We start from the raw sequence: 69,398 nt of genomic DNA, 5'->3' as shown, positions 1-69,398 counted from the left end.
GTTAGTGGACACGGGGAGCCACAGCTGAAGGGAAGATGAGAAGAACAGTGTGAGTGTCCAGAGGCAGGTGAGAAGCCCTTCTGCAGGGCACAGGTGTGTATCTCATTCTCATGAGCATCACTGGCTGTGCCCTTTACTATTGAGGATGCCATTGGATTAAGCTTTCCGGGTGAACTATAGGCCTAAAACATAGCTGGCTTCATGCTGAGGTATGCCAGGGACAGAAGGGTAACTTAAGATATAGTGCTACAGGGCCCAAGTCATACCTTTTAGAATTTAGTCTGGCAAAAGCAAATAATTACAAGCCTAAATTTTGCTTTTGCCAAACGTGTTAAATGTCAACAGTTTGGGTGAGATTTTATTTTTTCTTACTGAAATTGTTATACACTGAAATGCATCCAACAATTTGAACATTTGATAATCATCTATCTTAAGTTGACATCAGTAATCATCAGCCATCTGTCATCAGTGTAACTGATTTCTGAACAATTTATACATTCTCAGAAACACCATATAGGTAATAAAGTGCAATTTAAATGTCACTTCTTTAATACCATCTGCCAAATGGTATGTTCTACACCTAAACGAATTAAAAAATACAGAAAGCAATACATTTGTAGACACCATGGAGCATATGTAAAATGACTATGAAATGGCCATTAAAGTAAGCCTGGGTTATGAATCTCAGAGCCTAAATGAGTAATGACATTCTCTTCAGCCCCTTTCATCTCCGAACAAGGAGACGTGGAGCACACCCTCGTGCAGAGCGTGCTGCATGCGCACACTCGCTAACTACGCTGACCTACTTTGCAAAGAGAGTAAAGTGGGACCGAATCGCACACAGTAGCAGTAAGCTCTTCATTACTGATTCCAGTTGCGTAGCTCAATGACCACAGGGAGATGTCATGTTCCGTAGATTAAATTATGCTGTGCAAAGCAAGTTTCTTTTCCCCCAGCGATCAGTAGGAGGCGCTCCACTAACCCTTGTAAAAAAAAGTGCCTCTGAGCAGACAAACAAAGCACCAGAACGCAGAGTCACGTCTTCCGCCCTCATCCTCCGTTCAAAGTAAGACGTCAAAGCTTTGAAAATAGGTTAGATCAATTCAGTTCTTCGACATAGTGTATTTCAGGAGAATATGATATCTGGCCCATTTTGCTGTGTCCCTGAGATGGGTGTGGAGATGAGTTGTGTTGAAACATAGCTTTTTGGGGTGTTGCAGAGATGGCAAATTCTTGAATTTTCATTTATTTACCAAATCACAGGGAAGGGACACTCAGCATCCACGTACCGGGCGGAGCTAGAACATTCCATCTTCCCAGAACATTCCTGCAATAGTCATGCTGCCAGAACCTCCCAACTTCCCAGTTGAGGCCCCGAACGTTCCTGCCACCTGCAGCATCAGTTTCTAACCAGGGCTGTATCACCCCCTCACTATCTAGGACACGGCGGGCCTGTGTACCCCATCACACTGGTGTCTAACCGTACGTTTTACCTGCCGCTTTGCCATTGGGTCTTGGCATACGATTTGACTCATGATTTCAGGTCCCCATACGAGGGCCATGCGCGAGGGCCCCGTGTTGGCAATTTAAGGCAAACGCTCCGGCTCACGAGTGTTTTAATCGGAACGTTTAGACATTCCTGCGACGTCGTGCAGCGGTCAGCACTTTTCCACCGCTGCCTGACCTCATTCCTCCCGCACCGCCCCCGCCCCTCCCCCCGGGACGGAGAAGCCTCCCCCGTCAGCGTGAGAGGAAGACGGGGGGGGGGAGAAAACTACAAAGCAAGCAAGAGGAAGAAGGCCTTAAGAATAGATTAAAATAGACAGGTGAAGAGGGAAGGAAAGCTGAGAAAACATGAGGGGGGGACCATAAGATGAGAGGAGAGGCATGAGGAGGGTAGGTGGAGGTAAAAATAACGAGATAAGAGAAGATGGAGGGGGTGTGGAGGAGGCATAGCAACAGGGGGAAAGAGCAGAGAGACTTTAGAGGAGGAATCAGTGACAGACTCTGGGCAAAGGGAAGATGTAAGTGAAGAGAAGGTGAGGGGGAGAGAGAGAGAGAGAGAGAGAGAGAGATGGAGACAGACTTGCGGGGTGTTTGGAGAGGAGAGAGGGTCTGGAGAGGACGTTACCCGAGCCGTCGCACGTAACCCTGAAAGAGGAGCGGAAGGCTCATTATCTTGTTAGTGGCGTGAGGGGGCTGATGGCGGACCCCATACACAGCCGCTCGGCCTGCTGGTGCCGTCCCCCTGCGTCGCAACACATCCCCAAGAGCTAATCCGGCTGATTTGAGAAGCCCCATTGAGGTGCTTGACTATAAATGATTTTAGATTTTATATATGTTTTACATTCACGAGTAGCTAGTACTGTGGGTCTATGGCTGTTCTACTGTTGTGATTTGGCTCTGTCCTTCTGCAGACACACAAAAAAACATGACAGATGACTTAACTGCCTTGGTGTGTAAGGCAGTGATAACAAACAGTGGTGTTTCCAGAGCAATTGAGCACAGTGTTTCAAATCCAGTGTCAAAGGAGATGACAGACGGTAGTCATAACGAGGTGACAATTGAGGGCATGTTCTACATCGAGGTCGCCGCTGGTGCGCGCGCGCGTGTGTGTGTGCGTGTGTGTGTGTGTGTGTGTGTGTGTGTGTGTGTGTGTGTGTGTGTGTGTGTGTGTGTGCCTCGTTTCACAGCCAAGGTCATGTCAAAACAAGCTTTTGCAGACTTCAGCACTTGTAGGTCTTTAAAGAGGTGAAGTTAAGATAGACAGGAGAGCTCCCCTCAGCATAAATGATGAAAGAGCCGTTTCACACACAGAATCCTTATTGTTCAGTTCCAGTACAACTCATCCGACCATGTTGGCTAGCGTTGAGATAGCGTTTCCTTTTTATTTATGTATTTGTTTGTTTATTTACTTATCTGATCTACGTTTGTGCTGTTGATCGTCTCCAGTACAGCAGTAGCTTATAGATTTGAGATCCATAAGAATGGTTTGAATGTGGAAGAGAGGTCAAACATGCTCGCTCAATCACTTTAACGGCCTGTCGTCGTCCTGCTTGCCTTCTTCAAAAGGACGCAGAGGTCTCGCACGCAGGAGGTTTGAGACAGCGACACGAGGACTGGCCAGCCTAGCATTACAGAAGAAACCATGTCCGCTCTTTAGCACGGGCTAAAAACTCCCTTTTTGCGAGCTGAGTAGGGATGGTGAAAGTTTGTATGTGAAACAGAAGCTCACAGTTTGCTTCTTCCTGTCACAAGATGTTTGTCACATGTTCAAACAGAGCATGACTTCCAGTGAGTTAACGGTGATGAATTCACTCAGATGTGATGACTGTCACCTACAGGAAGTTAGGAACCTTTGCTTTTAATTACATGATTTAAATCACTTAAAAACACAAGAAATAGCACAATTGTAATTCACACTGAATAGTGCTAGAATAGCCTGATAATTCATATTCAGTATCATTTTATTCATGAATCCTTTTTTTATGAAATGTTAGTTTTATGTTAAATGCAGCACTCTTCATGTGTTAAAAATGTAAGTTATGTTGACTGAACAGGAATTAAAGCTACATTGCAGTTTCCCTTTTGTTGTAATATGTTATGACTTTGATTTATGGAATATTTGTTCTTGAAACTGTTGTCGTGATTCTGCATTAAGATTACCGTTACTCTCACTCTGAGACAAACCTATTCATTAGTTAATTGTCCACCAGCCGGTGAACAATTACCTAGTGGGCAATTAACGAATTAAAAGTGTTACTGGTTAACTGGATGTGGGCACAGATCCCGGCGATGGCGCATTCGGAGACCGCAGCCTGATCCAGTACTGTGTGACATTTAGGCTCTACTAAAATAAGAACAGCCACTTCCATGACTCCTCGTTTCCCGCTCAGAACTAACACCCAGAACCCCCAGTAAAGTCTTACAGACTATAGAAGCAGCTGAACTCGCGAATTTGAATTTGCGTAGGAAGACTGTAATTGGATGGGTCAGCTTGGAGTTCAAATTTACCATATCCATTTACAGCCAGAAACCTCCCTGAGGCAATCTGGGTTACAGAAAGAAAAATCGAACTAACTGCTTATATTTGGTGTGTCTGGGAATAGATGAGGTGAGGGATGAGACACGATAACGAACAGTATTCTTCACGGGCTTTGGACTCATCTGTGTGATGTGTGGAAAAGCAAAAAACCTAGGAAACCGCTTAAATGCACAGATGTTCACAAACGCACAAATGGGTAAACGAACAACCGCTCTGCTCCCGGTGTATATTCACCACAGGACGTCATGTTTGCTTCTTTTAATGGCAGCGCCTGCTAGTACGATATTGGCCACAATTGTATTAGAAATATATTTACAAAAAATGCAGTGTATGCACGTACAAGAGTTTAGTATTCGCCAGAGTAAAGCAGTCAAAACAACCCTGAAAAATGAGAAGACTAACAATGGAAAAAACACACTCTTCAGATTATTGGTTCCTCTGTCCATTTTTTGTGTTTTTCCCCATTCCTGTTGTTTTTTGTGTATTCTGTTGTGTCTTATGTTCTGTTGTGTCTTACCTATGTTCACTGCTTTCATCACATTCATCACTGCCAGGTCTTGAGGGATTAGTCCTCATTACCGTGACTGACCCATTAGTTGCTGACCTGCACGTCCTATAGTGTGACTTCCCAAATGAACCAGGTGTGGTTGCACCATTAGACCACATGATGCTACTTCTGAACATGGCATACATTTTGGTCACCAACTTCAGTAAAGGATAGAGTTTGGTTTCTTTCTGCAAAGACTACAGAGAAGTCACCATATGACAAACTCATTTGCCCAGTTACATGTTATATTGGCTTGTTATAAATACATAAAGAGCTGAGGTTGCACTTGGATGAACTAGTATGTAAAAAGCAGCAGTGTTTGATTTTGCAAACTCTAATGCTAAACACTCACAAACAACATGACCACTTAGACAACATCTGAGGGGGTGAATTCTGGTACTTAAAGGCTCACTGACCAACACATCCAAACCTTTACTCAGGATGCTCTGCTGCTGGGTCCTTGTCTCTTTGACAAGCATTTCTTAGCTGTCCTTATAAAATTAGTCCAAGTATTATATCCACAAAGCACTACTGACTTCATCAAGAAAGTCTCAGATGTACCAAGACGGTTAAGAAGACAAAGGAACATTATATGTCTACATTATATGTCTACATTATATGTCTACATTATATGTCTACATTATATGTCTTGCTGCGAACGGAAGGGAGGGACACACACGGGGAATCTGAAAGTGAATTAAAGCCGGAATGAGCAATTAATTAATAATGAATGATCATCAAGTCGTGGAGCACATAAAAGGATCTGTCAGTTCTCTGCACAAGGAGACAGGGGGGAGGGGGGGGGGCATAATAAGAGTCAGACCTCTATATCCCCAATCCAATTACAGCTCAGTTGCATGTGGTCCTACAGCAGGAGTGACCTGGGATATGGCATTCCTCTCCTCCGTCTGTGTGTGTGTGTGTGCATGTGATTAATGCAACACTAGAAGGCCACTGATGGTCTCTGCGATGTCTCTGTGGTTTAGCGAGCAGGTAGAGAGCTTCATCTGTGCTTATGACTGGTTCTAATGGAACTAACCATTTGGCTCACAGACTGAGGTCACATGCAACATTACAGCAGGGTCTCATCACCACCACAGTAATAAGAGTAATATTAATGTTGTCTGGCTAGAAGTGTCTAGCGCTTTCTAGGCCGCTCTGAGCAAGTCCTGAGGTTTGAGGATGTCGCATTTAAGAACACGTTTAGCCACTGAGCCCGGAGTCAGCAACAGAAATGAGAACCATCTGAGAATACTTTTACAGACTATTACGTTCAGCTTACTGTCAAATCCATGTTTTCACTTTTCAGGCATTTGAGAAACTAGAGGTTAGGGAATACATAACATAGTAATTGTTTAATTTACTTACAGAGGTTATTACTGTTTGCACAGAAAACACAACTGAAGAGTTTTGGCCACTGACTGCGTACAGGTCATGTTTCCCTTGAGAACCTCTGAACAGCTGCACTGTCATAATGAAATGTAAATGTCTCTTGGCAAGTGCCTGAGTGTGAACCAGCTCCTTATTCCAGCCTGGGCCTCAGGAATAGAAATACATCAGTCACGTAGCCCAAACAATACTGCATCTTCTTTGAATAAATTATCGGTAGTTAAATTATTCCTCGTTAATGGATTTTATATGGCAGCAAAGTGAGTTAGAGAAAAAGACGTGTCGATGAAAATGTGTGAGTGTGAGGGAAATAAATGGAGAGAGAGAGAGAGGTGTTAAAGAGAGAGGTGATGAAAGAGTGGAAGCTCAGTCTCCAAGCAGTACCAGAGTCTGTGAAGAACGCGAAGGGTCTCTGAGCAGTGGGGATCAGAGGGGTCACCCGGAGTGTCACGGAGTCCCACTGAGGCGATTAATCAGCACGCGTCCCTTGGCCCTGTGTCCCATGGCCCTGTTTCTCAGGCACTTGGAGCTGGTAGCTGTCTAGGGTCAGCCGTGTCCCGCCGGGAGCCTTGAGAGAGAGAGAACAGCCTCTGGCTCCTCGGAAACCTAATGAAGTATATCGGTGACACGCCAGCTGTTCTTATTTCCAGGTAGAAGTGCGTTCGTGCTGTTCTACTGGTGGAGATAGTCTCTGGACTGTTCTCGGACATTTCTCTCTTAACTGTTCTGTCTTGTGCAATATGCATATAATATAATTAAAGACTGACCACTTTCTCCTGTTCTACAGTAAATGTTACTGGTATGCTACTACATACACAAACACTTCCTTCAACCCTCTACCCAGCAGCCAATCAGAAACCAGTCCCCATGTCTTCCATTGACAGGCATGCGTGTGCCATAACCTTCAGAGCAGTTAACTGGAATGACCTGTCTAAGCTACCAAGGTATTTTATTTTATCCTTTAGTAACAAAGTCTTAGCTCCAAATGATAAGGAAGTCAGCGGATGTTCTGCAGTATTAGAGTCAGATTTGGACACGACTCCATGAGGACCAGCGTTCAGGGACTCTCTTCTTTTTCAGTCATCGTTACATTGTCCTTCCCAACGTTCAGTGTTGTGGCGCGGTGCTAAACGCTCCTAGGCTGTGGGGACGACAGGGACGTCTGTCCTCGCTCCTGGTGTCTTCTCTCGTGATGATCCTTCTCCCTGTGCAGCCAATACGGCTTCACCAGCACACACACACACACACACACACACACACACACACACACACACACACTACTGGATGTCTGTGCTTGCTAGCTGAAATCAAATTAATTTGCCAATCTTGCCAAAATAATGTGCCCTGCCATTTTGACTAATCTTGACTCCCTCGGTGTGGAAAGTTTTGACACGAGCCTTAAACCATTCAAAATCACATGAAGGCCAATTGTGACATTTTGGGTATGGCTCAGAGATGTTTGGTAAAACAGGGTGTAATATTTAATCACATAGGGATTTCTGAAGAACTTGGTCTCATATCACAGTGGGTGTGTCGTGAAGATTGGGCAATTATAATCAGTCACAGGATACCCAGTATATATCAGCCATGGAAGATATTAGTTTTTGACATACAATTACTCTGTTTTATGCTTGCTGTATTTCACTCATAAATTCACACACACACACACACACACACATACACACACACACGCACACACACACTCACTTTTAAACACTCATGCACTGAACACACAGGCATTGTTGTAAGCAGTCCCGAAATTCCCACAAAGACTATGTCTGTTTTACTGTTTCATGCCCTAATGTGTCACTGAAAGCGGAAAAGATGGCCTCAGGCTGTAACCCTTTACCACTTAGGCTAAACAAAGACCTGGATTATGAGCTTCTGTGTCCACTGTGGCCACGTAAGCAATTTGCAGAATGACTAACGTGGCCTGCGGCAGGCCCAGACTTCATGATTATGGCTCTGAATGGATTTCATCTTGGCACTTTCTTCCTTTGCTGTGTTCACTTTCAAGGACAAATCTAATCCCCAAGAAGGTCCTGTTCCACACTGGTCTTAGACCAAGTCCTCATAATCATACTTTAAGATAAACCACATACACGGCTGCAAAACTCAGATCAGCGTTCAAATCCAGCTCCCTACAGGCTAACATCCGTGCCTCTGAAGCCGTGGGGGTGTGGGGGTTGGGGTTGTAGGAGGGTGTAGCTGACGGTGTTACTCTGGTTTCCAGCATGACAAGTGAAGTTTAATCACACATACAATGGCCCATTAATGAGCTCAAAAGAAGGAGAGTTGGGCATCTCACTGTGTACAAGCTCCATCGGGTCCAACAGGCGACACCGGACTTGCCATAAAGAGCAGAGGTTAAGGAGGAGGTCAGTCTGAAGACTCTAAAGAACCAACTGTAGAAATGTCGATGCCTGTGCATGTCAGGGAAACATGACAACTCAATCCGTCAGTCCAGGACTTGTGCTAATGTGTGAAAGCTTAGCAACAGCTGCCAGTTCAAGGTGACTAACGACGATGATTTTTCCGGATGCGGGTTGAGATTTCTGTCCGTCTGGTTTTTTTTTTTTTTTTTAAGGGTGCGCAACTGTGCGTGCAGCCTCTGAAGACATGACTAAGCTACAGAAATGTGACAAGTCAATACGTTTGGAGTCGCGAGGCGTGCTAACGGAATATTTGGGGCAGCTGCCAGTTGTAACAGACAGGAATAGGACTATGTGAAGACCACGTTGCTCGACAAGTTAACGTTTCGTTTCGAGTCTCATTCGCTGTTGCAGTCGGGCTGTTCTGATGAAGCAGAGACGTGTGGAGCGTCTATGAACTTTGTTTTCCATCCTGATCTTTTCTCACGTTAACTGGTGAGAAATTGATTTTCCTGCTGTTCAGTGGAAGGCAGGATTGGGAGGCAAATGAGCTTTTTTATTGTAAGGTATGAACAAGAATACAATGGAGCTTCTCAGCATGCGTCTCATCAGACACACGGGGAATCTTAAACACAGGAAGTCTCTTGGTTCCAGTTTCATGTCTGTTAGGCATTGGGCGGCCTACTTTAAAAGAAATGGAGATTAAGTAGGCTGCATGTAACAAGGTGCAGGTGTGCCCAATTTCAGTCGCCCTCTGCGTTGTACTGCCAGCCTCTCTGTCCCTCAGACAACATGCGACCACGGCCCTGCTACAGTATAACCCCGCACAGGCTGCGGAGACAGGCGGCCCGCCTTCGCAGTCTTGCCCCCACCACCACCCCCAACCCCCCCGAGGCGAGAGACCGCCATCTGCGCCCCTGGCCGGTGGACCACCTCATATTTGAAAGGCTGACGTGCCAGACACAAACATGTCATGCGCACATTGTTATCCCTCGAGCCATTGGAGCGTGGACGTGGTCAGAATAGTGAGAAAGGGCGTCCCAACAGTACCAGAGGCCACTTGATGGACAGACACACCTTCTCAAAAGGTGCTAGACTTCGTCTCCCACGTGACGGCTTCAAGCACTGGACGATCGTCCTTCTCCTCCACCACCTCGGACAAAATGGCTCCCAGCCCTCAGTCTGAAGCATCTGTCTGCGTGACAAGAGGAGGAGAGATGTTGGGTGAAGGTGAGAGAAGAACGGAGAACTGCCTCAACCTGAGTGAAAGCCTGTTGGCACTTTATAGGACAGGGAGCCTGTGATGTTTGAGTAGTTAGACACAGACCTGCGGTAGTAGCCAGCAAGCCCCAGGAACCATTTCACCTCCTATTTGGTTCCCATCAGGCTTTGGGAAGTGCCACTCTGAGATACTCCAGGTACTCCTGGACTCTTCAAATCATGTCGAGCAGAGATGGCTGCACACAACCACTCCTGGAGACGGTTTCAATGTGGCATTCTAGGAGATCAGCGCAAAAAGGGCAAAAACATGTCAGCGGACTGAGCTTGCATTCTGGCAATCTTGGCTTTTATAGATGGAATTGATTTAGAATTTTAAAGGATCTGCCGTCCCAATTCATCCATCTTAGGCACCACAGTTGCCTGGGCTACCAGAAACACCTCCAGGTGGTATATTTGTAGCACATCACCTACGTCTGTGCGTCTAATCTATGATCTCCCCCGTCTGACTGACTGAATTTTATTTTTACTGGTAGGAGGTCTCTCCTCCCAATTTTCACAATGTCCGCAACACCATGGAGCTTTCGCACATACAGCACTTCAAAGGAGGAGATCCCCACGGAGGGTTGGAGATACACACCACAAAAGCATCCAGCCTCTAGCCACCACCTAGTATCTATGCATAGTGGGGATTAACTCAGCCCTTGGTGGGGATTCTCCTTGTATGCATTATTCTCTGTGAATAAAAGAGGGGATTGTTAGAATTTCCTACATGGAGAGTCTCTTTCTGAACATAATACCTATTGCAGGGCCCTTGGTTTAACTCACCTAGGCTTGTAACAGACTTCCAGTTCATGTATCTCATATCTGTTCTTGAACATTAAATGTATTCCATATCTGCTCATCCTACCACCCCGTGTGATCTTATCTTTGCACACACTTCCCTTTATAGCATGACCTTGCATATTGTAATGACCTATATGCTAGCCCTGTTTTTAATAAACTGTTCTTGCTTCATGGTACAATGGACCGTGTCTTTTCTACTGAGACCCTGTTTGTTTGGGGGTGCCAGACAGTGAAGTGAATCAACTTAATCTCCAACAGGTTGTACATTTCCCGTTAAGCGCGTGACGTAAAACATAGTGCCCTGATAAGTCATGATCTCCTTCAGGATCATGATTCAGGGGATCATTTTGAAGAGTTCTTCCGCTGCATTATGGACTGAGATGTTGCAGAAAGGCACTGCTTCAGGATATTGGGTTGCCTAGTCCTCCAAGACGAACACAGAGCACCGTCCCTGGCACTCCACTCCAACGGCAATCTCAATCACCCACTGAATCGCTCTGATAGTCTCCGAGATGACGCTCGACAACACCCCCTAGTTGTGAGCATAGGAAGAGCCAATCAAGTGCCACATTTGAATCAAAGAACAAAAGCTGAATGAACTGAAAAATTAAAAGTGTAGGACTTACTCTGAACTGGTAGTGAGTAAAGACTTACACAATCATCTCTCTTCTATGCTCCTTGGTTGGGCTACTAACTGCAATACACACTATCTCTCACAGCCCAATCTCCAGGAACAAAATGCAAGACAAATTGCAAATATTAAACAACATGATGGACTTTCGCCATCATGAAGTGCAAGTCTCACGTGCGTCTCACACGTCTGCAGGAAGTTCCTTCTGAGACTTGCTGGGTTCAGTCCGGGGCAGTAGAGGGGCTAATGGAGATGTTAGGAGTGCTGGAAGAGGGTGAATTAAAGGGATGGATGGCCTCCTTCATCCCATACACCCATAATCAAATCTGCCCAAGCCACCCATCATCACACACTGAGCCTCTGTATTTCTCTCTGGCCATCTCCTGATGTTCAGAGCTGATAACCTGCCCTCAGAATGAGCTTTGCGCATCAGGGATACTGTTTGCAGCTTTATTGGACGGGTCCTGGGAGAGGGCTACAGAGGGAGAAAACACTCAGCAATTCAGTCCTTTGATTGGCTGATGTTTTGGTGACGAATGTTATGGATAACGAATAATAATAGGGCTTGGATACTTGGATGACATCATACCTTGTGCTTTGGCTGTAGATTATCAGAGCATCACCGAACGCTCTGGAGAGAACGGTTCCTTAGCAACCTCATCATCAACCAGGGAGCAAAAACATGCAGGGTTAGAGATTTCTGATGTTATACCATTGCACTCTTCAGCATCATATGGCACACGTCACATGTGCCATCTTCGTTGAAATCTTCGTTAAATTGTCATGGCTCAGGCAGCACCCATCCAGAGGGAGACACCCCCTCACACACACACACACACACACACACACACACACACACACACACACACACACACACACACCGAGCCAGCTCTCCATCACCACCCCACTCCCAGTCACATCACTATCTTGCTAATATGCATGTTTACATATGTTGACCTAAAAAATTCCAAAAACAAGGTGATTCTCTTCTATACACAATCCAGAAATACACGGGGCCATAAACACAAAGACACTCACCGGGTTCTATAGGTCTTTTATTCTCATTGGCAGACAATGGTATATGTATACGCATATGTTTTTGTATACGTATATGTATATGTCTATGTATATGTATATTTATATGTATATGTATATGCATATGTATATTTTCTGCTGCTGGCACAGCAAAAGAAGCAGGAAATAGAGCCTAGAATTTGCTGCATAACTCTGAATTCATTGGCATTGGCCCGTTTGATGTAGCGCACCAGGAAGAGATCTCTCTCCAAACGCAGGCCTGTTTCAGGCCAACTACTGAGATCTGAGGAACCTGCTGGCAGAGCCTGGGCTTATGGAGGAATGTTTTGAAAGGAGACCAGATTAGAGGAACCTTATTTGAGTAGTCCAGCAGTTGAGCAGCAGGTGGAGATGATCCTGGTGGCTCTAAAGGCTCCGATGGATGTGTGTTTCAGCTGTAATCCTGCACTAGGAATATTTCACCTTCAAACGCCCGACTGCCTGGTTTTGCCTGATTGTTCATTATTAGGTATGTTCCCACTGTCCCACTCCAGCCCACACACACACACACACACACACACACACACACACACACACACACTCTTCTCTAGCCTATCAGACACCTCTAGCCCATCAATCACAAGTCACTCCACCAATCACAACATGCGTCCACTTCCACGGTCACAATCACCCATTGATTAATTGTCACACACCCTCAGCCCCATTACACACAGGCTCATCCAGTCAGTGCTTCACGCTGACCTTCTCCAGCCTGATCACGACTCTCAGAAGAGTACAAACTCAAGACTCTTCAGTCTCTCATTCACCTTTTGTTTAACAATTTCATTTTCTGCTAAATTTTGACCCTCTGTTTGCCTTTTGTTGTTCTTGTTTCTGTTAGTGACCTGATGCCTCTTGATGATCTGGGGATATCAAAGAGTTGAGACCTGTCTGTTCAGATTAACTGTTAATTAAGCTGTAATTCATTTATAGTTCATTTTAATTAAATGTTTCATTTTACTTCAGAACCTTTGCTACTATTTTATTATTTTATTACATTTTTTCATTTTCTACTTGCTTCTACAAAATTACACTAAAGCACTTTGTAGTGCTTGATTTTAAATGCTATACAAATACATTTGTCTTCCTCTCTTAACGGGCACATCAAGATGCATATCAAAAGTTCAGGAACGTCACGGTGGTCGTTATCATTCCTCTTAGATCTTTTCATGAGGAATTTTTAAGGAAAGACCATTTTCCAATTGTAGGCTACAGTTATTTGATTTAATTATTTGTGTATTTCAAACTAATTTAAATTTGCCGATGCAACTGGAGTTTAAAAGTTATTTTATATGTATTTCATTAGTTCAACACTGTAATATTCTTTATATGAAGTGATATATACGTATTATTGTCTGCTGCGCAGTAAACACGACATTTTATTGGAACACAACGCACTAAGCTACTATTACTTTTGCAGGTTTCCATGATAGAAGTTCAAAGTGGTTGGCATCCCAGAGGCATTATCCAAATGAGATCAGCAAAACATTGCAGAACTGATATTAACCTTTTAATCACAAGAAGGCTGTCAAGATTTAATCTGCTGCTCGTTTGCTCAGCAGCCACGGCGCGGTCAGTCATGTTGGGTGTAGCCTACCTCGAATATCTGTCCGAGTTGGTAGGCGGGGTCGGTAACAAGTCTTGTCTTCTTGAAGGAACAGTGCGAGAAGTAAGAACGGTTTACCATTATACTGGGCTTATTTACAGCGCTCAGGTTTATCTCCACGGACGCCTGGGGATACGGAATGCGTTAGTCTGTCAAAACTCATTTTCCTATGAAGTCGATTGGAAGTGTGACCAACTTTCAGAGGAACAATTTACCTGTCAGTAAGCGACAAGGGATTAATTTAATCTCACAGGATCATACGTTTTCTCTGATCTCGCTGGAGGTTCACGTTTGCATAATTTTATTTTGCTGCAGACAAGGAACAACTAACAACCTTTAGTAAGCGGTAGAAAGAAACAGTTCAATGGGTTTTCATCTAGGTTATATCAAAAAGGACATTGCATGATTATAACAATTGCTAACTAATTACAATTAACATTCAATACTGTAATTGAACAAAAAATGACGACAGTCAAAGTTTTAAGTTGTTTCTTCGCTTGCTTGGTGGGACAATTTATCTTAGCCTGCGCTCAAATCAATGACACCAGTCAGATGGAGCCTCACATAACGACATATAACGTCTCCGTGGCACGACGACCAAGGGAGCCCCCGCCTATGTGTAAAAGACCCACAGAGATCATAGATACCTTCAAGTACATCAACACGGTAGTTTCGTGCTTCGTGTTTGTCATCGGGATTATTGGAAACTCGACTCTGCTGAGGATCATTTATAACAACAAGTGCATGAGGAACGGGCCCAACCTCCTTATTGCGAGTCTCGCGCTCGGAGACCTGCTGCATATTGTAATAGATATTCCTGTCAGTACGTACAAGGTAAGTAATACCACTAAAGATGAAATATAAAAGTTGTTAATTTTGCATATAGGATTATAAAAATGTAATATAAATTAGTTTCATTTGTTCATTTATGTTTTCATTCATTGTTTTAATGATTGTAAAATCTGAATCTAAACACCTACTGACCTTCTCTTCATTTATCTTTGTACAACATATTTTGCCCGTGTAGACTGAGGCCGTAGTCTAGGCGCAGTATTAGTTTATACCATTTTAAAAATCACTTTTAAAAATCTGATTTTTATATCTTATGGTTCACACAGCACCAATTGTCTCTTTCAGCTTCTGGCTGAACACTGGCCCTTTGGTGTTGGACTCTGTAAACTGGTGCCTTTTGTTCAGAAGGCATCAGTTGGTATCACAGTGCTAAGCTTATGTGCATTAAGTATAGACAGGTATGACTTATTAACCTACTATTCAATATTTCTTTCCGCTGTGAGCATGTTATATCACTGGCGGGTTAGCACTGGGCATGTCCGACTTGCTATAACACTGATCCTGTTTTAGGATTCATGGATTATAGTCACTGATCGCTTCTGTGGCCAGCAATACACCAAACACGTAGTGTAAGCTGAACCGCTTCGTCTGAAGCCTTCAGGAAGCGAAGGCTAACTGAAGATGCTCACACCAGCACTCCTGTCTCCTCTCCCGAGGTACCGGGCCGTGGCGTCCTGGAGTCGGATCAAAGGGATGGGCGTGTCCAGGTGCACGGCCGTGGAGATCGTCCTCATCTGGGTGCTGTCTGTCACTCTGGCGGTGCCGGAGGCCATTGCCTTTGACATGATCACCATGGACTACAAAGGCGACCACCTGAGGGTCTGCCTGCTGCTTCCAGTGCAAAACAGCCCCTTCATGCAGGTGAACGCGTGCTTAGCGAACAGATGTTGATCAGAGGTCAGATGTCGATCAGAGATTTTAATGCTGATCAGAGGTCAGATGTCAATCAGAGATTTATTGCTGATCAGAGGTCAGATGTCAATCAGAGATTTAATGCTGATCAGAGGTCAGATGTTGATCAGAGATTTAATGCTGATCAGAGATCCAATGTTAGTCAGATGTCCAATGTTGAGCAGAAGATTGATGCTGATGAGAGGTCAGAGGTCAGCCGATAATCTGGGTTACCTCAAAAATTGACAGGGCCACATGTAAATGCGTTTTGCACACTGAAATCAAAATGGGTCCAAGCAGTCCCCACAGTGTAAAGTCCAGTTCAATGGGATGCTCATATCAGAGCTACATGCTTGTCCGTTGCTTCCATAAGTGAAAAACTCCTTTAATTATGCTGTTGTGCTCCACCATAATGTAATTCTGTAGTTAATGTAATATTGCATGAATGCCCCTTTAATATGTCGTGTTTGTATTTCATCAGTTTTATAAGGTGGCGAAGGACTGGTGGTTGTTCTGCTTTTACTTTTGCATGCCGCTGGCCTGCACCACCATCTTCTACTCCCTCATGACATGTGAAATGCTGAGAAAAAACAACGGGGCGAAGATGGCTCTGAGCGACCACTTGAAACAGGTTGACCAAACTGTTGACCAAAGCTCGATTCAAATCGAATTCGTATCTAACCAAACTCGAGCAAACGTCATGACGGTTCATGCTGTTTATCTGATCTCAAGCTTGAGATTTGGTTCAAGCAGCCCCTGGCTGTGAAGCCCTGGGGCGAGGACATCCACCCAGCCTGTGCTGTTCTCCGCAGAGGCGTGAGGTGGCCAAGACGGTCTTCTGCCTGGTGCTGGTGTTCGCCCTGTGCTGGCTGCCCCTACACCTGAGTCGTATCCTCAGGAAGAAGATTTATGACGAGAAAGACCCCAACCGCTGCGAGCTCCTGAGGTAAGACATGCGCAACGAACGCCCGCCGCCCCGCGTTGAGGCGTACGGTCGCAAACAAGGCCGCACACACCGCTAACGTGAGGAGAGTGTAACTATACATGCTTTGCTGTGTTACCATACAGTCTCTTCCTGATCCTCGACTATATTGGGATCATTATGGCGTCAGTGAACTCCTGCATCAACCCGATAGCTCTATATATGGTCAGCAAGCGCTACAAGAGCTGTTTCCAGGTAAGAAGAAGGGTGACATTTGTCTTAAGTGTCCGTTTGTCTTAAGTACAGAAAGTGAGGACGTGGGAGCTATCTGAATTATCATTGGAGATAAAACCGTATCGTTTTCAAGCAAAATCCGGTTAACATCAGAACAAATTCAGCCTGCTGTATGAAGCTTAATCTCAGTTTGGTGTGTCCCAAAACAGTGAGCTCTGCACATTGCATTGTGGTATCCCGTAGCCTCCCGAGTCTGATCTGACGTGTCGATCTTTCCGCCCTCTCTGGCCTCCCTGTCCAGTCTTGCCTCGCCTGCTGGCGCCCGCCGCCGGAGGTGTTGGCTACAGACGAGAAGCGATCCTGCCTGAAGCTAAAGGATCAGAGCAGTAGCCGACTCACAAACAAGCACACGTCCACGTGAGCGCCGACCTGGGAACAGCGCGGCCCAGCCGAGCCTAGGTTCCGCAGTTCGGACTTTAAAACAGGCAACTGATTCAAGATCAGCAAACGCAGCGAGCGCACGGTGAATTGTGCGGTGACGTTGGAGCGGCGTCTTTCCTCCTGTTGCGCTACAGAGGAGTCTGGCTAGTCTGGCAGGGTTACGATGGAGCACGTAGATGATTGGTCCAAATTGCGAATTAAATCACTCGTGCTTTAGAGTTCCGTCTTGCATTGTCCACTGAATGAACCTTTATTCCATTGGTGCAAATGTCATTGCTTCATGTCCCTGTGAATTTACATGGACAAATTTGGACTTGTATATTCTTTTGGCTCACTAGGTGAATTCTTTTCCACCTATTCTTTTTTTTCAGCTGCGGGGAGTGAGAGCCCTTATTGTATTGTGGAAGTCATAACTGAATGCTTTTGTGTGCATTATGCTTTTTGGTCCGTATAAAGCTCAAAGACCCGAATGTAATGGTGCGATTATGTTAAACGTTTCACATCTGCCCTTAAAAGCCCTGAAGAAGTGCCTGCTTTTGGGAAATCACTACAATGTCTGGTGTGTTCTGAAACTGCTTATCCAAAGATGATTCTTGAGTTTATTCTGGGGGCTTAATCATTAATCTCCTTTCTAACTACATATTACTATTTACATTTATATAATGTCCCAGCAAATTAGAATGTATTTTGCCTGAGTGGCTATAAAATGATTTGTACAGGGTCAGAACTTCTTTGAGTGTTGAGCTGTGGCAAAGCAAACGTCCAGGTAAGGGGAATGCCTGTGATGTGAACTGAGCAATATACTGTATCTTATAGTACTCTAAATGTAGATGTTTTGTTTTTTAGTTTTTATCGTTTTAAGCCCTTAATATGTATTATAAGAAGCATGCAAAAATGTGTTTCAATCTGCGTTGAGAACTGGACAGTTTTATCAGGTTGGCAGGTGCCTGTGCACCAGTGTCATTTACTTTCTATGACTGATTTTCAGAACACGTTGAGTTGAGCAGCATATGGTGCTATTCCTATTCCATTTTGTTTATTACACGCCTACTCTGGGGTTCCAGAAAGCCCTTCTTGTGTTTATATATAATACATACCATGTTTTATATATTTGTTTGATATTTTTGCTAATACAGAACATAAAAGGAACAGTTTCCTTTCTGTGTTTTATGCATTTGATTTGGTGTTAATCCGAATGTGGAACAACTTGATCACATTTGAATAATAATACTTTACTTACAAATCTCTTCTCTAAATGTCAAATACGCTTACAATCATCAGTACACAGCACAACTGAATACACAGACAGTAAAGGTTCAACAGTTAGGGGAAACATCAACATGACAATGATTTTACAACTTAACACCAGCAATGAGTAATAGAGTAAATGAATCAGAAGCACGCCCGTAGGCGCTAGAGAAGAGGTGAGTCAACACCTTGATCAATCAGATCTCAGGTAGCAGTGTTATATCTTACATCTTAAATTCCATTTGGACAAATAAGCAGAACGAGAAGAATCGGTGCGAGGTGGTTTAAGGCTGTCAGAGCCCACCGAATCACCCAGAGTCAGTCCCAAACCCATTTAGCTCATATTACTTGCATGAACTGCACTCTGGGTAATGCATTTTTGTGGGTTAGCTATCTGACTCTATAAAGCTGCTTCGGGGAGCATATTGGAGTCACTGTTGCTTTTGATTTATGAGCTTTGAACTGGAGCTTTCAACCTCCCCCTTGTTTATGGCTAATAAAGATAACTCGCGCTGAATAGTACAAACTGGGTTACGACCGGAATACACACAGAGGACTCGTGGGCTGCACGCCGTGACCGAGCATGTTATGTTACAGTGGTGCTGTACTAAAGCCAATCGGCCTCGATCACACTATTGGCTATATCAGTGCCCCGTCTCATGCCCGAGTCACATGACTACCCGGAGGCGGTGAGAGGACACTGCCTCCTCTAACGACGCCCGCTGTCCCTCTTTCTCTCAGCAATCGTCATGCACGCTGCATTAATGTCGTGAAAGGTCCCTTCTGTGTCTGCAGGGGTGTGAGCCCCTGCCCCCGCGCGCACTCCCTCGAGGGCTGTGAAATCAGCAACAACGGCAGCACTGACCGCGCCGGCAGCACGCTCGCGACCTGACGTAACCTGTCCTCTCCTTTGATCTGCGACCTCTGGCCAATCAGGGCGGCCCCCTCCCAAGCGCGAACGACCAATCGGATTCATTCCTGGGTGCCGTCAGCCGTGGCAGCAGCGACAAAAGGGTTGCGGGTTCATCAAAGTGCTTTTACGGTATGTTTGATTGCCGTCTCTGTTTATAAACATGATTTTGTCTTGTTGGGTGAAGGAGTGTTTTCAAATGTGTACTACGGATCATAGTGTTGTGCAATTATAAAGACTGTTACTGTATGTATACATGTGGTTCATTTCTGTCTCCTAATGCTCTTAAAAAGGTTCTCTTTAGTTCTTTTTTTCCTCAAATGCCACTCAAAAATGTCAAAAATTCAAACCGCATGGTGCCTTTCAGCTTCAAAGCGGTTCCGTGGGTGAAAATCCTCTGTTGCCGCCTCGGTTTAAGCCTCTCGGCGAAGAACACCCCACAAAAATAGTTGGTACGGATATACGGGCGAGCGTCCGAATCTCATGGGTTTGGACGGCTGTTATCTGCGACCTCCAAACTTCCCACAGCTCTCCTCCATTTAAGACAAATCCGCTCCATGTGTGACCACAAAGCCCATCTCCACCACCCCACCATCTCCGGCTGTCCAAAGCTGCGGCCTAGGATTCAGTATTATCCCGCACTCTGTGCTCTTTGGACCGTTTGTGTTACTGACTTGTGTACCACGGCTGATTATGCAGAACCCGAAGACCCAACATGTACCGTCGTTACCAGATGCCCCTCGGAGGCCTGGCCCGGTCAAAACAATTTCCTCTGGTATAATTGTAATGCTCTTTGACATCCTGTCTATAATTCTGCGGAGCCTTCTCCAATCGTGCAATGTCCTGGGGCTGATTAAAAAGTTTCAGTGGTGAAATGTGTTGGGCCCCCTCCTCCCACAGGTCACCTTACCCGTCCGGTATCATTCAGAACAACAGTCCACGAGAGGAAGTTCACTAACTTACACATGGCTTAAGTTTCGAGAGGGGAGTGAAAATAGGCACACTCATACTTTTTGGGTTTAGTAGCTCAGATTCGTTGGAAGGGAAATAAATATTGAAATAATCAAAAGAGCAGTGCTGGGAAGGGAGGCCAGGGAAGACTCGGTCTGCACTCCCCCTCTCCTCTCGTCCCACAGAGGGTGAAGAGACGTGGTGTTCTTCCTCAGTTCATCATCAGTTTGTCAGATACAAAACCCGCCTGGATAGGTAGGCCACAGCTGCTCGCTCGTCTTATGGTCCCGTTTCAAAATCAGCAGCTGAAATAAATGTTTTAAAGCACAGCCTGGAAGAATAGATGGGTTTATTATTGCCGTTTTAAATTGGGGCGGCTGCTCTGTGTCGCACGTTCGCTCCAATTCGCTTCACTTTTCCGTTTTTTTTTTTTTATTCATCTCTGCCGAGTGCGAAGGGCTTGGGGAGAGGGGAAGAGCTTTGATATCCATTTCATTTCAGTTCATTAAAGTCTCTTTAATGCCTACAGTGGTTGAAAAATGGGGGAAGAGTCCCCTCCCCCGCTCCCTCAGGACTGAAGGAGTGGGACTTTCTGCAGGGAAAGAGTCCCGCTTATATAAGGTGTCTGGGAGGAAAATGCCTTCAGGACATTGAAGCATCATGGATTGTTTGCTTAGGTATATTTTTTGATAATGAACTGAATATTTTTGTGGAATCCAAATAAATATTAGCAGGTGCTGAGATGACACTCCTAACAGTTACACACAGAGAACACAGACCGCAGTACCTATTTCATTAGGATACACAGGGTTCAGTTTATGCTCAAAACTCATTACAGTAAGATTAGAATCAACAGTTTTTATTTGATGTGGGCTGGGTCCAGGTACACACTTTAACAATCGGTAAATATAAAATCCTCTACACAAACACAAATGTGTCATGTGTCAGTTGTGAAATGAGGACTTTTTACATAGCCTATAGAAAGAATTACGTATAACTGTTGGCCATAAGGACTGTGGTCTAGTAAAGAAATTGCAAGCGATAAAACTGGCCCTGTTCCTTTAGTGTGCCCTCGTACATAATAGTGAAGAAATGCATTGTTTGGCGTTCTCCATTGAAACAGCTCCTTTGATACTCTGACCCCCTTTCTGTCAGAAAGAAAACAGCATGACAGACTCTGCCAGGCTAAAGTATTTACAGGTGGACGTAAGAAAATGGAAAACCACCGTATGCTTCAAATGTGGCCAAATGTCTGATCTACTGATCTCCTGCCACCTAGGACTACAGTGAAAGCCCAAAAACAACCCCACTAATGCACTTGAATTTAAATTGAAGTTCACAAAATGAAGATTTTTAATCTCTTTCTCTCGGGCCCCGTTCAGCTAGTCCTCACGGCTCTCGAGAAAACGACTGTCCAATCTAGAACACGCAGAACATCTGGCAGTGAGGAAGAATGGCAACCATTTTGATTTGACCGGAGAAGCAGGCATGAGCAAAACAGGAAGGCTGAGTGGAGGAGGTGTGAGGAGGTGTGAGGGGGGGGCACGGGGAAGGCAGAGAGTGGAGGGCCAGCTCAGAAACGAAGGAAGCCCCAGACCAGGACGGGTACAGCCAGGCACACCTCATGTCCGTAGATACTAGCGGGCATCTCGTCAGGAGCCTTGGGGGCAGTGCGTTGGCAGCAGATGTAACAGTGGGCAATCAACAAGTTTCCCTTCCAGCAGGCCCAGACAGAAGATACGTCCCCTTCCCAGTGTTGTCACTGCTGAGTGTTAACCACAAGGTGCTGAGCTTTCCTTCACAGAAGGCGGGAAATCAAACAGGCGTTCCAAATATGCATAATGCATCGGAAGCAGCCACTGGGTGTCGGCAGAGAGGCGATTACTGAGCGTGCTCTCTGGTGCCCCTGGGCATGTCACCAAGCTATTTGAATATGCTCTTTGCACCGTTCTGCCTGTTAACAAGCAGCAGAGTTATCTCAGTTCCCCTGTGGTGAGGCCTGTGCGCATGGTTGCCATAGGTGCTCAGGCCCTAGCCTGTCTGTTTCAATGGTAGGCTGAAAGCAGAAGTGGGTGTGGCCTCCACAACAAAAGCCCTCCCACCCAGCCAGCCTGGAGAGGAACAGAAGGAGGAACTCACCTTACAACACAAACAGCCATTACCCGTCTCAGCAGAACACCACCAACCGGGGGGGGATGGGAGACGAGATCTGTGGCCACAAGCTTTAAGGTATGTAAGCGCCTCAAGGGATCCAGGCTCGGGGACACGGGACAAAACGTCCGAGTGTGAATGCGAACGCACGGCTACACGGAGGCGTCTCGTGACAGGGCCAAGAAGACCAGGCGGAGGAGAAAGTGAAAGTAGCACAAAGTTGGCGGTTGACGGGAAGACATGTCGGGGCTGTCAGTTCCCTTTCCGACGCCGAACCCATAACAGCCTTCGGCGGTTAATGAACGGCCGTGGTCCTTTTATTTATTTATTTTTGTTGCCGTGACGAGTGTGAGCAGAGCAAGGTGCAAACAAAATGGTGATTAAAGGGCTGGACATGCTGTTAAGGGCCTTTCATCGTGCGAAGGAATGAGGCTTACAGGTGCAGGGTTTATATGGTAGGATTCAACAGTCAAGGATGTTCAGTTGGGATGATTACTTATAATCAAGTTTAATTGTTAGTGAGTGACTTGGTGTTGTATGGCACTCCTAGCATACAGACAGAAATGAGTGGAGTAGTTTCAGCTGCATCAAATGAAACGATGCTCTCTACCTGTGTGCAAGCGAGCGTGGTGTTAATGCCGTCATTTGCCTGCAGGTAAATTGAATTCTTGTAAGTTCTAGAGGTAAAGAGGCGTTTACAATGTACGAGACTGTAAACCCCATACCACAGTGACAAAACCAAATTAAATCATCTTGTTGGCACAATGACTCGCCCGCAATGGAGAGGAGAACATGAGCGGCCTAACTGCACAGTTCCTGGAGGGCCCCATCACATGATGATAACAGAGTGACCAGAGCGTTGGGCGGCCATGGGCCTGTGTGCAGGCAGTGAGGCACCAGGCTTTAACGTCCTGCACAGGATGTTCATCTGATAGGCCCAGGCTGACCACAAAGATGGCAGAGAGCAGAGTACTGTCCCGTTGGCCTGTTTGTTCGACCTGACTGGAGCGATGCAGAGGAGGATGATGGGTGTGTTTGTGGGCGGGGTGAGTTGTGTGTGTGTGGGTGGGTGGGTGTGTTGTTACTCTGTATAACAATGCATATTGTGATAGGCTGGAGAAGTTTGCATTGTGCAGTGAGTCTGACTGACTTAAGACTTCTAAAAACCATGTTGGAGGCAGATTTCTGCAAACGCTGTTGCCGGGATTTGCATAAGGGAGGCGTCATCTTATGGACGTGCCAAAGTCTCTGTGGTGCCGTTTAATCACGTGCCGCTTCATAAAGTCCTGCGTGCTGCAGTCAACATGGGCAAAAGCTTTTAATGCAGCTTCTTGAACGCTATCGTGGGCCAAAACAGGACGGCAAGCAGCGGCAACAAATGTCGTTTTATCTCGTCACGCGACGCGTCTCGACCACGGCCGCAGTAAGGGCCTTGCTGGGCTCTCCCGCGCCTACGGGATGGGTTAATCGTTAACGCGAGAGCGACGGGTCGTGGGAATGGTTCCGCGGCTGCCTGGCCGTGTCTCCGAGCGCTCGACGCAGGGCCTGGTGAGCTTCCACTGCACCTCGACCCTGAGACCCGCCTCCCATGTGTCTGTTCCGCTCCCCTCCCCCAGCGAGTTCCACCAGGCAGCCCCTGTGTGTGTGTGTGTGTGTGTGTAGGAAGGTGGGGGGGGGGCTCTTTGTGTGAACCAGAACTGCAAAGATGTGCGACGCAAAGGAATGAGACAAAAAAAGACAAACCGGACCTGTGGTGTTCGTGGTCATGAGCAGAAGTGAACATTGTGAAGACATCTAAGACTGCACACACCAGATCTGCTGGAAGGTTTAAATCTGTTGCTTTGAGGCCTTTCTGAATTGAGAAATGAAGCATACAGCACATGCCCTAGTATTCAGATCAGAGCAGGCGGCTGCTTCAGATCCCAGATGTCATTTTTGGGCAGAAAAAAGAAATAGTGTTGTTTCTTGGCGGACCTTGGCAGAAATGTTTAAGATATATTAAAGTAGAGAACTTTTTCATAATGCTGTTAATGGAAAATGAGAATGGTTTGAAGAAACAGTTCCCCTGTTAGCAGAGTGGGGTTGCATGATGTGGTTCCTAATCAAGGGGGAAAATGTTTGCCAACAGAATTAGTAATTCTATAGAATTAGGTGGCTTGAGGAAACGGTTGTGGGGATGTTCAGTCCTACCAACAGACTCATGGAGCAGATAACTCCACTTTTGACTTGCCTTGTTTTTTGACTGCTGAATTTGTCTTTTTTTTCCTTTTTCTACATGCATTTTGTACACGTTTGTTTCCTATTATGTATTTATGAGTTTAGAACTTGGAGCTAAAAGCTCTAAACTTGATCAAAGTTCAGGTTATAAGACAAAAACTGAAGATAATGTAAACAATCTGCTGAAGAGCTGTTGTTCAGGAGGCAAAACTCGGCGCTTACAACAACAAAACGGTTTGCACCAGCGGTTAGCACACGAAACTGGCCATCAAGAGAAGCACTGCTGTCTCTTTCATTTCCTGACACAGGACGAGCGAAGACCGATCATTTTCCCTCGGTGACACACCGCAGAGAAGACATCACACAACTTTCAAACTCAAGAAATACATATTTACAGCGCGGTGAACCTTCCTCGCCGAGCACAAGCAGGTGTGCTGTCTGCTGAAGGACAGAAACGCAACCCCGGGGAGTTGAAATGCCTCGAAGCCCAAGGTGCCTGCAGCTGTCCAGGTGTGCCTCACTGTAGTCCGGTTGTCAAGGTGCTGTCACCATGCTTACGTCCTGTAATATGACACCAAAGGAGGGAGTGGTGAAGTATGGGGGGGAGGGGGAATGGGTGTGAGAGAGAGAGAGAAAGAGAGAGCAATTTTCATAGGACAACAGTATTACTTCAGTAGGCTCAAACTGGCTTTTCTGGTATAACCCAAAACATTTACTGATTCACTGGGCTTTCCAGACAGTTGCAAACATACAAACAGCGACAGAGAGAGCACAGGCAGTATGGCGACCTCGTAGCCAGCTAAAGGCCCTGGTCATCCACACCTACTGCTGAAGCCGCTGACTCTACTGCAGGTAACGCTGATGTTTACCGACCCGACTCCCATCTACTTCTCCCCTGGAGCTTCTGCGTTGCCTTTGTGTGTCGTTTCTCAACTTTGAGGATATTGCCGCATGAATCGAGCATGAACGAGGCCCGTTTCCTTTGGTGGATATTGTCATTTATAATCAAAATGCGTAGCATGTCGCTAAGCAGGTTCATCTGAACAGTACGCAATGACGTTAAAAACAACTATTATGCAACTCCTATGGTGATACGCTATTTTTGTTTTGGTGTTTTATATACTGGTTATATGAGAATATACTGACTAAATGTGTTTTGTTGTTTTCCATGCCTGACATAATAGACATTGTTTATTTTAACTACTGCTGAGTGCGCCACAAAGAAGCGATTACATGTCCATGCAGTGAACCACTGGATTCGTGGCAGGCACAAACTCTCCGAGGCCCTGAATGAAACGCTCACCCTTTTATATACAACGGCTGGCGAGATAAAGGATCATCAAAAAAGCGAGGAGGAGGAGAGCTGAGAGAGGGGGAGGAGAAGAGAAAAACATGAAGCAGAAATCTAGTTGTAGATGCAGTTACACCCGAATTACTCTGTGATGTGTCCCCTGAGCTCTGTCCAGCTGATGGGTGTATGTTCTGTGGGCCTCTGGTTTGGTTACGTCTCCTCTGCTGGGACTGCTGGTCAGCCTCTCGGCCATTCCACCGCACCAGCTGCTGCCGCCTCAACCCACTCTCGCCTGCCCTGACGTCAACGACACACTTCCTTCCTGTTTCGTGCATGGTGTGTCTACAAAGAGAGATAAGGGAGGCCAGAGAGAGCAGACATGGAGCGAGCGAGAACACGGTGTTTACAGAGCGCGACAGAAGCACAGCCAACGTAGCACGGCGGCGGGCCGGACGGGGAGCGGAAAGCGAACGCGAAACGCCCGGGCGGGACGCCCCCCCCCCCCCCCCCCCCCCCACGCCTTCTCCCTGACGGTTAGAGGGAGTATGTAGAAACCGATGATGGAGCTCACAGAAAACAAAAGTGCCATCTCTCCTCGCTGGCTTACGTAACGGGGCTCTGCGGCGGTGCTAACCTGCGGTGCTCCTCTTTTACAGACCCACTGCTCTGCACCTGCCACGCCGTCGGATACTTCGGTCTGCCGGCGCTGAAGCGAAGACTCGCGGAGCCCTTCTCTCCTGGTTATTTTAGCATGGCCCGTCAGGCTGACTGCACGTTCCTGGGCATAAGGGCTGCCAGTTGAAGCAGGCCTGTTTTGGAAGGGTAGCTAACTGGTCTCTGGCCTGTGAAGGCCTGCTGTGATGACAGCGTAGAGGCTGCCCCACGTGTTCAGCATGGCCACGGCAGTGCAGCAGGCCGAGAGCGCTTGGGAGGGCGCCGGCGAGCACGACGACGACGGTTTACAGGTGAGCCGTGATCGCGCCGGTTCTCTTTGAGGCTTGGGTACTTTGAAAAGTTACTAAAAGCAGGTTTGACTGAAATATGTAAATAATTGGGGAGGGGTGGGAATGTTAAAAGCCCATTTCAGTTAATTATCTGTATGATGGTGTACTGTGACCTTGAATCACTCAGCCAACTCCTTTTATGGAACAAGCTAATGTTGCCAAGAGGGGAAAAGGGAAAAAAAAAAGTGATTTTCGTGCAATGCTATATCGAGAACAGTCTGACACTTCAGACACAATATTACAGCCCCCCCCCCCCCCCCCTCCCCGTGCTATGTGAAGTTGGCAGATCCATCAGCTTTTCCAGCGGTAATTGTGGAGCAAATGCCACACACCCACCTCCTCAACTACTCGGGGCTGACTTGTGAGCAGCCGCTGTCAGGTGGTCACCTGGGAACAAGTCTGGAGCAAGAGGACGTCGAGGACATGCCGCACCTGACAGGTGAACCACAGTTCTTGCTCGTCTTTCCACGGGCGTCCCGGTGTTTCGGGTTTACCAGCCTGGGTGACACTGGAGGCCCAGTCTCGGGGGCAGCTCGAGTGTGTGCGCACGTGGAACCACTATAACTAGGTCACGCTCTGGCATGCACAAGTCGCTTTATGTTTTCAGCTATGCTCTTTGTGCCAGGTGTAGGTCATTGCAGTGTCTGCAGTCATCTCGAAAACGTCCATAATTTGCACATTCCACTGCAATCAACGTTTTCCACGTTAACTTCACGCCTTCGTTTGAAGTGTAACACATACCACGACAAAGACCCAGCTGAAAATGAAGTCCCTATCTATCTTAGTGTGATTATTTGTGGGTCAGACCCAACAGAGCTCCTTGTCCAGGTCCTCACGTGTCCCTCCGTCCAGGAAGAAGCTCGCAGCACAACATTGACGTCGTTGTTGTAAAGGAAGTGAGGAGCGCAGATCTGTGTAGTCGGAGGTGTCAGAATGTAAACACTTAACCGGGTTTAAAGTACACGTCCAGCCTCCATCCAAACACAGGACCTTCCGCACATTTAAACACTGTCGTGTTTTCGGAAGTAGGTTTTTCTCGCATACAACAGACACTTTTGTGGCGGTTTGCTAACGTTAGCTGAAGTGTGTGTTTTGCATGATTGTAAACTACAGTGTAATTCTACAGTGTAATTCTAACCGAATATAGACAAATGAAGTGCATTCGCTACGTCGTTAGCGGGATATACCTTAAAATATTAATATTTGTGCGAATACGCCGCGTTTTGATGTGTAGCAAAGTGCGCCGAGAACTATTAGCTTCATAGCTGACATGCTAACGTCGGTAGCTAAGTTAACTTTGCGAGATCTTCCATGTTTTCAGGAGTGATAAACGTTTTTGTTGGCTGTATTGGAATTCACTTTGTGAGCCCTAGATTAGTAATGGCTGGTGTTTTCTACCAGTTGAAGCCAACAGCCGATGATGCTTTTTGTTTCCCGTGCAGTGGAAAGATATCACAGTGGTAATGAAGACACCATGGAGACTGTTGAAGCCACCGAAGCCTTGCTGAGTATAGACCCATCGTGTCCTTTGACTCAGGATGACAAACATTTTTGTAAGTGGGTGCTTTGTGAAGTTCTCTGTTGCAGAAGGTGTTTCCTTAAAGTTCTCCTTCAACTCCAAATTATGCAGTTTCTTGTCTTTAAGCACACCTCACAATTAATTAATTGTTAATACATATAAAAATTATAGCATCGTGTAGTGCATTGTAAATTACACTTATGTTTTAAGCTTTTACTTGTGTTAATCCTCATATTTCTTTTTTTTCTGTCTACTACTTAGCTCATATATTTTTGACGTCTCCTCTTGGAGAGGGCACCCCAGTCATGATGGATGGTATCACTGGACATCCACAGTGGGTCCAGCTTCCAAAGGTCATACCAGAAATCAAACCAAAACCTAAAAGAGGTGATCTGAAACAGACGACATACAAAGATGCAGGATCAGTGCTGTTTTTATGGTGTTAGATGTCATTAGGCTAATCTGATGCTTTGTGACTTTCAGGTAGAAAACCCAAACGACCCAGAGCGCATTCCCCGATGCCCGACATCACTGTTAAAAAGAGCAAGGACAGCAAAGGTGTGTTTTCTTATTTTATTTGAGAGAATGAAATGCAAACCTGTGTCGGATCATTTCAGATTCATCATCAACAACCATGTGTCAGTATTGGTCATCCCTTAATAGGATGCTATGTTTTACATTCCTGCAGGAAATACTTTGTACCTTTGGGAGTTCTTGATTGCTTTGCTGCAGGACAGGAATGCCTGTCCCAGGTATATCAAGTGGACCAATCGGGAAAAGGGCATATTCAAGCTTGTGGACTCAAAGGCTGTGTCACAGTTGTGGGGGAAACATAAAAACAAACCAGACATGAACTACGAGACTATGGGAAGAGCCCTCCGGTAGGTTTATTGTTATTCATCACTTGAATGAAAAGTGGGTGCAATGATAAAACTTTATTAGGTTTGTTAGTTAACAGTCATGAGTGAGGCTTTTATTTAAATTGGCCTTTTGTTTCCTTTTTAATAGATATTACTATCAGCGTGGTATCCTGAATAAAGTTGAGGGTCAGAGACTGGTGTATCAGTTTGCAACAATGCCAAAGAACATCGTTTACATAGGTGATGATGATGTTGATGGCAGCAATGGTAATGACTGCAGCATTCAAAATGAAGAGGATGACGACGACGAAGAAGACTTCTCGAGTGGCCGGTCTGTCAAAGATCTCATCTCCATGAACCGTACGCCTTCCTCGCAATCGAAACCATTTCCCACAACCAGAGCGTCCTCCCTGAACGCCAAAGGCCGCCGGGCAGCAAATGGGAACCAGCATGGCGTGGCGACACATGGCGGGGAGGCGGTGGGCACCACCAGGGCCGCCCGACCTTTGGGCCTCATTCAGCAGCAGCACCTGCCCATCGTTTCTGCCGAGATGCTGAGGAGCCTCCAGAGCGTCCAGTCCATCCAGCCGGGCCAGCACGGCTCAGTCTTCCGCACCGCCCAGCTGCTGGAGAGCCTCCGGGAGAAGCAGGTTCCCGCGGAGCTCCAGCAGGAGGCGATGGAGAGCCAGCACGGAGAAGGGCAGGAGGACTGCCAGGCCACCCAGATCGTCACGTTGCAGCTGGTCCCGTTAGCGTCCGGTGACCAAGGAATGGATGGCTCGGTGATGTCTTCCCAGTTCATCATGCAGACCATTCCCGACTCGGACGAGGTGACCCTTGTTGTGCAGAACGTTGAATTAGACGAGCCCCTGCCAGACCCTGGCCAAGAGGGACCCGCCCATTGCGAGACGGCTGCCTTGGGGTCGACTGACGAGGGCGGAGCCTCGGTGGTGACGTTCGTCGAGGGAAAGCATCAGCTCGTCTCGCAGCCTTCCGGAACCGTTATCCATTCCGTGGTCACCGCGACCGAACCGAAACTGATCTCAGGTCAGGCCGAGCCCAGAGAACTCGGCGGAACTCTCAGCAGCTCTCAGTGTGTGCAGCAGAGTGCAGATGTGGAGATGAAGGGACCCCCTGAGATGAAGATGGAGCCCCTAAGTGTTGTCATCATTAACGACTCTTGGGTGGGTTACACTTCCAACAACGGGACTCCAGAATCTTCAGGATAATCTCAGGCTGGATCTGTAACGCACCATCCTTTGTCCAGCACCGTAAAGCCTTACCCCCCCCCATGTTCCCTTGGGACTTGCACATGCACTGGAACTCTGGCACTCCTTTTCCTTTTCTTGACATTTGTTTGCACCACTTTGCCTTGCTACTATGCTATGACTTATTTTAGGTGGGCATAGGATCCTTATGCAGATTTAGTTTATTTCTAAACTTGAAACTTTCCTCACTTAAGTGCCCTAATGCATCATACTGCAATGTTATGCCTCAGGGTTGTGCTCTGACACAACTGATAATGTGTCGGTAATGTCGCCATGAAATGGAAGGCCAATCTCTCTAGAGTGATTTATCACAAATGGATTATAATATTCCTGTTTAGCCGTTAAAGCTAACTGCAGCTACTGTACGTGATCCACAAGAGAGATAGGAAGGACTTAGAGACCTCAGCTGCACAGAAAGGTTGTTTGTTGGGACGTGTGATTTTGCTATCAACCTCATTACTAAAACATGAAATTACTGCTCTTTTGTTTTCTTCTTTAGTCCATATTAGTGATGCTGAATGTCACGCGTGCCGTCTTGGTGAATTTCTTAAGGCAGCACAATCATATTGCGATTACATCATATGATTACAATCATATACACACATTGTTACAAACACCATTCGTTAAAGAGACCCTAGTCTTACCTGGACCAAATATCTAACATATCTATGCATATTAATAAGGGATGCTGTATTTTTGATGACCAAATAAATGTTGTTACTAGGAGATTTTCTGTTTTAAATTTGGTAATGCTCTGCTGATCATATTGCTTTTATCAATTATGCCTAGATGGAATTTTTGTTTTTGTTTTTTTTTTTTGGGGGGGGGGGGTGTATTTTGTTGTTTTGTGATTTGTTTTTTTTTTGTGTGTGTGTTTTCATATATATACCTGACCAATAGGCATCAAACATTCAGGTCCTGCCAGATCTACCAGTCATTTCATATTTCACTGTCTAGTATGTATTAGAACAGGCTAAGAAAAAGTTAACAATACACTGCTTCTTCTAAGTTGGGTTCAAATGATCCCTTTTGTCTGCCATCTTCAGATAAATCTTACTGGATGATGATTCATTTATATCACCCATGGCTTATGGGGTCTGTTGGGTTACCGTCTTACTGGGACACCTTTAGTTAGACGCAGGATGCGGTCTGATATGGTTTCCATAAATGTGGCCGATATTAGAATTTGAAAATAAAGTTTCGCCATATTGGACAAAATCAGAAACATTGGATGCATGAGGAACAAATGTGACTTTTGTACCTTTTTAACCCAAGGTTTTTGCTGGGCATATTTCAGCATTGTTTACCATAGCCTTTGTCTCTGTTCACGTCATCATCTTCACAGTTCAAAATGTTAGACCTAAGGTAAATAACACTGTGGAGTATCTATATATTTCCTTTCATTTTAGACATCTGACTACTTAGCTTAGTTTTCATGCTGACTGTGCAATCCATAGTGATTCTACACTTACCTTCTTAAACGAGCTGTGTATTTAAAAACAAAAAATACTCAATGAAGTGCATTTGTTGATTCTAGGCATAGCGAGCTATTACATGAACCTCAGAGAGAATAGGGACACCTGGTTTGGCTCTTGATTTCATCCTGTGTTACATGATATAGCTCTGCCAACTGTACTGGTTGAATGTGATGTGTGTTTATGGTTTTACTTTCATTTTGTGGCTCACATCACTTCTCATAATATATTAATTGAAAGAGCGTGTACAATGCGTATGAATAAGCCATAATTTTAAATGTCTGCAATGACTATATCCTTGAAAATAGCTGTCTTATTTTTCATTAATATTTGATTAATGTCAAGTTTTTTTTTATCTGAACCTATTGCTGACGTCATGGAACTTTTGCTGAAATTATTGAGTAGCTTTTTTATATCACTGTGTTTGATTTTCCTATCCATTTTATACTCCCCAAACGGTTGTCAAGTAGACAAATTTATACAACTTGTATTTATGAAATGAAATAAAATATTAATCTTCAGCGAATGCAGAGACTGTAGTTTTCACTGTGGCATGACACCTGAGATTTAGTCACCTTACTAACGGGCACATTTTAAACAACAATTAACATTTCAGGGCAATCATTTAGTAGTTTTATTTGATTGGTTTATATACACCAAACGTTATAAATGGCCAAGTTTTTCTTTTTTTTTGTCGGGTGTCTACCCATAACTCGACTATACCGGAAGTGTGGAGGCTGACAGCTCCTCATATTTACATGGCGCTCCGGCGGTCAGAAGCTTCGTCTACTTCCAGAACTTTCTAGACGTCCACCACAGGAGCACTGGCGACGGACTCATGGCAAGCAATAGGTAGCTAGTTAGCTTCATACCTTTAAGAACCTTCTGGATAATTCGTGTTAAAATGCTCTGCAGGTGTCTGCTAATAAAAAAAAAATATATATAAATATATATATATATATATTCTGATTGCAGGAGTTTTACAGACACTTTCATAGACGAAGACCCGAAACGAGCTCTTGAGGTGAGTTAACGTTCTAGCTGCTAGCGTTAATGTGTAGCTAGCTACAAAACACAGCTAGCCTAGCACAGCTAGCTCACCTAGCGTGTTCCCTGGACTCATGTTACATTAGCTAGCGGACTACATAATACTATACAAGTCTTAATACTATACAAGAAAAAACTGACCTATAAGCAAAGGTCGCCTGGCTTTAGATGTTAAGTACTTTTCTCCGAATTAAAGTTGAGCCTAAGTTTACAATAACTAGGTTAGCTAGCTAGTTAGCTGTGTTGTGTAAGAAGCTAACTAGCTAGGTAAGATAGCTACTTAACTGGCGTTTAACAGATTTATTAATTCCTTTCCTATTTAAGGTCTTTAGTTGATGTGTAGTGAATTTGTGTATCTTCACTAATTTAGCTTGTTGTCTTTGGTCAGGTTAAGTACGTTGTCACCTTTCTAGCTAGTTGGTTAGCTAGCTAACTATATAGTTAGCTAACCTGTAACTTTGTTGTATGTATCACAGACACCACACAGGCTTTTATATTTTATTTACAGTCCACAGTTATGAGTATGTTAAAATAGACCCTTTTAATTAACGTTATGAACCTTTCTAGACCCTCTGCACTCAGAGGACGTTTTGGCTAGTTTAGCCCAAGGTGTGATCATTATTCACATCCACAGTATACCACTCGGCTATTACACCTGTGGCTAGATGACAAGCCTTGTGCAGAAAAAAAACAGTGCAAGGCTTTTTATTAAAACTTTAATGTTCAGTTTGCGAATAAGGAGTTCGTTGGCTCTGTGTTGATAGGAGCTGAATGTGGCTTTAGGAGAGGTGTCCGACAATGCGGAGTGGCTCTGTCAGCGGGCTTACGCACACATACTGCTGAAAGACTACGACAGTAAGAATTTATGCGTCTGAATCTCTTTTTCTGTCTTTTTTAATCAGTTCTGCTATGGCAATTAAAGGCTCTGTGGCAGTTTTAGTCCTCTTGGCGCTTTCAGACTTTTGAAAGTGAAAGTTTCATTGAGTTGCATTCTCGAAATGAAACTCTTGTAGCCATCATGTCTTGTAGCCATTCTGTGTTTTAGACGTGTACATGTCTCTTTTTAATCGCTCTTTTTATATCCCTCATAACTACATCATTAGGTACCATGTAATGGACTGACGAGCGATTTTTGTTGTTGTTGTAATTCTCAGGGGCAATTAATGATGCTAAGAAAGCACAGCAGCTTCGGCCTGGTATGGCTGTTGCCTTCCTGAGAGCAGGGTGAGTGCCACGTTTGTCTCGCCCAGTATCAAACCACCCAGAAATGTCTGTTTATCATGTTTTACGTTGGTTATGGATGTTTTAATGCTGACTTCCGATTGGTCAGTGAACAGCCATACACACAATTTATCCAACTGAACTATGCCAGTAAGGTCTGTGCTATCCGAGATCATGGCTTATTAGGCACTTCTGACTTTTGCTTCAAGATGGAAAGCAGTTGCAATGCTTTTGCACGGCGCTTTTCACCAGACTGCCACAGCGTGTTTTGCTTCAGTGTCTTGTTCACTGTATGCTCTCTGTTACATGTGCATTTATGCTCTTTCCAGAATCGCAGAATATCATCTCGGTGACGTCACTGCGGCACACAAGTCCTTCACACAAGGACAGGAGCTTGATGGTGAGTGTCTAGTTAAGTCTCACCCGGTCTTCATGCATGTGTACAAAAGTATGCGGAAACAACTTAAAAGCTTTTAAGGCCAAGCGGAATCACTGGTATCTTTATGTTTACATACACTCACAAAGTTATTTTTGGCTTTTTAAATATTTGGCTTTTGGGTGAAATTTCAGGATGAGCCAAAAATACACTGTAATACACTTTACATGTGAACTTATTGTGACCTTCTCAACTTCTGAATGCACATGTCCAACTGTTCAGTACATCTGTTTCAGTACTTTTTACACAACTTGCTGTTCTCTAATAAGGAGCTCAACAGCAAATTTCACAACAGGTGTTTGGTTCCTGAATTGACCAATGAATTTCCTGGTTCAATTAGAATTGGTATTTAAACAGTCCTCCTCATCATGCTGTTCACATGTTGACATCATGAGACCAAGACAACACCTAACAGTTGATGGACAGTACCTCACCACTGTGAGGCCTCAAACAGGATCTTCTCAGATGGAAGTGTCTCCTGCGCTTAGATTGTCACGAAGTGTCATCAGCAGGTTGCAACAGAGAGACTGGAAGAGTCACAGGAAAGAATAGAAGTGAAGGTTCTTTGGCCACATCCCACACTGATGACCGCTTCATTTGTGTATGGTGCCCTGCGGAACTGGATGATAAATGCCACGTAACTCCAGACACATTTAATGGATGTCGGAGGCATCCAAATGTTATGTCAGACCATACGGGATTGTTTACATTAGAGTGGTCTGCGTGCTAGAAGACCTGCCAGTGTACCTGACTATGGCACCAGGCACAGGCGACATCGTCTTGAATGGGCCAAGGAGCAGTTATGCTGGATGAGGTACCAGTGGGCCTCGTTGCTGTTCACCGATGAAAGTCGATTCGCGCTGAGCAGAAGTGATGGCCGACAATGATGTTGGAGACGTTACTGTTGTCGCCAGACAAGCCTTTGGTGGTAGTGTTGGTGTGGGCATGTGTGTCTAGTCCATACAGAACTGCCCTACGCTTTGTGACAATCCCAAACTACTTGAATAGAATCATTAATCCAGTCATTGTGCCTCTGCATGAACAACACAGACCTAATTCATCTTCATGGATGACTCCAGCTCATGGAGGTCACATCATTAGGGAACGGCTGCTGGAGACTGGGGTTCCTCAAATGAGAATACCTGTCAGCTGAGTTGCTGTGTAGAGGCTCGTAACTCTGTACCCCAGAATCTCAATGACCTGAGAGTCTTCAGCAGACAGTAAGTCGACTTGTGAAAAGCGTGAGATGTTGTTGTCAATCTGTAATTGATGCTCAAGGGCGCATGACAACTTTTGACATTTTTGTTGGAATACCAACCACTGTTGTTGACTTTTGTTTCAATCAGTTGTTTCAGATGAGGAAATCACCATTGCATGCTTATACTTAAATTCCATACTTTCATGGAAGAGCACTGCTGTGTGAACTTTTTTACATTTTCCATAAATTTCACCCAAAAGCCAAACATTTCTAACTTCTTGTGAGCAGTGTATTTTCCTTTTATTTATTCTGCTTATTAGTACTGCTGTTATGTTGTCACCTTATTGTCTAATCACTCCTCCGTGCTACCTGCATTTTCCCATTCAGCATAACAAAGTTCGGAAAAGTACTCCACATTGTTCTGAAACAATGTGAAATATGAAAACAGCCGTCTCTGATTTGCTCTCAAAGCTTTTTGTGTCTTTTACTTTACATAATTGTTATTCTTCAGTTTTTTATTCATTTCCTGCAGCTTCCAATGAAGCTTTTCAGATGTGGATCAAACTCTGTGAAGACATGATGGAGAGTAAGTTTAATCATGCCCTGACACAATGGGCAAAATATTCTATGAACAGTTTTTTTTATATATACTATTCAGTTTTTAATATAAGATATAAGGTCCATATAGCAGAATAATTAATCAAATTTACATACAACAAAGGACATGATACTTGATATAGCTACATTGTCTGCTTGGAAAAACTTTTATAGTAGCCAGTGCATTTATTGTGTGTTTGTTAATAGGAGTGGACATACACTGGGCACAAGGAATGCCTTGTTCATAGTAGTAATCTGGAGAAATCTGGATTATTTTAATTAGTTCATAGTAGTAATCTGGAGAAGTCCCGCTCAGTCAATGTCTAACTCCACGAAATTTTGAAGTTCCAGAACTGTCAATCATTTTCCTTCCATCAAGTTTCCCAAATTAAGGAAACATCAGACCATGCAAACAAGATGTGAAACAATGTCAGTAGTTGCATTAAAAAGTTCTGGAATCAACAAGTCTCAGATTATGATGGTCCAACAGTACTCAATGAAACAATCAAGGCTTGTGTTCTCAAACGTAAAGCCCATTGCATCACTTGCAAAAGATACAGCAGGCAGGTCTTTCAGTGAGGCTGGAGGAGGAATTGAGTAGAATTGATTTTCACCCACATGCAGAACACAAAGTGGCTTCAGTACTGCTTTTAATTCGACTGGTTACTTTTTATGGATATTGTAGTTTATAAGTAGATCCCAAGTTTTTCGAAAATGGGGCATTTGGGTCAGAGGTCACGTTAATCAGTTTTGTTTAACCGAATGTATTTACACAGTCGTTTCTCACTGAATGTTCCGGTGAACCCGAGGCTTCTCTTAGGACAAAACTCTGGGGTTAGTTACTGAGGAAACCCAAGTGTGCTGGGTGCTGCTTTTTCAGTCCTTCCTGAACCAGTTGGGTGGGTTTGTGGTCAGTGTAGTCCTAACCCCTGTCCAGTTTTACTGACCGGTATGAGAAGTGTATCTGTTTAATGTGATAACAGCTCAAATAGCGTAGCATTGAAATACTTGGTAGTAGTCCTGTCCTACTACATTTCTGGCAGATGATGGCAGACATCCTGTTCTGTGTTCATGTCCTACATTTGAACATCAGTAATTTGGCCAGCATAAAGCTTTGCATCTGAGGTTTGTGTCTTCATCTAGTGTCGAAATACTCATTTTAATCTGGTGTGTTTTGATTAGGGTACAAATGAATGTTTCTGTGAGTTTTTGCAGGCAAACCATAGTGCCTTTTCCTGAGCCTTTCTGTGATGCCAGTGAAATGGCAGTTATCTCTTCCTGGTGCAATTATGGGAGGGAGGTGGGTGTGTATGAAATGTAAATGCACAAATTTACATTTCTGGCATTTAGCAGACTGTCTTATCCAGGGCTGCTGCTTTCGGCCATTCCTGTTTAGGGGTCGCCACAGCGGATCAAACTCCTCCATCTTTCCAAGCTCACCTCCACCTGCTCCCTACTCTCACTACAGATCACAACATCATCAGCAAACATAGTCCAAGGGGACTCCTGCCTAACCTCGTCCGTCAGTCTATGACAATTGTGAACAGGAAGGGACTCAGGGCTGATCCCTGATGTAGTCCTACCCCCACTTTAAACCCGTCTGTCATTCCTACCACACATCTCACTGCTGTCACACTGTTCTCATACATATCCTGCACCACCCTCACATACTCTTCTGCTACTCCTGACTTCCTCATACAATACCACAACTCCTGTCTCGGTACTCTATCATAAGCTTTCTCTAAGTCAACAAACACACAATGTAACTCCTTCTGTCCTTCCCTATACTTCTCCATTAACACTCTCAAAGCAAACATAGCATCTATGGTGCACTTAGCTGGCATGAAACCATACTGTTGCTCACAGATCTCTACCTCTCCTCTAAGCCTAGCTTCCACTACTCTTTCCCAGATTTTCAGGCTGTGACTGATCAACTTTATTCCCCTGTAATTACTACAGCTCTGAACATCACCCTTATTCTTGAAAATCGCTTCGTCTCCACTCCTCAGGCATCTTGTGACCATCCAAGATCTGTTAAATAACCCAGTCAAGAACTCCACTGCTGTCTCTCCCAAACATTTCCATGCCTCCACTGGAATATCATCAGGTCCAACTGCCTTACCACACTTCATTCTCTGAATTGCAGCCCTTACTTCCTCCTTGGTCACCTGAGGCACTTCCTGATTCACAACCTCTACCTCTTCTAACCTTCTTTTCCTTTTATTCTATTGATTCAACAGTTTCTCAAAATACTCCTTTCACCTTCCCAAGACACTCTCCTCACCAGACAACACATTTCCATCTTTATCCTTTATCATCCTAACCTGCTGCACATCCTGCCCATCACAGTTTCTCTGTCTGGCCAATCTGTACAGATCCTTTTCCCCTTCTTTAGTGTCCAACTTCTCATACAGCTTGCTATATGCCTTCTCTTTAGCTTCTGCCACTGCTCTCTTTCCCAAAATTCCCAAAACTGCTTTGTCATTCACAAATGGTGCTAGCACTACACTATTACACATCTGCAGATTACTGTGGTTTGATCACGCAGCACAGATCTTTTGACTTCAGAATCTCTCGGTGGGGGTGTACATTTTTCAGAGCAACTCCAACTGTCTTCCAAATAAAGTAACACTGTCTCCTCAAAACATTCATCTCGCCTATCGGACTTTTTTCTGCTTTGAGGACTGTAGTAGCGGTAATGTACGTCTCCAGGACATACATTATGTCTCCCACCCCCCCAGCTCCCACAGTCTAAACGTCCACATGTATTCAATGACTGCTGCACTGACTTGGCACGTGAACCCAACGGTTGGCTTGGTGCAGTCTCTCGCGCGGAGGCCGGCTATTCTTAGACACGGCGTGTTCAGTTGAACGCCTCGGGGCAACAAACAAGCGCAAATGCGGCCGAGCGTAACCGCGCCGTTGAACCTGCCACCAGCGGGCATCCGACGCTTTTATCTGGAAGCCATTATTGGGTTGTTAGCGCTGTACGTGGCCACAGCGGGATCGTTGTTCTGGGACCCGCCGCTGCCGGGCTCTTTCGAAGGCGCTTTAAGAATCGAGCGGCGTGCTCGGAGAGGCGGGGGCGTCGCGGCCACGTCACTCCCGGAGTGCCTGCTGCTCTCGCTCGGAGGTGGAGCGAGTGTCGATTTGCTCGTCAGGGACTCGCGGTGAGAGCCCTCAGCTGATGTCTGTGGCACCAGGCACCACAGCTCTGGCAGTAAGCGTTCATAATGTGAAGTATCTGTTGCTGATCACACTGCCCCCCCCCCCCCCCCCCCCCCCCCCCCCCCCCCTTTTCCCACACTCCCCTCTCATTGAGGGGTTATTGTAGAGGGTTACACATCCCTTTCATGCCATAAGTGACATTTACCATCTGTCTCCTCTTTTTGGCTGTTTCATCCCCCCCCCCCCCCCCCCCCCCCCCCTGCAGACTCTGACTCTTATATAGATCAAGCCTGGATATCCACAGGGATTTATTTTATTCTCCCCCATTTTTAACTCCCCCCCCCCCTTTCTTTTGAAACGCGACCTCATTTTAGGCGTTAATGCACTCTCGGATGCTCGCGAGCTCCGTCTCGTACTGTTTATGAAAATATTTAATAATTTATGAGACATAACGGCTTAATACTGGGGGAAAAAGACCTCTTAGGCTCATATTTATGCTTGCGAGAAATGTGCTCTGAATGGCAAACAGCTCTTCGACTCTAAGGCTGGGAGTTTGGGTATGGCAGGAACAGTTTGAAAGACTGTTGAGACTTGCCGTAAACAGACTCCCAACATATTACAGCTACTGCACGGTGTTAAACCGAGCTGCGATTTGAATGGTCCCCCTCCGCGCACACACACACACACACACACTGGTTCAGAAAGGGATAGTGGTAGTTGAGATCAGCCTGCCCTGCCTTCATCTCTGCCTTCATCATGCACATGAGGTGATGAGTCAATCACAGATTTGTTAATGTTGTTTGTTAATGGCAAAGACCAACTTGCACGGAGTTCATTGAGTTGTGCTGGATGATCTAAGCAACTGTGCATCGATTTTGTTGCAAGCAAATATTATTTGTAGGGGACTGATTTTTTTTTTTACTTTTAACTTTCCTTCACTGGTAGTTCATCTAATTATCACCTGTGTTCTTTTTTCACTCATCGAAACAGCACACAACCAGAATGGATCCTCAAATTTGGTACGTACACTTTCTTCATCTGCCATTTGTATCACCAGAACTAAGTAGCTGCCAGTGCTAACGTGTCAAGGACGCTTGTGTCTACATTGTCATCTTCCTGTCCACCTGCCTTCCCCTCTGTTCCTGCAGCTCTACGAAAATTCTCATAAAACTATTAAATCTGTTTGTTGTTGCTATTATTCCCCAGATCTGTGTTCCCTGCCTTGTTTCTCCAAGTTAGATTTTCTGCAGTGCATAGCAAACAGTGTAGCGGCATCCCTCAGGGGTGCGGCAGCAGTCAAAGGACGCTCGCTGTTGAAAGAAGTCACGATACCGCGTTTGCCCATGTGGGGGCACTGTTGCTTACTTTATATCTTTCAACCAGCTCTGCAGGAAATAACACGGAAGATGAGAAATTATTTTTGGTGGGTTTTACTGATCTGTGGTGTGCTTGTCTTTACTCCCCCCGCCCACCTGGATTTCACAAACACTCGAATGTGCCACACGTTCAACAGCAAAGCGCGGGCCCGCTCATCAAGTAAGTGGGGTAGAATTACGGCCTCGTGTATTGTGATACCACATAATGCTCTGTAATGCCAATGTGCACATTAGATCCAAACGTCAAATGAATATCTTATGAGTATGCTTGGAAGAGACCTGGCTGTTGGGAATGAGCTACTATGTCAGTGATGCTAAATCTGGTGCTTCGCTCTGGGGGGAGCTCTCATAGTTCTCCTTTGTCCCTTCAGACATGACTGGTACCAGACAGAATCCCAAGTCACCGTCACCATGATGGTAAAAAACGTCAAAAAAGAGGATGTCCGTATCACCATCGAAGAGAAGCAGGTATCTTCTGATTCCTTCTTCTGTTTGAGCACATTTTTCAAATTCCTGTTCGTTTTTAATTACAGCGTCGGCTGTTGGTTATGAATTGAGACGCCATTAGTCCTGGTGTTCAATGTTGTGGTATTGATTGTGGTCTATTCATGTCATGTTCAGATGAATTTGAATGCGGTAACTTTATTAGGAACCACTTAAAGACGATGTTCTCAGCTCTTCCTTCAGCATGATGTCTAGATGAAAGCAGTTTGCCCCAGAACTCTAAGCATGCGTAATCGAATCCTGGCTGGGTCGTGCGAGTCTGTTCCCAAACCTCAGAGATCTGGACGGGTGTTTCACACACGGGCACAGCCGCTAACATGGCGCCGTACGCTGGCGTGAGCCGTCGCACGCGTGAGCTCACAAAGTCTTCGGATTAGGAGGACGGGGAGGGGAAGCTCAACGTTCCTGAGAACACCATCTCACGCCCCTCCTGTTCCCACCCGTCATCTGTCTCATCCCTTTTTCTGCCATCCAAAAAAAAAAAAAAGAGAGAGAAAGAAAACGGCACGGAAATCAAAGTGCTGCTGTGTTGTTTGATGTGGCTTCTATAAATTAATTACGGAAAATGTGAGTTTTGTGTAATAATTTGCTTGCAAATGAGATGGAGATGAGATGAAATATGGATGCCTCTCAGCCGGGGGAATCTGCCCGCGGGCTGTTTTTCCGACTCCCAGCGGGATCTCCCAGCAGCCCGCGCGGCCGTAATGAGGGGGCCCTCCCCAGCTCCCTGGCACACGCCCGCCACCGCCCCGCTCCTGCTCCCACGCTCCTGCCTCCACGCCACACCGGCGCGGTGACGGGGCCCCTCACGGCAGGGCCGCAGGAGGGGGTGGAGAACCCCGGGGCCAGGGCCCTCCTCCTGTAACCCCCACCCACACACACACACCCTTTTTTTGTCATTAAAATGGGGACTGGTGCCCCTCCACACATATTTGCAGATCTTTAATCTCATCTGCAGCCATGACCGCCTCACCAGGGCTGTTGGACGTTGTGTGAAAATGGCGTAAGAAGTTGTAATCTTTGGCCACAGGAAGTTGGCAGGCTATGAATTGAAATTTTGAGTAAGGGTTTTCCTCATCCTGTCTCTCTTCTGTAAGAATGCTGATCTTTAAAAACGTTACTTCACCTTAATTGCCTCAAAATAGTTCCCAGCTCTTGTTCAGCGCTGTGCTTTCTGGAAGACTGAAGGTCTGATTTTCTTTCTGTTCGCTCTCCACAGCTGAAAGCAGAGGTGAAGCTTCCGTCCGGACAGGATTACTGCCTAAACGTGCACCTTCAACACCCTGTGGTTCCTGAACAGAGCACTTACAAGGTTCTCTCCACCAAGGTGGGTCTTAAAGCAACGTAGCTCGCGGCTCCAGCCTTGGCCTGAACGGCCCGTGCGTGCTCTGCGGCTTCGTGACGTAGACCGGCACCGAACGGAGAGGGCGTCCTAGTTCTGGCGCACTCCCCCGCGCACGCGAATGTCTGGCTCGCTGCTTTAATGAACCGAACAAATGCGCCGTCGTGTCATTAGCCGAACGTCGTTAATGGACAGTAGCAGATTTCGCACTCCAGAAATAAATTAATAAACAAGCTGTTTGGAGCTTGTAACCGCAGGGGTTTTGCATGACATCACTAGGTGTGTTACCAGAGTGACCAGGTGAGCAAAGGGCAGTCGGGGGGGGGGGGGGGGGGGGGGGGGGGGGGGCGATGGCAGAAGCCGTGTGGACGGGCAGTTACGGGTTCATTTTTTGTTTTAAAATGTTTTATATTAGTTGTTTAACGTGTGTTGTGTGCTACTATCCACATTTCCACACACATTTACAATCTGGTGTATCAGCACAACAATAAGTTGGTGATCCAATGGAGATGCTTATTTAATACCAGTGACAACTACACCCAGTACAACGTGTCACGTTTTGACACTGAAATGATGTGATTATTTTAAAGAAGAGCGTTTTTAAACGCCGGCATGGGAAGCCTGTTGTGAGCTGGGGTGTGAATCTTTCAGACACTGCAGTCTTTTAAAGAACAAAAGCACCATAACCTGTGACACTAAAACCCTAACGTGCGTTATTAAGGTTTACGTTCATGTCCAGGGGACGAACTGGGGCTTCATGTATTGTTTGTGGATTGTAAACAGTTGTCGTAGCCTTCGGGATTCTGAGATCACAGGCAACGAAAATTACATCAGCCCTTTAACACAGCACAGACTTTCTAATGTTCTAACTTTCACAAGAGCTTTAATATGTCGCAAGACATAACATTCATAATACATAGTGAGGTAATGGTATTTTTGTCCGTTTAAAATGTTTACCCGCTATACAACATTAACTAGGTTTAGCTTTCTTAACCTGTGTTGGTCCTCTCCACACTTGAGCATGTCATCCTGACCCCTGGCTCTCTGCCCCAGCCACGTCCTTCAGAAAGCACTTTTGATGAATGTGCATCGTCACGTCAGTAGATATCGCCTCATCAGCCCAAAGCTAAATGATGCCATCTTATTGATTTAGGTTACATATCTAAGCTGAATAATAAATATTATTGATTGGAATCCTATCGCTAAGATAAATACTGCCACATTATTGACTGAGGTTACATTCCCAAGCTGAATGGGGCCGTAACGTTGATTTACGTTGTTTTGTTGCGCTGTTCTTTCTGCATCATCATTATCCAGGACGTTGGCGCCTGCCGCGCCTCTGACGTTCACTCTGAAGATTTGATTTCTTGCTGTCTTGTGTACTCGTTGTTTTTTTTTTCCCCCGTGCCTCCAAGCGAGCAGACATCACATCTCTGCGCACACACTCTCGCTTGGCAACAGGCTTAGCACATACCCCCTAGTGACGGAACATAAATTAGTGGAGAGGCATTGTCAGGATGTTTAGCGCAGAGGGCGTAAGGTGCACAATGTTTTCGAATGCAAGTGCTAAAAAAAAAAAACTCCTGGTATTCTACGAGGTTTCAGATTATAGAAGCATAAACCCCAGTGCCAGGGTGGTGAGCCGAGTCGGTTTCTTACCTCACTTAATCACTTAATCGCTCTACTTCACTCTCCTAAAGTGATTAAGTGTGCACGTGGGCTTTCCCAGCTCTTTGGTACGGGAGGGCGCTACGTTCTGCTCCTAAATGAACCCCAGGAGCACTTTCATCTCCTACGTGTCCCCTTCTCACCCACCGCCGTGCCCTCATTCCTTCATTTTTTAACTCCACGGAGGTTTTTTTCTTTCCCCCCTCCTGTTCACCGCGTTGCCCAGGACCGGCGGTCAAAGCCGTTCCAGGTTGCTGCGTGTGGAGGGTTGCTGGCAGATTCGGGGGGGAGGGGCTTTCGTGTGCTCGTCAAACCTTCCCTTGCCAGACCTGTCCAGTCAGATTCATCAAAGCACTGCTCTCCCTTCCTCCCTGGACCGTGTGCCATGGCAACGGTAGAAAGACTCGCATACCATGGCCTGTCTGTATAGGGGCAGTGTAACGAGAGCTCTGTTTAAACATGAGGGCAGAGAGGGGAGGGGCCAGTCTGGAGTCCTCTTCGCGGTTGGCTGATACCCTCCTCCCCTCACCCTCCACACACACACACACAAACACTCTCCACACTCGCACATTCTCTCCCGTGCCTGTGCTGCTGGTTGCTGGTCTGAAGCCCTCACAAAGCCCCGTTTGTCCCAGGGTCCGCCGGGTTCCTCTGGAGCAGCCGGACTGCTCCCGCTCGCACGTCCTGCGTCCTCGTCCACGGGACACCAGTCCCGAGTTCGTCCTCCGTGTTTTTGTCCTCGTTCGGTTGCGCGGTAATAGCCAGAGTCACTCTGAGGCAGCACATTTAAGTGCGTGAGAAGCCGTTCTCCTGGTCTTGGACCGACTGCGTTCATCTAGATGGTATTTTAGTGTTCCATCATTAGGATACAGCTTGTTGTGCTTTAACGCCTGCATACTATACAGTTTTGGTATGTAAATTACAATCTGGGTCCTTGTGTTAACCGTAGGGTGTCCATTTCTATACCAGTACTGACTATCAGATTTGTCTACTGAAGCTGTACTTTACATGAAAAATGCCTCTGACTGACATCTGGCTGGCTTCAAGTGGCAGACTTTGGTGCTCATGTAGGGTTTGTGGGTAGTGAACAACAAACGATACGTTATGGTGTGTGCACTGTGTAATCAGCGCTCACCGGCACCCAGGAATTCACGGACGGATGAGCGTAAGGAGCAGCAGCCCACGTAAACTCGTGCCCACCCAGACCCCCCACGTAAACCCGCGCCCACCCAGACCCCCACCCTGCAGGCATGTTGAGGAGGGTCTCACTCTCATTCCAGCATGGCCTCAAATGAAATGTCAACATGGAAGTCTGAGTTGGCAAATAATGGTGTTTTTTTTTTTTTTTTTTTTTTTTTCCTCTCCCATTTTCTTTCACTCTTGGAGAAGGAGAGGGCCTGAGGCCGTTCTCGGGTCAGAAGCGAATTAGAATGTCAAAATCTGGAACTTTGCACTTAATCTTGTTAATGCCAGCATTTTTTTTTTTTTTTTGAGTGACTGGCTGCAGTTTCACAAGTGTGTTTGGGGAGGTTTCTGGGAGGCGTTGGTGGAGATCAGGATAAACAGATCAACCCACTTCATCCTCCCTCTTCCTTCTCCAAGTCTGCCGTTTTCTATTTGCCAAAAACGTGATGAGCATGCCCTCCGTGACCTACTTAACCCCTCAGAAGAGACGACCGACCCCCCCCCCCCCCCCCCCCCCCCCCACCCCACCCCACCATGGGAGAGGGCTGCCTGACCTTGCTCGCCATGCCTGTCGGGATGGCTGGATGGCGGGGAACCAATTACCAGCTGCCTCGTTGGGTGGAGTACTGACACTGACACGGGGGTGTAGTGGGGGGGGTTGACACGCTACAGCCTTGGCCAAACAAACCCACAACAGCGCCCCACCCCCCACCTCTACCCCTTTTTAATTTCCACGCCTGTCATCCTCCGCAGTTTGTTCACTTTTATTTATTCATCTATCTTTATTTATTTAAACGAGGTGCCTCATAATCCAGTGCCATCGTGCGGTTCTGGTCGTCACTGGAGCGTGCGTCATAAACCCCTCCCACCCCTCGCCTGGTACTTTCTTGCCTGGCTGTGGGCTTAAGAAGCTACGGTAGAAGAAGCGTGATGTGCCAGGGGATCACCACCCGTCTGACGACGGCGACGGATGCGGAGGGGTTTTATTTTATTTTCGGTGGCGTGGTGGGTTTTTCCTGCCACCTCTCAATGGACCTAATGGCACAGTCAGGCAGCCCAGTGCCCATCAGGAGATTCAGCTGGCCCACCATGGCTGTCACGCCCACCTTACACCCATCCTCAACAGATGTGAGGGGGAAATGAATATCGTATAGCCAGGAGGGGGGGGGGCTGGACCCCACAAGCTATCATCCACCACATGATGGTAAGCACTGAAAAGTGCGCAAAAAGCTGGAGAGGTGTAAAAACGTGGGCGCCGCTGGGAGCCGCCGGCTCCTCCTTGAAGTGCTCTCCTCCTCCCGGGAGCCGTCGCTCTGCCCGCTCCTCAATTTCCTGCTCTGTCCTCTCGCACATTTTCGTCCTCGCCGACCGTCTGATTATGCGGACGGGGTTTAATTTACGGCACTCTCGCCTCCTCTGAAATCAATATTTAAGGCCCTTTGATGCTTCAGCTGTGCCAGTGGCACTGACTTCAATTTAGTCCCATTTATATTTCTGTTCTGTCCTAAAGGACAAGTGCTTGATGATAATGCCTTTGTGCCAGGCTGCTAGAAGTGCCTGTCTTGATCAAGCAGTATTGACTGCTAAATCGCTTGGAAAGAGATGAGCGTATGTAAGGGCTTTTGCTAAGAGATTTAACTGAGATTTTCCTTTCACCAAACCCATTTTATGAGTCTAAACAACCGCCCTCGTCCACTGGCCCGAACCCTGAATGACCTCTGTCTCCATGGCTGCGCTCCAAACACGGTGCCGTGGCTCCACGCGACCTTCATGAGAGAGACCTCCACTGTTGGGGAGCTGTGCGAAGAAACGACCTTAAATTGTGCCTTCCCACAATTCACCTTCCTGCTTTTGTGGGCTCGGTGGGGGGGGGGAGCGTCTGCTCCGTTCACATACGCCCTGCTACTGTTGAGAAACGACCTGTCTCGGATTGCTCATTTTGTCTTTGTTGCCCACCCCAACCTCCCCAAACCTCCCTCAGGTGGAGATTAAGATGAAGAAGACGGAAGCCATCCGGTGGGAGAAGCTGGAAGGGGAAGGCATCCTTCCCAGCGTCAAGCACTTCTCTCCCTCTCAGAGTCAGTATCAAAAGCACATATTTGCTCTTCGCAAAGAAAAAAGTCATGATTCAGCTATTGAAGAATTTATTAATAATATAAATCTCCCAAAGCTGGAAAACGAACAAATTGTTGCACTGGATTCACCACTTGCTCTGCCCGAATTACATGAAGCCCTACAGCAGCTACCAAATAACAAGGCTCCAGGACCAGATGGATTTCCTGTAGAATTCTACAAAGAATTATCGTCTGTGCTAGAACCAACCTTTTTTAGAATGGTAAATCAAATTCAAGCAGATCATGTACTGTCTCCAGACATGAATTCTGCTAACATCAGTGTACTTCTAAAGCCAGGCAAAGACCCTACACTTCCTTCCAGCTATCGCCCCATTTCACTCATAAACGTAGATCTTAAAATTATTTGCAAAGCACTTGCCAGAAGATTAGAGAAAATCACCCCACTTATAATACATCCAGACCAGACAGGTTTTATCAAGGGTAGACAATCTGCCAACAATACACGCAGACTAATAAACATAATAGATTACTGCACAATTAACAAATTAGAGTCTACCATTGTATCTTTAGATGCGGAAAAAGCATTTGACCGGGTAAACTGGAAATATTTATTAGCAGTTCTACACAAATTTGGATTTGGCTCATCCTTCATAAACTGGATCAAAGCCTTACATAGCTCTCCTAATGCACGGGTTAGGACAAACGACACCACCTCACAAAGCTTCACTCTGCAGAGGGGCACCAGGCAGGGCTGCCCACTATCACCCTCACTTTTCATTCTCTTAATTGAGCCATTAGCAGCAGCAATTCGACAAAATGCAAATATTACAGGAATTAACACAGGAACCACAAACCATAAGATAAGTCTCTACGCAGATGATGTATTACTTTTCCTACAGAACACACAAGCTTCCCTTCCGAATACAATCAAGCTTATAGACAGCTTCTCTTCTATAACAGAATATTCCATCAACTGGGGCAAATCAACAGTTTTGCCTATAAATTGTAGTTACCAGAACACGACCAACACTCCACTACAATCAGGTAATATTAGATATTTAGGCATACATATCTCTGCTAAACTGTTAGACTTGGTGCAGTTAAATCATATCCCTCTATTAAAAACAATAGAAGATGATCTCACACGTTGGAACGCTTTACCTCTATCACTCATGGGGAGAGTCGCTACCATTAAAATGATGGTTCTACCCAAAGTTAACTATTTATTCTCACTAATCCCAAATAAACCCTCTGCTGCTTGGTTTAAATCCTTAGATTCAAACATCTCAAAATTTCTATGGAAAAACAAGCCATCAAGAATAAGTATGAAAACCTTGCAAAAGCCAAAACGCAATGGTGGCTTAGAATTACCAAATTTTTATCAATATTTCTTAGCCAATAGATTACAGTACATTTTAAAATGGGTCAAATACGACTTAATAGACAGGCCATGGTTAGACCTAGAACAAGCATTCTGCGGGAAAATAAAACTCTCAGACCTACCTTACATTAGCTCTAATATTAAGCGTCAGGACTGTTTTAAAAGCTATAGTATAAATACTTCACTGACAGCCTGGTGGGAATTCCTTAAATTAACTCGGTCCCCACTCATCCCATGCAAACTAACACCCATTTGGAACAATCCAGACATCTGTCAGAACAAGAAAGTACTACGTTTCACATCATGGCATGACAAGGGAATAAAAAATTTAGAACATGTTATTAAAGATGGAAACTTTGTCACATTTCAGGAACTTGTATCAGAATATGGAATAAACAACAGTAGATTTCTGGAACATCAACAATTAAAATCCATCATTCAACAAAGATTCAACCGCAATCAACTGAATTTAGAAATATCACCATGGGTAACTGAATTTTTAAATCTATATACTCCTAAATTATCAAAACTGTATAAATTATTGTTAAAATTTGATGACTCAATCTCCCTTCCGATAGCCAAATGGGAACGAGACCTATTTATTAATCCAGATCAACATTTCTGGACCGACATATGTACAAATATCTTCAAAATAAGTAAAAGCCTCAACTTACAACTTATACAATACAAAGTCCTTCATAGAACACACTATACAGGACAAAGGATGTTCCAAATGGGCCTAGCACAATCAAACATATGTACCCACTGTACAGGCAATATAATTGATAACTATATGCATGCTATATGGGATTGTAGGCCTGTCCAGGAATTCTGGCAGAAGGTATGTGTAGAATTGTCCACGGGGTTTAAAAGCTGCATCCCAACTTCCCCCAGACTGCATCTTAGGAGACGTCAGTGAATTAGATACAGAGGCAAACATATCACACACAGTTCTCACTGCCCTATGCATCGCCAAGAAAACCATCCTCATCAATTGGAAAACGAAAAAGAACCTGCATATTACTCATTACAAAAATTTATTACTCGATCACATCTGTCTGGAGAGAATGTCTGCTTCCTCTAAAGACCAGTTGGAGGAATTTAATTCTCTTTGGTTCCCACCGATCAGTTCCATTAGCTAGTCGGGGTGGTTGGCGGGGACTTCAGCTCCCGGAGGGCCGGTTAGTGGCTGGGGGTCGACCCCGGGGAGACTGCTCGTGCCGGCCACTTTCTGGGCTGGAGGGCCGGGGCTGCCGACCTGGGATATCATGTGTTTGCCCTGGCGGGCGGTGGTCGGGGGGCTTGGGTGGCGCTCCCTCTGGGGTGTGGGGCCGGGGTGCGGGGGGAGCAGATGCTGGCCCTCGGCGGGGTGGCTGGCCTCCCCTGCGGGGTCAGGTGGCGGGACCCGGGGCCCGATGCCTGGGGCCCCCCGAGCTAGGGCCCTGCCCGTGCGGGGGGACCTGCGCCGCTGCGGTTGCACCGCTGGGTGGGGTGGGTCGGTCGTATTTGTGTGGGGGCGTTGGGTTCAATACTGTTGATGTCTGTCATCGTTTGTTCACTGTGCGATTGGTATGGCTGTGGGTGCTTACACAGGGGTGTTGTGTATAGGGGACAAGTGTGTGTGGGTGTATATGTATGTGTAGATATATATGTATGTACGTATGTATGTGTATGTATATGTGTATATATGTATATTTATGGGTTAAATATGTGAGTGCATACATGTGTGAAGGAATGTGTGTCTAGATGTATGTGGATGTCCGGACCGGCTGCTCTCTGTGGTGGGGGTGGTGTGGATCTGAGCTTGGATGTAGTGATGGGGAGGGTTGCCACCCTGGTCTCCCCGGATCTGCGCTCCTTGACTGGTGGGGCGCTGTCCGGGGTCTCTCTCTCCCGCCTGTGGGGGCGGGCATGTGAGGGTTTCTGGGAAGTGCGGCTCTGGTACTCCACCGCTCCTTGGGGGGCCGTGGGCGGGTGGGATTCCCGGGTCTTTCTCTACCCGCCTCTGGCCTCTGGGGGAATGTTGTCGCAGCTATCCACCCTGGCTGGTAAGTACATTCCATACATCTATCCCATGTTGCACTTTTAGGTTGCACATAAACACACACACTCACACACACCCATACATCGCACTCATTTTTACTATATGTATTTGGTTTACTTTCTGTTCTTCTTTGAAGTGGTCATTTGAGCTGGTTGCGTGTTTTATTTTATTATTATCATTATTATTTTTATTTATTATTATTAATTTTTTTATTTTTTCTCTTCTTCTTTCTTTTCCTGCCTCTTTGTCTTTTCCCTTTTTATTCTTTCTCTCCCCCTCTTTTCTTGGTCCACCTAACCCCAATATCACTTTGCACATTGTTATCACTATATTATATATTGTTATCACTATACTATATATTATACTTGTTATAATTGCCATTTAATCTGTACATAAAAACAAAGTTGTCCTCCAAAGATGGGGGTGGAGGTGGGCCAAAAAAAAAAAAAAAAAAAAAGTCATGGCTGGCAATTTCTACCATGTGATCACGTCAGCCAGGCAGTATTAAACCCCCCAATGATTTTCATCCATTTTTGACCTTCTTGTTTCAGACCAGTATCCGTCCTCCTCCCATTACACCCGTAACTGGGACAAGCTGGTGGGTGATATAAAGGAGGAGGAGAAGACGGAGAAGCTGGAGGGAGACGCGGCGCTGAACAAACTCTTCCAGCAGATCTACTGTGACGGCTCCGACGAGGTCAAGCGAGCCATGAACAAGTCCTTCGTAAGTAGTTACCTGTGTTGCAGATAGCCTCTTAGCACGTAGCCCCGGGTACTGCTCATCTCTGATATATAAACAAAAGGGTTTCCTTTACACCTGTGTTCTTTTTTTGATCTGCCAAAAATGTTCTCATATTAATAGCATACATTTTAAACGAGACTCTCTCAATCTCTGGAGTAACACACTGCGCCATTCTCCCTTCAGACTGAATGAATTAAGATTTAACCACCATTAAGTAAAAAGTGATGAGCATATTTGTGATCTCTCGGGAAGTTTTGTTCAGCTCCCTCCGGGAAAGTGACGTTTAATTTGCGCGATAGTCCAGTTCCATCAGTCTCTCTCGCTTTATTTATGAAAAGTGCTCATGCTTTCATTGCAGAGAGAGCACATGGTGGATCTTAAAGTGCTGTAGTGCCGTCTCATTACACTTGACCATCATGGTGTGCTGAGCTTGGGTTCCAGCAGCAACACCTCCTTGTGCACGGTGACCTCCTTAGTAACATCCACTGTGGGCGGCTGATTTTTTTAATCGCATCGATTCTCCATCTTTGCGCAGACGGAATCGGGAGGCACGGTCCTCAGTACCAACTGGACAGACGTTGGCAAAAGGAAAGTGGACGTTAATCCCCCTGATGATATGGAGTGGAAACCGTACTGAAAGACCCCGATTGTTCCACTGGTGCGACACTTCTGTCATCGCCACACAGGCCCCGCCTCCTTCCCTCCCTCTTCACCCTGTCTTGCTCATGATTGGCCAGTCTCTCGGACCTGACCCCACTAGCTTGGGCTAACACAAACAGCTTAACCCTATAAAGCCTACACATGAAATAATTAAAAAAATTTCAAAATGAAAATCATGAATTTTTGAGCCTTTAAATAAAAAAAATCACAATTTTGTAAAAGTATTATTATTATTTGGATAACATGTATCCTTAATGCATCACATTTGATATGATGGGTATTTGCGATTATGGATGAAGTCGATCAACACATTCTACAAAGCAATGTGTTGGTCATTTCTCTTTCATTTATTTTATGGCATGAGACCCACACCCACGGGTAGTTTAGAGTGACAAATCAACCTAGCACACGTCTGTAGGAGCAATCCGGAGTACCCGGAGAAAACGTGCAAACTCCACACAGAGTGGACTGGATTAAGAATCGAACCCAGACCACCTTGCTGGGAGACAGCAGCGCTAACCACCATACCACCATCACCACCAAAAAATAGCCTACTACATACTGCACTCAGTATATACTGGATACTGCATACTGGTCCTCATAGTAGTATGCAGTACAGATTCCAGTATGCGACAAAATCAAAGCATACTACGGGGTCACGTGAACGTGTGACCACTAGAGATTAGCACTTGCTTTGAAGTCTCAAAATGTCAGACTATCTTTCTTTTTTTAATAAAGATGATGAGATAAGGTTTTAAGAACAGCTACCATTATGGCTTTCATTTTGGAGGAGTTTACTTTTAACTCGGGCAGCTAAGAATAGCCTACTACACAGTTATCAATACCGGTATCCATAGGGCTAAACACCAGTAGCCTACAGTATTTTCCTATCAACTTTTTCTTGTACAGTACTGAAATTAAACGTTACTGCAATTTGCTACACATACTGTATGTGAATCTACTAACCTTTTAAAACATGAATAAAATAAAGCTGGGGGCAATATTGAATCTTGGATTTTAATTGACTTTATTGATTTAGCAAAAATAACAACCCAGCCTCAAATTTGATACGTACTTATCAAACGCAAATTAGCATAATTTGCCCATAAAAAAATATATCAGGGCTCTCAAGTCTCACGCATTGAGCATGTGACACACGCATTTGACCGTCTTCACACGCTCACACGCCACACTTCCGATTTCACACGGCGAGAAAAAAAAATCTAGTTTATTGTTTATTTACCTCCGATCCATATCTATGTCGCCCTCCAGGCTGGGCTCAAAAATGCAGAGATGTACATTTCTCTTGGTCATTTTTATGCTTTGGCTTTTGAAAGAGGAGGGTACAAATGCCACATATTATATTTGATATGCAGGGCGTTACAGGGTTAAGCAGCTTATGTGGATGGCCATTTGATGTTTGTTGTTATTGGGTTTTGGCACAACTTCATGACAAAAGAAAAACAATTGAACGCAGAATCCCCACTGGTGCGGAGGGTTGGTCTTCTCTGGATCTGAGGACTTGTCCCGGAGTGTTTTAGAAATGCCGCACCTGCACTCGTGAATACTATTTTCTTGGAATGTTTAAACCATGACGATGGACTGGCTGCATTTTGAGCATCTCGTACATAACAGATGTATTTAATATCTTTTAAAAATAATTATCTTTTAACCTTCTTCAATCTTCTGTTCAGTGATTGAGGGCTTGAGTACGTTCACACTTGTCAAACACCTGTGCCTCAAGATACAGTTCAGTCATTTGTACAATGTATTCAAGGGGTCTTGCTTTTCTGATTATGATTGGATGCATTGTAAATAAACTTTTCTTGGTCTGGAAACAGCATCTCTGCTTTTGTTCCATTTTTTTGTGGGGGTTTGTTAAGCCAATAACCTGTTCCAGCACAAACATTCAGTTTAGTGAACATGTAGCAGTTGATTCATGCTTTCTTTGGCTCATAGAGCAGCTGGATTCATTTGTCTGTCATGTTGGTTTTTTTCCCCTCCCACATTAAGTCGTGCAAGTGAGCACATCATTATTTACCTGAATCTCCAGCACTCTTTAGAGAAGGTCTCTGCGTCAAGCTGTAAAAAGACTGAGAGATGCACTCGCACCATAGTTATAGCACTTGCACCGTAGTTATGTACGCAAGCCTCTCGTATCACTCGACAGATATAAACAGCTTCAGGGGGGAAAAACTCTTTGATAATGGGTTAAATGATAAATTCACAACGCGCTTCATCTCCGAAGCTGATCAACCAGGGAAGCTTTATGGCTCCAGTTTAAACTCGACAGTCATTTTCTCCCTCGCTTAAAGTTCCTCCAGCAGACATCAAAAGGAGCTCAGCCATTTGCATTATGGGTAAAAAAAAACACACCATGAAAGCAGCAAAAGACTTAAGCCTTGTTTATTAACCTAGTGATGCTACTTACTCTTAATTTTTTTCATTTCACTGTTGACAACAATGGCTATAAAACAAAGCCAAAGCTTGGTTTGTGTTGAAAAAACAGCAGAACTACTCTAAAAAAAGACAAACATCAAAAGAGGACAAAATATCTTTTTATATTGCAAAAGCAATAACCAAGGAAATGGGTTGCTTTCAAACTGGGAAACCTATCTTAAATATCTCATGCTGGCGTTCATACTGCTGATCCTTCTGAAGGCGAGCAAAGCATCACGTATTTACATTAAAAATAAAATAAAAAAGATTTTGGGGTCGTGTGCATTTTTATACATTTGCGGTTCTACTCAGTTAATGGGAAATAATAGCTGTCGTTTGAAAATCTTTAATATACAATGTTCATATATTTTTGATACCGAGCAAACCTTTCTGTAAAACTACAACCAAAGTACATATTTCCACAGAAGTTTGCTTGTACATTTATACACTGCACATTAACTCTGCTACCTTGTCATTTTAGCTCCGTTCAGCAACAACGCTGATGCAACTGTATACAAGAATAAACAGCCAGCACTTAGCAGACTGTTGTAAGGCGTAGGGATCTTCGTAGCAATGTCATTTCTGGCACGAGCCCTTAACTGCGAGCGTGTTGTCCGTGCCGGTATCGCCCCCGGTTACTGGGGCACCTTGCAGGTGATGCTCCTCAGACCAGGCCCATGATCCGAGCCACCCACCAGCTGCAGGGCATGATCACGCGGCAGGCCACCCTGCAGCCCTGGTAGTGGTACGGCCACGGGTGGTAGCCGCCCAGGGGCTCACAGATGCGCTGACACTGGGTGTAGCTCCGGCGACACTCCGCACAGCACACGCCGTTGTGGTCCAGCATGGGGTCGAAGGTCATGGTGCCCTCCTCGCCCTCAGCACGCTGGAGGCAAGTCAAAGTGAGGGGGGGGGGGGGGGGGGTGGTGGTTAATAAAGGAAGGAGAATGAAATGCTTTAATGAAGGCTTCAGATGCAGTTCTGAAGATCCAGTGCATCTGTCCAGCACAGGCTGCAGGACCGCAGGACACCTCTGACTCGGTACAAGTGTAGCTAAACAACAACTGTGTCCATACTGCTTTAAGTGACGCTTAGTGTGTTGAAGCACGCATCATGCAGCAGTCAGATGCTAAATCTAAAGTTCTCCCATGTAGACTGTTAGCGAACTTCCGCAATTGCACGAGTTCAGATATTCTGCGCCTTGGTTTTTTTTCAGTTGTACTGAAGTAAATATGCATGTGCCCCAGTTTTTCTTTCTCTTTCAGTTTTCTGTATCAGAAGGCGGTGGTGGTGGTGGTGGGGGGGATTAGACGGGGAGACTGAGCGTGTGGATGGCTGAGCTGGGGGAGGTGGGGGGGCAGGAGGGCCTACGCTAACACAATAGACGAGTGGCTGGGTGGAGGGCTGCTGAGGGCCCAGACGCTGGGTGACCAGCACCGCCTCCTCCTCTGACCTCAGCATCTGCCTCCGCTCGGGCAGCCGGCCCGTGTGCTTTAGACCGCACAGCTGTCCCGTTTCCCCAGAGCGACACGCTGGCTGCGGGGGCGGGCGCCAGCACCAAACGCAAAGTGGTTCAGCCCGAGCGCAAAAGTCCGACGGAGGTTAACGGGTTCGTTCAAGTCTGGATAACGGTACATGTCACAGCGGCATTGTCACAGAGCAACACGCTGAGTGACGCGAGGAAAATGTACTGTCTGCTCAGAAGAGTGTGAATGCATACAGCCCGAAAGCAGGGGCAAGTGGGGCTTTGTTACGGTACCGGTACTGGTTCTGTAACAGTGGCAGTGTCAACTGTTACCCAAACCTGGTATGGGGAGGGGGGGGGGGTCCAGGAATAAGGGTGCAGGGCGAGCGAAACACAGTGCATCCATCTTTAAGTGGCTGCCGGGTTTGCTGATGCCCGAGATCAAAGCTCTCTGCAGCCTTAAAGAACAAACGGAGGAAGAGCACAGGCTACCTGCCAAAGATGGCGTTTGATGGCGTACGGCTGACGTAGACAGATATCGACTGGAGAGCTGGCCTCCGATGTCGGGTTCTGAATCGACAGCCCTGATGTACCGCCGCTTCGCAATCAGGCCTTGGGGGACGGCGTGATCGTGATTGCGACGGACAGTTACTCCAAACGGAAATTCGCGTTTTATTGAAATTGCGCTGCATTACCGCCATGTTAAGTATGGCTGCAGGCAGTACAGCCACCACCAACGTTACAACTGCCAATCACGGCGCGGCGTTTATTTAAATCCCATGTGACTTATGGAAGTTTGATTCGTTTTTTTTTTTTTCCCTCTGCCCTCGCTCCCATGCCTCTTCACCCCCCCCCCCCTTCACCATCTGTACAAAGAACCCCGCGCGATGCGGATAAACTAGCTAGGTGTTGCCGTGGGCAACAGCTCTGACTCAGAGAAGCGGGTGCCGTGCTCACGTGGTACGGGTTCTCCGGGTTGAACGGAGGCTCCTCTTCCTCGCCCTCCTGAGCCTGGCGTCTGGCCCGCGGCGCCGATCTCTTCTTCTGCCCGCCTGTGGTGCAGAGGTGACAGGATTCATGGGGAGGAGTCCTCAAACTAACCAAACTACAGCCACTACAGCCGCTGATTAACATTTTGGATGTTTCATGTCCTAAACCTTTGGCATCCTGGGACAACGGCACCCGTGAGCCTGGCTAGTGGTTGGAAGGCCTTATTTCAGTTCGTCAGTGCCATTTCAGATCAAAGAGTATGATGGTCTATTACCTTCTAAAAGAATACACAGTGCCCTATAGTTGCTGTAACACATCATGACTTTGAAAAAACAAGGGGACACCAATTTTGTTACTCTGAGGGACCAGACCGGACCAGACCGATTCCATGAGGAGCTTCTCTGCTGAACACCTAGGACTGCTAAGCATTATGAACGAATGAACACATTTCTTTTTAAACACATAATACGTGTTTATATTGTCATCTGTTGTAGGCTGCACAACGCTTCCTCTTTCTCTCTCTGTTCAGATATGTGAGAGCTATTTGGATTCAAACCCCACATCCTTTTCTTCACGGCCTTGCAGCGAGCGCTCTTTCATTTATTTATTTATTATTCAGAGGACTTTCAGCTGGGCTGTTTTCGAGCAATTATCCTTTACATGCCTAATGGCCTCAGCTCAATTGCATATGATGCAGACCAATGAAATGGCACCGATGTCTAATGTTCGTTATGAGCTCGTGACTAGACTGCCCATTAAACATTTACGGTAATGCTTCTGCGTGACTTTGTCAGCGAAGGTCTTCGCTGGCGTAACTGCGGGGGCAAACGTGCAATGAGACGTCCATGGCCTAGTAGTCCGGCTGATCTAGACTGCCCACTTCTTATGGGTCAAAGGCCTGCTTGTGCCCCCCCCCCAATAAAGGAAAGAGCTGTGAGGACAGAGGGGTGAGCAGCAGGGCCACACCCTCGCTGGGCCGTCCTACCGTTGGGGTAGGTGGGGCGGAGCCAGAAGATGGGCAGGTCTCCGCACAGGTCCAGGATTTTAGTGCTGAGGAAGCTGTTGTCCTTGAGTGGCTGATCAGCTGTGACCCAGATAAGCGACTCCTCCTCGAACTTGGCAGGCATGATCTCATCCTCCTGAGAGTGACCAAATATACATTTGATTAATTGTGTCTATCCCCCCCCCAATTTATTCTCCTGCAAAGACAGTACATATGAAACCAACACATTAAAGTAGCATACGCTTATCTAAGAAAGGATCGTCACGCTCCGATTTTACTCTTCACCCAGTAAGCAGTGATTTGTAAAAGGCCGTTTAGATTGATCTTCTCAGTACTGTTTGCAATGTAATTTTCCCCTGTGGTCTCCCAAGTCTAAAATGGATGTTCTAAGTGCCACTATAAAAACACTGTTAGCTGCTCTCAATGAGCTTCTCTCATCCATTTTGTACTCGCAGCCCCCACACACGTACGGCGCTTTAAAATGCTGCGAGGCACTGCTGTTGACAGGACCACCTTATCTTTGCAGCCCAGCACGCACTGACGACATTGTATAAAAAAAAAAAAAACAACACAGACGTGCACGCACACACACCCACCCTACATGAATATTCAAGTGGCCATTTGCATTAAATTGTTTAAAAATGGATCCGCGCTCGAGAGAAATTCGCTCGACGACGAGCAACTTCACTGTCACGGCCTTTATGACAGTCGTCTATAAACGTCGCGACGCAAAAACCAATGAATGGTGCAGCTGTTGGGGGAGGGGCCATCAGCACTCTCATTTGGAGATTGGTCTTGGCAGGGCTCCCAAAAACAAAAAAAAGATAAAGCAGTGAGTGTGTTGTAGGGGTCTCCTGAGCTGTGGACTTGCCCGCACGCTAAACCGGATGGAGGAGCCTCAGGCACAATCGCTAACTGTGAATCCTCCGGTATCCGGTGCCAGAAGCTATACCCGTGTGCACATTCAATCATTTCAATTTGTCCTCTTGTCTTCTTCACCCAGAAGAGGGAGATGGATGAAGCACCATGGAGTTCAGAGGCTTGGAGATCCAAACCTGTTAGAGGTGCAGTCAGGGGTTTTTAGGGGTGGGTTGCAAGTCTTTTCAAACTGCTCAGATTAGATGATTCTCATAGCAAAGACATATGGCATATTAATCAATTAGTGAAGCGAAAGTACTCGTTCACCAATCTAAGCAAAACCACCAGCACTTTGGTGGTGGCAGGACTAGGGCTTGGACCCACTCTTAGGATCTTCTGGAGAGTCCTTCCAACTGATCGTTTGGAGAGCAGGGGGTTTAGTGAGGGGGAGATACACATGGGGGTTTAGTGAGTAAGATACACATGGGGGTTTAGTGAGTAAGATACACATGGGGGTTTAGTGAGTAAGATACACATGGGGGTTTAGTGAGTAAGATACACATGGGGGTTTAGTGAGGGGGAGATACACATGGGGGTTTAGTGAGTAAGATACACATGGGGGTTTAGTGAGGGGGAGATACACATGGGGGTTTAGTGAGTAAGATACACATGGGGGTTTAGTGAGGGGAGAGATACACATGGGGTTTAGTGAGGGAGAGATACACATGGGGGTTTAGTGAGGGGGAGATACACATGGGGGTTTAGTGAGTAAGATACACATGGGGGTTTAGTGAGTAAGATACACATGGGGGTTTAGTGAGTAAGATACACATGGGGGTTTAGTGAGAGGGAGATACACATGGGGGTTTAGTGAGGGGAGAGATACACATGGGGTTTAGTGAGGGAGAGATACACATGGGGGTTTAGTGAGGGGGAGATACACATGGGGGTTTAGTGAGTAAGATACACATGGGGGTTTAGTGAGTAAGATACACATGGGGGTTTAGTGAGAGGGAGATACACATGGAGGTTTAGTGAGAGGGAGATACACATGGGGGTTTAGTGAGTAAGATACACATGGGGGTTTAGTGAGTAAGATACACATGGGGGTTTAGTGAGAGGGAGATACACATGGGGGTTTAGTGAGTAAGATACACATGGGGGTTTAGTGAGAGGGAGATACACATGGGGGTTTAGTGAGAGGGAGAAATACACATGGGGGTTTAGTGAGAGAGAGATACACATGGGGGTTTAGTGAGAGGGAGATACACATGGGGGTTTAGTGAGGCAGAGATACACATGGGGGTTTAGTGAGAGGGAGATACACATGGGGGTTTAGTGAGAGGGAGAAATACACATGGGGGTTTAGTGAGAGAGAGATACACATGGGGGTTTAGTGAGAGGGAGATACACATGGGGGTTTAGTGAGGCCAGAGATACACATGGGGGTTTAGTGAGAGGGAGATACACATGGGGGTTTAGTGAGAGGGAGAAATACACATGGGGGTTTAGTGAGAGAGAGATACACATGGGGGTTTAGTGAGAGGGAGATACACATGGGGGTTTAGTGAGGCAGAGATACACATGGGGGTTTAGTGAGGCAGAGATACACATGGGGGTTTAGTGAGAGAGAGATACACATGGGGGTTTAGTGAGGGAGAGATACACATGGGGGTTTAGTGAGAGGGAGATACACATGGGGGTTTAGTGAGGGAGAGATACACATGGGGGTTTAGTGAGAGAGAGATACACATGGGGGTTTAGTGAGAGAGAGATACACATGGGGGTTTAGTGAGAGGGAGATACACATGGGGGTTTAGTGAGGGGGAGATACACATGGGGGTTTAGTGAGGGGGAGATACACATGGGGGTTTAGTGAGGGGGAGATACACATGGGGGTTTAGTGAGAGGGAGATACACATGGGGGTTTAGTGAGAGGGAGATACACATGGGGGTTTAGTGAGGGAGAGATACACATGGGGGTTTAGTGAGAGGGAGATACACATGGGGGTTTAGTGAGAGGGAGAGATACACATGGGGGTTTAGTGAGAGGGAGAGATACACATGGGGGTTTAGTGAGAGGGAGAGATACACATGGGGGTTTAGTGAGAGGGAGAGATACACATGGGGGTTTAGTGAGGGGGAGAGATACACATGGGAGTTTAGTGAGAGGGAGATACACATGGGGGTTTAGTGAGGGGGAGAGATACACATGGGAGTTTAGTGAGGGGGAGAGATACACATGGCCAAACCTGCACAGTTGTGTGAAATGTGGCAGCTCAACTCACCAGGTCAAAGGTCAGCGACTCCTTATTTAGAGCGTCCACGTTCGGAAGGTGACCTTTGGCCTGCGTCTTGATGTAGCATTTCTCACCTCCAGCAAAGCGGATGCCGGTAATACCCTGTGTGTGACGGACACTCCATACATCAGTAATACCCTGTGTGTGACGGACACTCCATACATTTCAGCTTCAAACATGTAATGCATGCAACCATATGCCCCATTACCTGAATTTTTTTCCCTTTTTAAATATGTATAACAGTCTGGCAGTTGGTAGTTACCTCATCCTGTTCATATTGTTAGGAATTCTGCGATGACGAGTCAGGTGCATGTGTGTTCATTATACAAATACACCTCGATTCCTTCAATGTGGATACAACAGTAACTACATTGGGTAGCCGTATTTCAGCCTAGACTGGGACTGAACACATGGTGTGAATAAGGTGAGAGTGAGACACGCTTACGATCTGAAAATCGTGGACCTCCACGGCCTCGTCACTGCCACTTCCTGTTCGGAATCTCTCCAAGTTGTTCAGCGAGTCAATCTCCATGGAGCCCTCTTCCACTTTGCCATTGATGCTCATGCTGTAGTGGACATTGTACACCTGTAGGGGGCCCAAGAGGCGTCAGCGTCACACAGCCAATCAGCACTGTAGACCGGGGATGACCAGACATGCATAGCATGGTCTTTAGTTGGGTCTGTTGACCCAGCTATGATGTAAACTTCCATTTCATCTCATTTTCTGTTGGTAATTGGGGGTCTGATATATACTGGACCGACTCTGCTGCTCCGTGATACATTTTTTTGATAAGCACATTTGAACAAGGTAAAGAGTATATGTGTGAAGACTAGAAATATGAATAAATCCATTTTCTTTGAATTGGTTTTATGGTGCTATTTTGCGGGGGTGGGGGGGTATATTGGTGGTTCTGAATGAAGCCCTGCCCATATATCCTGACTGAAAGGTGGCCTGTTTGTTATTTAAATGGAGGATGCTAATATTATTTATCTCAAGAAATGAGACATGTGTTTCAAAAGTAATTTAAACCATTACCCATAATTTGCTTGGATTATATATAGTAGAATCCACCAAATATGAATGAAAACTTCCTAAAAATAACTCAAATGGGTTCCTTAGTGTAGTTAAAGCCTACATACCTAAATGTTTAATAATAAAAAATAACTAATTTAATACATAAACCTTGTCAATTCTTTTTGGCAGAAAAAGGAGAAAAATGCTTAGACAAAACTATCTTTCACAGACACCGGTACGACATGCAAAAGCGTTACCCTCCTGGCTACACACCACTCGACCCTTGGGCTTCAGGTAGACCACTGGAAAGGTGGACCGAAGGCTACGTTCACAAATTCCTCACAAAGAACATGCTACTTGTAATATTTGAATATATACACACACTTCGGTGGTTTGAGAACCCTGTCAGTGGGAATGTGTATGCGAAAGAAGGTATAACTTACATGCTTATCACTGACATTCCAGAAGTAGAAGGCGCCGATCGCTCCGAATAGCAGCAGCGCGGCTCCCACCGTGAGCGCAGCCACGCCAATCTTCAGTAACCGTCCAGAGCTCGAGGGCTTCACGGTAACGGCCGTGTACGCCTGTCCAGATGTGCATTGTTGAACAAAATACAATGTCAGACCTCACACTTGATGCACAACGATGTGTTAGATTGTGTATTAACGAAGGAGAAATTGTTTCTGACCGAACTACATAGTGTCACCTGTCAGACAAGAAGTCCTTTACTTAGGATTCCATTCTGTATAACTGGTTAATGCCTACAAGCTTCTAGAAAGACGTTTTTGTGCTTTTTTGTATTTGCAAATTTATAAATTACTTACGGGGGGCATAAGGTGCTGCAAGTCATCTGGTCCCGCCGTGGCAATAGGTATTTTCTCAGAAGTGGCATCCATGGCTGGAGACTGACTTCTGTTCCACTATCCACTTGTCCAAGACAGGGAGGGTGAAGAAAGTTGTGTGGGGGTCTGGGGCAGCACCGTGACGTAAGGGAACCACCCGTGCGCGAGGGTGTAACATTACCTTTGCGTATACATGGGGGAAAATGGATGACTTTGAACAAGGGGGTTCATAAATAATGGGTTTGTATGTCTGAGTGAAAATGCCGCAACAGTTGCCTTAGTAAACAGTGACCTCGGGATATCCTGGATATCAATCGGCATGATGCCTGGTTTTGTGTGTGCGTGCTACCAGACTGCATATAAATTATATAAATAACTGCTTTACAGTGGATTTATTTATATGGTCGCGCACGGATTGCCTTCACGGTATATTGCGCCGCACGAGCGGAACAAGATCTTCCTTGAACCGAGTGCATCTATTATGCACGCACATACTGCACGCGTTGGCCGAATAAAATCAGCTCCGTTTGAAGCCCCTTCAAAAATAATCACGTCTAGGCGAGAGTTTCGCGTCAAGCGTAATGTTTAAGCAGCTGCACAGTGCATTAAAACGTGGAATGACAAACATAGCTTTCGAGGTTGTACAGACAGACGTCCAAGGTCAACCGAGGCTCTAAATTTCATTTATTGCCTTGCCGTGCAACGATAGTGTGGCTTAAATCTATATTACTCTTTCTGGTGACACGAGGCAATGAGCGAGATAGTGTGTGTGAAAGTAAATGAAGCCAAAAAATGCTGCACCCACTGATTTGAGCTGCGTGTTCACCGCGTGGGTGACGTGTTATTGCACCACGTGGGCAGAGCAGAGGTGCAGGTGCGCGTAATTATACGATACAAACGGGTGGGCTTTTGTTTCTGCGGGTTTTATTCATTTTTTATTTGTTGTTTTTTAAGTGAGTGGTGGCAGTTCTAAAGGGAGAAAATAACAGGTTATGTGCACGTATTTGAGTGATGTATAAATATGTCAAAGCAGAAGTGGAAATTCGTTTCTAACGTTCCAAACTACCGATATATCTGTGTCTTTAGCTGAAAGTTGCAGTACACCAGTGGAAATGGAACAAGTCCTTATTTAAGCTCCTGCATACCTTGACGTTTACTTAGCTTCAAATCTTGCAAACAGCGCCATCCTCTGTCCCAGAATACGACTTTATAAATTAGTAGTGATACGCAAAAACAAAGATTTTCAATGTTTATTCTTTTGTATAGCATGATGAAAGAAATCGATCAAAAAAAGTTACATCTTGCATTCAGGGTAAATGTTTACACGTTTATCAAATTGATATGGTTTGCGACCTGAAAATTGTAGGTTCTTTTTAAATAATGAACATGCTTTAAAATAAAGTATATCATCTCAAATATCTTTGTTTTACTTAAGAATAATAATATAAAAATAGACTCTGTATTTACAAAACACTTGCATAATATACATATAATTTCCAATAAGATCATCTGATTGCTTAAAACCGTCGTAAGACTAACACTGACTGAAAGAGATTATTGAATACACAAATGATATTGATTTTTGTACATTTTGTCTGGACGCAACGATTGCTGTAATGAGTGGTATTTTAAGTGTGCAGTCTTATTATTTGGCGCTCCCTGGTTGGCCCTTATACTTCGTTCGAGGGCGCGCGCGTCGTTGTGGGCGAATACACTGGGATTGTGACGTCATTTATTTCCCGCGCGCGCGTGGGCTGAGGTGGGGGCACCAAGACGTAGTCGTATTCCCTGTGCTGCACCTTCTCGTAGACGCTCTGCAGGCCCATCGTTTTGGGGATGTGGGCCTGGTAATAGTTCTCCCGTCTGAGAGTGTCTCTGGGAAGTGACCCAGTCTTGGCGAAAGAGGACAGGTGCTGTCCGTGCGCAGAGTTGCTGTTCGCCCTGCCGGCGGTTGGACTCCAGCAGCGGTCAGAATGGCCAAGGATCTTGCACTCGCTCGTGCATGCCCACAGACCTGAAAAAGCATAAACGATGAAAAAAAAGGGGGGGGGGGGGTGTTAGAAGGTTCTAACTGTTTTCGTCGTGGTAAGCAATCGCTGCATTTGCCTGTATGCACCGGTCAGCAGCGCGTCTTACCGTTTTGAGGGTTGTTCTGTCCATCTTTTTTGACGCCGTCCCCGCTTATGTCTGAATCGCTGTCGTTGAAGTCGCTGTCCCCCTTTCCGCTGTCCTTGCCACTGAACTGAGGATCTCGTGCCGAAATGGTAGTGTATGAATTGCCTTTCCATATGGTAATGGGTCTGACAGCTTCTTTGCCGTACCCAGGCAGGGTCGAGTATCCCTATGTGAATTAAAATACAGGACACATCAGTCACCATACAACATGACCAGCCTGTACAGCACTGTCATGCGTTTCAAACTCACACAAAGCATCACTGTAACTTACCTCCAGTTGGGCGCCGCGACTTTTGTTTTCTGATTCGTACGCGCACGTTTCAGTGCCGTCCTCGACACCGCAGCACGCGTCGCTACCCGCCTGCACGGATCCGGCGAAACCGGGCTCGTTAGAGTACGGGTGGACGTCGAACACCCCGGCGCTGTGAACCGGTATCAGTGGGTTGCTGTTGTTTCCTATTTCCAGACTTACACCGTCTTCCTTGTCGGGATGAAAGCTGTCGCGACGTTTATTCACCTTCCGTTTGTTGCAGGTCGTCGCTATTACGATAATGGCCAACAGCAGTAGCGTGCAGCTTCCCGCCAAAACGACAATCACGACGATGGACAGGTCCCACTCGTGGGGTTCGTCGTCGTCGCCGTGTCGGAACACGTTGCGGTCACTTGGGGGAGCTCCTGCGATGATGGTGAAGCGGATCGTTGCTGTTGAAGTTAGCGACGGTCTCCCGTTGTCACTCACGGTCACTGTGACTTTCAAGCTTTCGTCGACTTCATAGTTTAGCTCGCGGTTGAGGAAGATCTCACCGGTGGCCCTGTTGATGGAGAACACGGAGGCATCTCCGGTGGAGATTTTGTAGGACAGTTCTGCATTGACGCCGTCGTCAGCATCCCGCGCGCTGATCTGGGTTATAACATAACCTGAGACAGCATATTTTGGCACGAGAACGTCTGCAGTCTCATTACTGAGCACAGGTTGCGTTATGGAGGGAGCGTTGTCATTCTGATCAACTATCTTCAGATTGATCGCTGCGCTACCGTGGAGTTGCGGTGACCCTCCGTCGCTGGCTTGAATTCGCAGCTCCAGTTGTTTTAGAACTTCGTAATTGAAACTCCGAAGAGCATAAATCGAACCGGTGGCGGGGTCTAGAGACACGTATGTTGATGCCGGCGAGCCCATAACGTAGGTGTCTGCGAGTTTATAGCTGACTTTGCTGTTTTGACCCAGGTCTTGGTCTCTGGCCACCACTGTGGCGATATAAGCACCTGGTGCGTTATTCTCCACAATTGAAACTTCATAAATAGGTTTGCTAAATACCGGGGCGTTGTCGTTTTCATCGCTCAGCCTAATGGTGTACTGTGTAATTGTTCTGAAAGGGGGAGACCCAAGGTCTTCAGCTACCACGGTGAGGTTATACTCTGGGATTTTTTCTCTGTCGAGGGGTGCTGTGGTTACAATCATATAGCTGTCTTCGTAAGCTTGTTGGAGTTTAAAATGGTCGTGACCGTACAAGGTGCAGTGCACCTGCCCGTTCACGCCAGAGTCCCTGTCCGCGGTGCTGATCAGCGCTACAAAACTGTCCTTAGCGGCCGCTTCTGTGATGTGCGCGATTCCCGCGGTGAGGGAGGTCATTGGGGTAACTGTGATTTCTGGCGCGTTGTCGTTAACGTCCTGTACTTGAACAACAATTTTACATATTGTGGGTGGACTTGGGTTTGGACCCAAGTCTGACGCTTGGACATCAAATTCGTATGTCGTCTTGCTTTCAAAATCAATCTGACTTTCCAGTGTCAGCCGACCGGATTTTCGATCCACTTTGAAAAGTTGGCGAATCTCGGACGACACTTGATTTCCGAACCCATATACAACTTCCCCGTTCAAACCCTCGTCCGGATCAACCGCGTTTAAGTCCAACAGCAGAAATCCCACCGGCGCGTCCTCGGGTATTTCAACGGAGAAATTGTTCTGGTCGAAAACAGGGCTGTTGTCATTGTAGTCTTTCACCTTGACATTAATCTTCGTGCTGCCGGACCGGGGCGGGTTTCCTCCGTCGGTTGCGACGAGTTCGAGAACGTAGGATGCCTGTGTCTCCCTGTCCAGTTCCTTCATTAGTACCAACTCCGCATATTTAACCCCATCCGCTCTGTTCAACACATCAATGGTAAAGTGGCTGTTGACTGAGATTTGGTAGCTTTGAATGTAGTTCGTGCCCACGTCTTCGTCCACTGCCACGTCTAGAGGTATTCTGGTACCCAGCGCTGTGTTCTCAGAAATCTCCAGTGTAGATTCCATTCTTGGAAACTCGGGGGAATTGTCATTGATGTCTTTCACCTCTACTTCAACGTGTATCAGTTTGAATTGTTCTTTGGAGAAACTCACAACATCAAATGCAATGAGACACTGAGAAACATGCTTGCAAATTTTCTCCCTATCGATTCTTTCCCCGATGGTGAGCTGTCCGTCGCTTTCTCTCAGTCTAACAAAAGAAGCGTTAAACTGTTTCATCATCCTGAAATTAGTCTTAGTGCCCAGAGAAGGATTTAAGGACATGTCCTTGGCCAGGTTTCCGATTACGGTGGCTGGAGCATCCTCTTCGTATGTCTCATATTTCATGGTCCTTCCCGCGGCTAGAACTGTCCGGAGAGACAGGGACAGAAAGGTAAAAACGAGCAACCACCGGTGAAACCAAATTATACCGCCTTGATTCCTTCCCATCATAACTAACCAGTGTCACACCACTTGAGTGAAATATACTAAACAAAACAAAAAAAATAAAACACCTGTCAAATTATAATATCCGTTGTCTATTCGTCACATCAGGTTCACTGAACTCAACGAGGAAAAAAGTCCCTCTTCTGCGTGCGCGCTGCTTTGCCTGCGTCCTCGAGCTTTCAACGCAACTCGAGAAAACTGCAGTGGTGGGGCGGTTTATAGACAGCCTCATGCAAATGAGATCAAGTGTGACCAATCCCTGCTTTGAATAGAAAAATGGGACTTTTAAAAGACATCTAAGCCTATATAGAGATTCCATAAAGAGCAAATAACTTGGCACAAAAAGTGCATTGCATGATTTACTATACTTTTTTCTATTTCTCACAGGATATATGCTTTTCAAAGACGTTTTATTCGAAGCAAGAGAGCTTTTCTGAAGAAGAACCAACACATATTCATAGTCCACGAACGGAGTCCTACTATAAGTGACGAAAATATATGCTGTAATTTTTAAAGTGCATTTTTCCAGTAAACAGTTGTGGCGCGCGCCTGATTCCCGTGTGCGGATATGGATTTTCGCGACTCGATTTCAGGTCTCCGTTTCTCTCGCTTCTTTCTGTGCAAACGCTCTGTAATTCCAGTTGTGGCAGCATTTCATTCAGCTATTCATTCAATATTTATCGACCTCGAGATCTCCTCCGAAAAAAAGATTATTCCCCTTAAATTCTTTAGCTCACGAGATGTCGTGTGAGCCGAACCGCAATTTGCGACCCAAATCTTTGTACTTTTGCTCGTTTAACATGCGTGTCACTGTCTCTGCAGCTTCTGCCTCCTGTGGGCTCGCCTGCTGTACCAGGTGAAGAAAACCCGTTTCAAATAGGATTTATTTCAAGCGGCGGGAGATTTAGACGGATTTCTATAGTCAGATTATATCAAAGGCTTATGAAGCCCTCGTTAGTACTGTGGATATAATAGCGTAGTGGGGTATCCCATTG

The 69,398-nt window shown here is 45.8% G+C and overlaps 5 protein-coding genes and 1 long non-coding RNA gene across 9 annotated transcripts; 3 read left to right on the top strand and 3 right to left on the bottom strand.

The window, feature by feature from the left end:
• Window positions 1-13,696: 13,696 nt before the first annotated feature.
• LOC143484520 (endothelin receptor type B-like) lies at window positions 13,697-18,130 on the top strand. The gene is made up of 7 exons (XM_076983295.1): window positions 13,697-14,562; window positions 14,866-14,978; window positions 15,237-15,441; window positions 15,953-16,102; window positions 16,284-16,417; window positions 16,540-16,648; window positions 16,929-18,130. The coding sequence occupies exons 1-7, from the start codon at window positions 14,191-14,193 to the stop codon at window positions 17,046-17,048; spliced, it is 1,203 nt and encodes a 400-aa protein (XP_076839410.1). The 5' UTR covers window positions 13,697-14,190; the 3' UTR covers window positions 17,049-18,130.
• Window positions 18,131-19,223: 1,093 nt separating this feature from the next.
• On the top strand, window positions 19,224-32,488 carry LOC143484044 (ETS-related transcription factor Elf-1-like). Of its 3 annotated transcripts, none has more exons than XM_076982487.1 (8): window positions 19,224-19,358; window positions 26,493-26,801; window positions 27,120-27,279; window positions 28,283-28,393; window positions 28,621-28,746; window positions 28,843-28,917; window positions 29,048-29,240; window positions 29,368-32,488. In XM_076982487.1, the coding sequence occupies exons 2-8, from the start codon at window positions 26,730-26,732 to the stop codon at window positions 30,446-30,448; spliced, it is 1,818 nt and encodes a 605-aa protein (XP_076838602.1). In that variant the 5' UTR covers window positions 19,224-19,358; window positions 26,493-26,729; the 3' UTR covers window positions 30,449-32,488. The 3 variants fall into 3 exon arrangements, with proteins under 3 accessions (XP_076838602.1, XP_076838601.1, XP_076838603.1); XM_076982486.1 differs by lacking the exon at window positions 19,224-19,358 and adding an exon at window positions 22,252-22,406; XM_076982488.1 differs by lacking the exons at window positions 19,224-19,358; window positions 26,493-26,801; window positions 27,120-27,279 and adding an exon at window positions 27,315-27,865.
• LOC143484045 (uncharacterized) lies at window positions 24,277-26,608 on the bottom strand. Its single transcript, XR_013122531.1, has 2 exons — window positions 26,471-26,608; window positions 24,277-25,106 (listed from the first exon to the last, which is right to left on the bottom strand). It is a non-coding gene; the product is annotated as an uncharacterized LOC143484045 (long non-coding RNA).
• Window positions 32,489-32,673: 185 nt separating the features above from the next.
• On the top strand, window positions 32,674-54,449 carry sugt1 (SGT1 homolog, MIS12 kinetochore complex assembly cochaperone). Its single transcript, XM_076983360.1, has 13 exons — window positions 32,674-32,814; window positions 32,938-32,986; window positions 33,774-33,864; window positions 34,164-34,233; window positions 34,560-34,630; window positions 36,397-36,450; window positions 40,620-40,648; window positions 41,143-41,165; window positions 41,377-41,473; window positions 42,729-42,836; window positions 47,686-47,782; window positions 51,756-51,928; window positions 52,482-54,449. Exons 1-13 carry the CDS (start codon window positions 32,801-32,803, stop codon window positions 52,581-52,583), a joined length of 978 nt encoding a protein of 325 aa, XP_076839475.1. The 5' UTR covers window positions 32,674-32,800; the 3' UTR covers window positions 52,584-54,449.
• A 553-nt stretch (window positions 54,450-55,002) lies between these two features.
• cnmd (chondromodulin) lies at window positions 55,003-64,360 on the bottom strand. 2 transcript variants are annotated; one of them, XM_076982902.1, is made up of 8 exons: window positions 64,324-64,360; window positions 63,501-63,699; window positions 63,120-63,260; window positions 62,107-62,247; window positions 61,650-61,763; window positions 58,486-58,639; window positions 57,468-57,562; window positions 55,003-55,931 (listed from the first exon to the last, which is right to left on the bottom strand). In XM_076982902.1, the coding sequence occupies exons 2-8, from the start codon at window positions 63,570-63,572 to the stop codon at window positions 55,710-55,712; spliced, it is 939 nt and encodes a 312-aa protein (XP_076839017.1). In that variant the 5' UTR covers window positions 63,573-63,699; window positions 64,324-64,360; the 3' UTR covers window positions 55,003-55,709. The 2 variants fall into 2 exon arrangements, with proteins under 2 accessions (XP_076839017.1, XP_076839016.1); XM_076982901.1 differs by lacking the exon at window positions 64,324-64,360 and having other exon boundaries at window positions 63,501-63,823.
• A 381-nt stretch (window positions 64,361-64,741) lies between these two features.
• Window positions 64,742-68,634, bottom strand: LOC143484543 (protocadherin-8-like). Its single transcript, XM_076983327.1, has 3 exons — window positions 65,965-68,634; window positions 65,655-65,859; window positions 64,742-65,532 (listed from the first exon to the last, which is right to left on the bottom strand). Exons 1-3 carry the CDS (start codon window positions 68,407-68,409, stop codon window positions 65,189-65,191), a joined length of 2,994 nt encoding a protein of 997 aa, XP_076839442.1. The 5' UTR covers window positions 68,410-68,634; the 3' UTR covers window positions 64,742-65,188.
• Window positions 68,635-69,398: the final 764 nt, after the last annotated feature.

Source organism: Brachyhypopomus gauderio, chromosome 20 (assembly GCF_052324685.1).
Source record: "Brachyhypopomus gauderio isolate BG-103 chromosome 20, BGAUD_0.2, whole genome shotgun sequence".
Classification (NCBI taxonomy): domain Eukaryota; kingdom Metazoa; phylum Chordata; class Actinopteri; order Gymnotiformes; family Hypopomidae; genus Brachyhypopomus; species Brachyhypopomus gauderio.
Note: the sequence above shows the minus strand (reverse complement) of the source record. Positions and strands in the feature narration are given on the sequence as shown.

What these genes read in the sequence shown, in the direction of transcription:
- LOC143484044 (XM_076982487.1), top strand. Translation starts at nt 26,730, where the DNA reads ATGGCCACGGCAGTGCAGCAGGCCGAGAGCGCTTGGGAGGGCGCCGGC. An exon ending in ACGACGACGACGGTTTACAG is followed by an intron (nt 26,802 to 27,119) that starts GTGAGCCGTGAT and finishes TGCTATGTGAAG; the next exon opens with TTGGCAGATCCATCAGCTTT. An exon ending in GGACATGCCGCACCTGACAG is followed by an intron (nt 27,280 to 28,282) that starts GTGAACCACAGT and finishes TTTCCCGTGCAG; the next exon opens with TGGAAAGATATCACAGTGGT.
- LOC143484543 (XM_076983327.1), bottom strand. Translation starts at nt 68,409, where the DNA reads ATGATGGGAAGGAATCAAGGCGGTATAATTTGGTTTCACCGGTGGTTG. An exon ending in GTCGCGGCGCCCAACTGGAG is followed by an intron (nt 65,860 to 65,964) that starts GTAAGTTACAGT and finishes TAATTCACATAG; the next exon opens with GGATACTCGACCCTGCCTGG. An exon ending in ACAGAACAACCCTCAAAACG is followed by an intron (nt 65,533 to 65,654) that starts GTAAGACGCGCT and finishes ATGCTTTTTCAG; the next exon opens with GTCTGTGGGCATGCACGAGC.
- cnmd (XM_076982902.1), bottom strand. Translation starts at nt 63,572, where the DNA reads ATGGATGCCACTTCTGAGAAAATACCTATTGCCACGGCGGGACCAGAT. An exon ending in CCGCCCCACCTACCCCAACG is followed by an intron (nt 57,563 to 58,485) that starts GTAGGACGGCCC and finishes TCTGCACCACAG; the next exon opens with GCGGGCAGAAGAAGAGATCG. An exon ending in ACCCGGAGAACCCGTACCAC is followed by an intron (nt 55,932 to 57,467) that starts GTGAGCACGGCA and finishes ACTTGCCTCCAG; the next exon opens with CGTGCTGAGGGCGAGGAGGG.
- LOC143484520 (XM_076983295.1), top strand. Translation starts at nt 14,191, where the DNA reads ATGACGACAGTCAAAGTTTTAAGTTGTTTCTTCGCTTGCTTGGTGGGA. An exon ending in AAAACAGCCCCTTCATGCAG is followed by an intron (nt 15,442 to 15,952) that starts GTGAACGCGTGC and finishes GTATTTCATCAG; the next exon opens with TTTTATAAGGTGGCGAAGGA. An exon ending in TGAGCGACCACTTGAAACAG is followed by an intron (nt 16,103 to 16,283) that starts GTTGACCAAACT and finishes TGTTCTCCGCAG; the next exon opens with AGGCGTGAGGTGGCCAAGAC.
- sugt1 (XM_076983360.1), top strand. An exon ending in GCACTTCTCTCCCTCTCAGA is followed by an intron (nt 47,783 to 51,755) that starts GTCAGTATCAAA and finishes TTCTTGTTTCAG; the next exon opens with ACCAGTATCCGTCCTCCTCC. An exon ending in GAGCCATGAACAAGTCCTTC is followed by an intron (nt 51,929 to 52,481) that starts GTAAGTAGTTAC and finishes ATCTTTGCGCAG; the next exon opens with ACGGAATCGGGAGGCACGGT.